This window comes from Bos grunniens, chromosome X (assembly GCF_055505025.1).
Source record: "Bos grunniens cultivar Pamir isolate PY7600 chromosome X, Bosgru_T2T1.0, whole genome shotgun sequence".
In the NCBI taxonomy this organism is placed as follows: Eukaryota; Metazoa; Chordata; class Mammalia; order Artiodactyla; family Bovidae; genus Bos; species Bos grunniens.
Window position 1 is genome coordinate 22,895,904 of NC_141194.1, and position 72,089 is coordinate 22,967,992.

Consider the following 72,089-nt stretch of genomic DNA (forward strand, 5'->3'; position numbering starts at 1 on the left):
TCATACCAGAAAGGGAAGGATTTCCAGGCCCTTCCAGCAGTCAATATGAAGATCCTGAGTGAGATGTGAGGGGTTCCACACAACAGAAGGCAGTCTCCCATCCTTTCCTCTCAGCTCATCTTACCTGCAGCAGCCATTTCCTGGAAGCCTCAGGCAGAAGGGTCCAGAGGAGATGTACGTGCACTTCTCAGCAGGAGTCTCAGGACTTGATGACGAGGGACTGGATGTCTTCGATGGGAGGCCTTGGCCTCAGGTCAGCAGATGGGACACAGTCCACCACCTACAGGGGTCAAGGGAAGACACGGAGTTTGGACGGAGCATCACTCAGCCCAGAAGACGGGGCCCAAAAGTGCCCTCCCTGTCATTCTCAGGAGCTCCAGGAAGCCTGTAGGGCCAGGCCAGAAACAATTCCTGCCAGGGTGCTGACGGAAGCTAGAGCCTGGGAGGGAGGCCCATAGACTCTGCTTGGTACAGGGAAGGTCCCAGGATCCGCGACGATTCAAGGAAAAGTGCACATGCCAATCCTCCGGGAAGCTCCCCCAGAACCCCGCCCACCCTGGCCCCGCCTCTGCTGTCGGCCTGGAACACAGAACCACATGACAGGAAGTGACGACCACGCACACACGCTGGGGCTGCGACGCCATCTTTGAGAGCTGCTGCCATTTTGAGAACTGCCGTGCAGGGTGCCCAGACGGACGACTCCCAGGTCTCATCAGGTGTCCAAGTGTGAGGTGACGTGAGTTACAAGTGTGGGACACACGTCCGGCACGACCAAGCCTTTCCCTCTGAAAAGAGGGGGCCGGACAACCCCTGGCCACCCTGCCCCTGCTCTCTGCTGGAAGATTCGGGCCTGCATCTTAAGCCCCAAGTCCATCCACTTCACCCAGTTAGTCTCCGAGAGGAAGGCTTCAGTCCAGTGCTGGTGGACTCCAGTTCTGCTCAGTAGACGTAAAGCCCCGAGCCCTGTAGCTATGGGAGGGACTCTCGGGGGGGACTGAGGGTCTCCACACCCCAGAACGGCGACCACGTGAAACCCCCACTCCCCGCTACTTGGCCTCGGAGCATCTGGGTGGTATCCGGGCAGCTCTAAGGTCTGCGGGTCACCCTCCCTGAGATCTTGGATGTGGGAAACTGAGGTCGGAAGGGATCTGGGTCCAAGGGGTTGGTAGCTGGTCAGTACAGGGAGGATGTCAGGGCTTGGGAGGAGCCAGTGTAGGGACCATCCTTCCAGACACTCGGGCGAATCAGGACCCTCCCCTGTGGTCAGTGCTTCCTCCCAGCCAAACACGGGGAAGGGAGGCTGCTCTCTGAGTGGGGAGGTTAGAGCTTGCTTACAGAAGGGCAGGTCTCGGGATCCTTAGGTGGGAGGCTGAGCACTCCCTCCTTTCCTTCTCCAGAATCACAGGGAAGGTGGCAGCATCAGCTTCAGAGCAGAAGAGGGATCGGGGCGGGTGCTAGGGGTCATTCCCCATTTTTCATCCTAACTCTGAATGTGAACTGAAAAGACACGCCTCCCCTGCCAGCCCCCACAGGCCACCCTCTAACGCCTAGGCAGGGCTGTCTGGCTGCACCCCAGGGCTCACTCTCACTTCCTCCTCAGGGGTCTCAGGGGACAGGCTGACTAGGCAAACAGGAGACTTGTGGGTCCTAGAGCAGTGGACTCAAGGCCTCCTATGAAGCAGACTTGGTTTAAACCGGGGACAACTCTCCCTGGTGAAGGTGCTCACATTTCTTCGTCCTTTTCCAGGTGCTCTCGTTGTCTAACTTCCTAACTACAGTCCTGCCTGCGGTCCCTGACCTGTGTCATCATGCCTCGGAAGCACAAAAACAAGAATCATGACCACGGGAAACGCTACCAGGTCCAAGGGGACACTCAGGAGGCCCAGGCCAGTGCTGCTGCAGCCCCAGGAGAGGAGTGCCTGTCTTCCCCCTCTTTTGTCCCTCAGGTTTCTTCCCAGAGCTCCGTTGCTGCTGGAAATCACCAGGAGCTTCAGGGAGCCATGGCCCCTAGCTCTACTGTTGCAGAGGCTTCCTGTGCAGGCTCTGAAGAAGGTGCCCAGGGCCCCAAGGAGGAAAGCGCAGATGCTGCCCAGGCAGCCCTGGTCACTCGGAGCATTCGCAAAGATACTCTGATCAAGAAAGCCAGCGTGGTGATGGATTTCCTGCTGGAGAGGTACATCATGAAGGAGCCCATCACACAGGACGCCATGCTGGAGGTCATTGGCAGTAAGTTCAAGCAGCACTTCCCTGAGATCTTGAGCAGAGCTTCTGAGCGCGTGGAGCTGTTGTTTGGCCTGGAGCTGAAGGAAGTCGACTGCAGCAGGAACATCTACACCCTCGTCAACAAGTTCAGTCTCGGGGTTGAGGAAGGTTCAAGTGATGAGGAGGAGCTGCCCAAGTCTGGTCTCCTCATGGCGCTCCTGGGCATCATCTTTATGAAGGGTAACCGTGCCACTGAGGAGGAGATCTGGGAATTTCTCAATGTGTTGGGGATCCATGCTGGGAAGAAGCACTCCATCTTTGGGGAGCCCAGAAAGCTCATCACCAAAGATCTGGTGCAGAAGGGGTACCTCAACTACCGCCAGGTGCCCAATAGTGATCCTCCGGGCTATGAGTTCCTGTGGGGTCCGAGAGCTTATGCTGAGACCACTAAGATGAAGGTGTTGGAAGTTCTGGCCAAGATCCAGGAAACGGTCCCGAGTTCCTTCCCAGACCTCTATGATGAGGCTCTGAGAGATCAGGTGGAGAGAGCAGCGCTGGGAGGCACGGCCAGGGCTCCAGCAATGGCTGAAGCCAGTGCCTCTACCAGGGCCAAGTCCTACAGCTCCTCCCACATCTAGGGAGGGGTCAGGGCACTTTGTTCCCTTTGTGTTGGAAGAGAACAGTCTATCTCTTAAATAGTACAGGGGTAGTAGGGGTGGGGGGAACAAAACCCATATGCTTTTCTCAGTTTTAAGTAGTAAGGGAGTTTAGGTGCACTTTTAACAAAATAACGCATGTTTTCCTTTTATCCATATGAATAATATCTAGTCAAAAACAGATGATTTCGGTAGGTAGGTAGAGGCGTTTGGTATTTTTAAATATTACCACTCTTCACAAGGTTTATCTTGCTTCAGAATCTAGGTTTATTAATGTCATGGAGTCATGTTTACTGTTGTTAGATTTTTGACTAAGAGTTCATTATTTGTGAACAAGTTGAAAAGACTTCAATATTTTCCTTATGGTACAGAATGAGGTAACAGAGCATTGGAATAGAATTTTACTTGGAAATATGTAAGAATCCTAGAGATAAATATTTGGGATCACAAAGCTTTCAGAGTAAACGCTGGTTTATTCTTCGTTTGTCTTCTTATCTGTCCTCTTTCCTTGTAAAAGCTAATAACATGGACTTAGATTTGCTTAGCTTATTCAAACTGTATGACACTTAAATCATAATAAAATAGAGACTTTGCTCGTTATTTCCGTTTTCTCCCAAATTAATTGACCATCTTCTGTTTAGAAGGCTTTCTTATAGTACAGGGTTGATAAGAAAATGAAGCCCAAGCCACTGCCCATGGAATTTTGAGTCTAGCAGCAGGGACGATATAAGGAAGGTGGTGAGCTAACTCTAAGGAATAAACAAATAAATTTAAATGGGGGAGGTGTGGAAGAGGAGGTTCCAGATGAGAGCAAGCAAGTCGAAGTTACATGATTAAGGTGGCACTGGGTCTTGGGGAAAGTCTAGTTCCTCGGTGGGAGGTCATTTTCAGTCCAGATGCATGATGGGCTAGATGAAGCTGTGGGAGTGATGCCAGACACTCATATGATGGTTCTCAGAGGTGAGGCTGTAAACCTGGAATATATCTAAACCATATATTCACCGTTATTTGGGGATATCCGAAAACCATAGGGAATGGAAGGGGCCCTGTGCACTTGAGCCAGGGCAAGTGAACACTCACACTACGTGTTTTCATCAAAAGCTGTCTAAAGAATTTCTGAGAAATAAGGGTGATTCCCATTGAAGTGAGATGCCAAGACATCACTGGACTGTCTCTCTTTTTCTGGGATGGGAGCACCAGAATTTGCTCTGTTAAACGGGCAGTTTAATTAGGTTATGTTTACTGTAATTTGGCAAACTTTAAGGGAGGGCTCAATTTTTACTGTCAGTGGGATTAAATTAAGGGTGGTTTGGACAGGCAAAATCACCTGAGAGGGAAGTTGCTGGTCCTTGAGACAAATGAACTTGTCCTTGCATCCATGTGGAGAAGATAACCCCAAACGCCTATTAAAACAGGTGCTCAAATAGGGAAATACTGCTTAGTTTTACTTGCTTGGGAGCAGTAGTGCTGATGTCGATTTGCCTATTGTTTGGAATTGCATATTCTCTAGCCTGGAAATAAAATTATGTGATGGAAGTTTGTTATCATTCGGGGTCAAAATACCTTTGTAATAACTGCCATTCATTCAAAGTACCAAAGCTTGTCTCATACTGTGCCAGGTGATTTACATACATCACACATGTCTCTGGTCCTACACTATAGACTCTCAAACACCATTTGCAGATAAAGAAGCTGGAATAAAGAAGCTCAAATTCAAAGCTCATAAATGATAGAAGCTGGACTGGACCCCGGCACTGAATTCCTCCAGAGCCCATACTGTGCCACTCCTCCAGGATGAGGCCAACCTTGGGTCACTTCCTCTTTCTGAACATTAGTCCAAATGTTATTTCACACGTTCAATAGCAGAATTTCATACCCCAAACACGGCTTTGGAATAAAAAGCCCCAGAAATAAGTAACAAAAAATGAAAATAAAAGTGAAGTATGTATAAGGAATGAGACAGCAACAGTGACAATTTATCTACAAAGGAAATGTCAGTAAACGGCAGTAGATCAGGGATGCAGAAAATCATTTAATTCAGCCCCTTCCTTTCAGAGAGTAAATCTGTTAAGAGTGAAGGTTCTACAAGAGGCTGTGTCTGGTCAGTGAAGAGAAGGAAGAGATCAGCGTGTTTTCTCTGATAGCACACCACCTATGCTGGGGCCCCTCCCGGACTGTAGCTTCCCTATCACTCCTGGGACTCAGCCCATTCTCTGTGAGATTTGTTGCAGGCAGACTAAGACTTTTCAAAGATGTGGCATTTCCCAAGAAGGCTTTCATAGAAGAGAAAGGAGTCAAGATAAAGACAGATGAATGAGGAACTGAAGTCACAGAGAGACTGGCCTGTGTCTGCTCTCAGAAGGCCAAGACAGGGCTGACAGGCTGCGCATTCCCTCACTTCTTTTCAGGGCTTGCAAGGACATGGTCTTTGGTCTACATGGGTCACCTTAGGTTGAAAGAAAGAGGAAATCCAGAGTCCCCCAGGAGTCAAGGTGAGGTACCTGAGTGAGGGCATACCCCTACACTGAACACAGAGGGCCCCAAGAAGCCTGAATCCTAATGTGGTCCCTGAAGGCACAGGTAGGAGTAGCCTCATGTGGCATTCCCAGACGTTGCCTCTCTGGCACCACAGGGAGTGAGGACCTTAGTCTGAGAGAGCTCCCTTATGTAAACAGAGAAAGGAGCCCCACACTCTGCCAGGAGTCAAGCTTTGGACTTAGGAAACCCCCTGACCTCAGAACTCTGAGGAAACTGCACAGAACCCTGGCCTTCCTGGCATCCCTGGGATACCTGCTCATTGTTGACATGACATGCCCATTTCCTTCTATGAAGTCACAAGTGGGGTTGGGACATGGTCCAAGGGGTAAAGCCTAGGGCCAGCAGTGGGATTATTTCCAGGTTTTCCAGAAAGCAACGGAATACCCTAAAGACAAAGGGAAGCACACACCCCATAACCATATGATTCATCTCATCCTCTGTGCCTCAGAAGACCAAGGACGGGTATGGACAGGTGAGGAAAACCTTACTTTTTCCTTGGGGTCTCACGGAGATGCTTGCCCTACTATAAGGAAGTATAGTAGTAGATGGGGTGGACCTAAGTGGAAGGAAGGGTAGAATTTCAGGCCACAACAGAGGTCAAAGCAATGACTGAGGGATCATATACCAATAAAAAGAACTGATAATGACTCCAGCCATGTTCCTTGTAGCCCTTGAAGAACCAGGGCAGAGCTATCAAGCTGAAGTTCCACCAACATTTATTTATATCAGGTGTGTAGGAAGTGAAACCCTTAGTATGAAGGTGCAGATACTATTCCAAGAAGGGGGTGGGGACACCAGGCCTTAGGGGAATGAAAAAAAGCACTCTTAATTCATGTTGAGGACTCCAGAGGCCAGGACAGAAAACTTCCCAATGAGAACTCAGTACTGGGTGATAACTACTGACTGGGGTGATAAGCTGAGGACCTCTTCACTTCTCAGAAATCCCAGGAAGCTTTGTGATGCCAACTAGAGGACAGCAGAGGGAATGGGTCCTATGACTGGCCACTAGTTGGGTGGTGGTCTTGAATGTGGAATAACAGATGCTTCTGTGTAGGAGACTACCAGCCCCTTCTGTCACCCCAGCGTGCCTGAGGCAGGGGTAGCAGGATGAAGCCTAAAGATCACTCTAATTTCCTTCAATATGTTTCCCAAAGGACAGCTGATTAGGAGAATAGGAAGCCTGGGGGTTTTCAGAACAGTGCCCTCAAGAAAACCACAAATGAAGCCTTCCTGATAACCAAAGTGGTATTTCACTGCTGCGGCTGCACACTCAAGCTTCGTCTTCCTGTGGGCCCTTATCACCTGCCCTTCTACTCACACTTCTCATCATTGTCCCCCAGCACAGGCATCATACCTTGGGGTCAGAACCATAAGCTCTGCATCCGTGAGAAACGCCACCAGGCCCAATATGAGCCCCAGAGTCACAGGGGAGTTCAGCCCGCTGCAGTAATGGAAGAGCTTCCCTCTACCTCTTCTCTTTTAGAAGATAATTCACAGAGCTCCTCAGCTACTGGGTCAAATAGCACTTCCCAGGGGTCTTCGGAAGCCCCATCTACTACCAGCACTTTTTCAACTACTTCTGACACAACATCTGAGGAAGAAGATATCAGTCAAGATGAGGAAGATTCACGTTCCTCCAATGTCTCATCTTCTACTGAGAACACCTACAGTGATACTCTGAATAGCATGACAAGTTTGTTGGAAGAGTTCCTTCTGCATAAATATAAAATGAAGCAGCCCATCATGAAGGAAAACATGCTGAAGATTATCCACCCAAGATACCATAACCGATTTGCCGAGATTCTGAAGAGAGCTGCTGAACACAGCAAGGCTGTCTATGCAGTTGACTTGAAGGAAGTTGATTCAACCATCCACTCCTATGACCTTGTCAGCAAACTGTACTTGCCCAACAATGGGAGAGTGTGGGATGGTAGGGGCTTACTTAAGACCAGTCTCTTGATGACAGTTCTGGGTGTGATCTTCGTGAAGGGCAACTGTGCCGCTGAGGAAGACATCTGGAAATTCTTGAATATGATGCGAGTATATGCTGGGAGAAAACACTTCATCTACGGAGAGCCCAGGAAGCTTATCACCAAAGACTTTCTGACGAGGAAGTACCTGGAGTACCGCCAGGTTGCCAACGGTGATCCTCCACGTTATGAGTTCCTGTGGGCCCACAAGCCCATGCTGAAACCAGCAAAATGAAAGTCTTGGAATTTTTGGCAAGTCAATGAAACGGTCCCCAGTGCCTTCTCATCACAATATGAAGAAGTTTTGTGAGATGAGTAGAGAGAGCTCGAGCCACAGTTCCAGCCAGGCCTGGCACCACTGTCACTTCCAGGCATGTCCCACGGCCACATCCAGCAGCTCCTCCCACCCCTACTGAAGACCAAGACTTTTAAAAAATCATCCAGATAAGAAAATTTGACATCAAAATAGGGACTTTTGCCGAAATGGGATGCAATCCCACGGTAATACTGCTGGGACAATGGAATGAAAAAATAAAATGAAAAAAATTTCAAAACATGATCAACCTTGATTGTTCTCCATCTTTTCTGTCTTCTGTTTTGTAAAATTAAATAATTTATACCTTGATATGCTTCTTGAAAAATGCAGGAGGTATCAAACCTTAACAAGTTAGACCTCTTACTGTCTTCATTTATTTTTTGAGCATCTGCTCTTTGAAAGGCTCTATGCTAGTTCTGGTGAGGCTAAGATCAAGACCTCCCCTATGCCCATACAACTTTAGAAACAAGGAGCTGCAATCACATAATTAAGATCTTGAGATAGCCTTTAGGAATGACAGGAAAGTAAAAAGACTATCCAGGAAGAAATCTCTACCTTGGCTAACGTACTGATTTGTTAGTCTTTCCACAACAAAACCCCACAGAATGCGTGGCTGAAACAGCGGAATTTTATTTTCTCAGAGTTCTAGAGGCTGCAAGTCCAAGAGGAGGTCTGGTTTACCCTGAGGCCTCTCCCCTTGGCTGCCAGGTGGCCACCCTCTTCACTTGGCATTCCTTTTGAATGAATATATCCCTGGTGCCTCCTTTTGTGTCTCAATTTCTTCTTATAGTCACACTGGGTTATGGCCCATCCTAATGACTTCATTTTAACATAACCATCGCTTTAAAGACCTTATTTCTAACTACAGTTGCATTCTTAAGTACTCTGAGTTATGCTTTCAATATGCATTTGTGGAGGGGACACAATTTGGCCCCTAACAGACAGAAATCTACAGTGCCTCTGCTCTTATCTCAATGCAGGAGATTCCAGTGCACAGACTGGTATTCTATGCCCATCGTCTCCAGGGAGTTTCTGAGATGTAAGGGTGAACTCCCTTGAGGTGTTTAGGGAAGAAGGACATTCCTGCCTTTATCCCTTTTGAATTCTTCTGGTTAGACTACTAGTAAACTTGACACAAGACAGGGTAACAGGAGAAAAAGAGTCAAATTTTAATTCATGTGCACAAGAAGTGTCATAGAAATGGGACCTAAAAAGTGGGCAAAGCAGGCAGCTTTTTTATTTTGTAGACAAGAAAACAATTTGTGAGGAATCGACAGGACAAATCAACTTAGGTTTTAGGTACTCAACTAGTAAGGAATCTAAACAGAATCTGTACCCAGGGTACTAAATGAAAGACTTAACAAGGTTTGTGTATACACACTTCTCTGCTTGAACTGCCTACTTCTGGTTAGAAGGGTTTCCCTCTGCCTCCAGATGCAGGCAGTACATCCTTCATATGAGATGCATTTCCTGCTCTCAGGGAGGCAGATATTGGGGGGTGGTGGAATGTCCCTCCTCTGTTGGCTGTTTGTTAAGTAACTTGAATTCAAAATAATCAGTACGCCACTGTGGTATATTTGGGGGCAGAGTGCCCTAAGCCTTGACAGGTCCCTCCTCTGAAACTTGCCTGCAAGTCTCACATGGTAAAAGCTGACCTGGTCACTGTGGAGAGAGAGAATGGATTAGTGGAGTCCTCCATTTCATGGCAGCAATTGCGTCATTCTGAGAACAGGTCAGTTCATTTGAAGAGTGGTATCTCATTTCAATAGGTGGTGATGCAGGTGGGCTCACAAAGCTAGGTCTAGGGTGCAATCGGTGTCAGGTAGTTATTAATAAGAAGCATTTCAATGGAAACAAAAAAAACGTGGATGTTAATGATTGGAGCTGGTTATAAACCAGTTTCTGAGCCCAGGGCGTAGTCAGTCAAGAAGTTTTCTAAGTGTCAGGATCAAAGCAACTACTGCAGTTTGAAATGTCTCTATCACAGTTAGCAATATCTCTGGGTGATCAGGTTAACATTCTGAGTGGCTCGTACAGCAACAGGCATGAAGTCTATTTGAACATAAGGTGTTGTGACAATTTCTCTGATCTTTGCTTCAAGTCTTGTAGCTTCACGTTGCAGGACTTCAGGAAAAAATGGCAATGTTAGTTCTCAGTGATTCAAGTCAAAAGAATCGGAGAGTGAGTGGATCAAGATGGCAGAGGTGTATCGCTTGGAGCTCACCATCTTCCCACAGACACATCAAAAGGATGGGAGAATTGGGAATTTTAGTAATAAAGTTGCAGCTAAATATGGGTGGACACTAGAAAAATTCAGGATCCAACCCAGTTTGCAGGTAAATAATAAAACTTCAAGGAAACGTAATAGCACTAGAACTAGAACCTAATACCCACACAAGTGTAGTACACTTTCTATTGAACCATTTTTTTTCCTATCATCTCCCTCATTTCTACTGAAGACAGGAAAGCTAAGACCTAATTTTTTGCAAAGGAAGTCTAAATTCAATAAACTTGGCCTGATTATTTATCTAAGTACAGTAAGAATAACAATTTGCAAATAGGCGCTTTTAATTCAGCTTTGCTGGAACGAAATTTTCATAGCCTCTTGAGGCTAAGAAGCCACAGCAAAGACTTGTTGTCAAACCTAGAGATCTGGATGAATTCCTCTCTTCCTGAAGTCCCCAAAACATCCTAAAGTTCCTGTGCCTGCCAGAAGTGATCTTCCTTACTCACCTGGTAAGGCTGATGGGAATTCTGTCAGCAAGGTCCCAGGCTGTTTTTCCAACGGGTTTTTATGGATCCCTATGATTAACCTTAGTTTCCTCAAGTTATCTGGTCATATCCAAGTCTACCTGTGTCTGTCAAACATGACATTCCAGTCAAAGTCTCGGTAGTGTAATCACTGTTTCCACTTGTGTCCCGCTATAAGAATAGATTCTCACTGAACTTTTGAAAAATAACTATTTTCCTAAGAAAATAAGAACACTGAGAGTTTCTGATTTCTGGAGTGATACAGTAGGGAGAGAAAAATTAATGTTTCAATTCCAATGACAAATCTACCATTTATCAAATTGCTGTGTTAAAAAATTTCCTAATATCTAGAAAATGGAAGATTTTTAAAAGACAGTACTCTTTCAAAAAAATCAGAAAAATTATGATCATATTTGTAATTCATTAAGCCCCATGTTCCTAATTCTTATATTGCCAAGGTCCAGTTTTTGTATTGTTTCTGTCAATCCTCCCTGGTTTGTGGCTCATAGGGACAATGATAATTTCAAGAAGCCTGCAAGGTTTTGGTTAAAGCTCGTATAATTTGCCCAGGGAAATGTATGCCTGGATCACACTTGATAAACCAAACAGAGAACACATTTTCTCACACTTTCTTTGCCACCGTAAGGGAATCAGCCTTGCAGCAAGGAAAGGCTTCAACTCATCCAGAAATATAGAAATGACAAGAATATTTTGATGACTCAACTGTTCTGTTCAGTCTCTCGGTCATGTCTGACTCTTTGCAACCCCATGGACTTCAGCATGCCAGGCTTCCCTGTGCATCACCTATTCCCAGAGTTTGCTCAAACTCCTGTCCTTTGAGTAGGTGATGCCAACCATTTCATCCTCTGTTGTCCCCTGCTCTTCCTGCCTTCCATCTTTCCCAGCATCAGTGTCTTTTCCAATGAGTCAGTTCTTCACATCAGATTGCCAAAATACTGGAGCTTCAGCCTCAGCATTAGTCCTTCCAATGAATATTCAGGTGTGATATGCTTTAGAATTGACTGGTTAGATCTCCTTGCAGTCCAACAGACTCTCACGAATCTTGCCCAGGAGGAAAAAGATGGCAAGAGGAGTTGGTGGATATGGAATACATGTCTCTCCACAGACACATCAGGAATACACTTTCAGACACAGAAGTGCATGCAGAATATCAGCTGAGAGTGGACAGGAGTACATGACCAGCAGAAAGGAATGTATAGACCCACGCATAAGTCAAGGTCAAGCCCTGAGCCTTTACAGTGGGTCCACTGGCTCCAAGATTCTAGATTACCAGAGAACTAACCCTAGGATATCAAATACTGAGAACTGACAAAAAGGAAACCACAGGAAAACAAGACCCGGCATCACCAAACTACTGATAGCACCCTGTGCAGGACGCCTCATCTAAACCACAAAGAACACAAAAATACAAACCCGATTATCAGCAGACAGAATGACCACCTTACTCAGCCTTGCCCATCAGAGGAAAAAGCAAACAAACAAACAAACAAAAACTCAGGACAAATCTCACCCTATAAGAAGCTTACACAAACCACTGGACCAACTTTAGAGGGCAGAAACAAAAAAGAAGAAAGAACCTTGAAGCCTGGGAAAAAGAGACCTCAAACACAATAACTATAATAATAATAATAATAATAATGATGGAAAAGGCAGAGAAATACTACAGAAATGAAGGAACAAACCAGAAACACAGAAGTCCAAATCAATGAAGAGGAAACAGGCAAACTACTGGAAATGAATTCATTGCTAAAGGGAAGGCAGTGATACTGATACTTTGGAAACTGTCTGGCAAATTCTTTTAAGCTAAATATAGTCTTATCATATGATCTAACAAATGAACGTTAAGGTATTTACCCAAAAGAGCCAAAACCTTAAGCCCATCCAAAAACCTTCAACCAAATTTTAGTAGCAGAATAAGACATAGCTGCCAAAAACCGAAATCACCAAAGATGACCTTCAGTACACGAGTGGGTGAACAAACTATGGTAAGCTACATGGAATGGTATTCAGTCCTGGAAGAAAACATTTCAAACCATAACAAGTTATAGAGAAAATTCAATGTATATTGATTAGCAGAAGGAGCCAGTACAAAAAGCCTACATACTGTATGATTCCATCAGTGTTACAGTCTGGAAAATGCAAATCTTTAGAAAGAGTAAAACGTTGAGTAGTTGTAAGAGGTTCCAAGTGAGGTTTTGAAGGATGAAAAGATGGAGCATGGGAGATCCATAGGGCATTCACACTCCTCTGCACGACACCGTGTTGGCTGAGTTGATCCTATCATGCATCTGTCAAACACTAAAGAACTGCAAAACACAAAAAGTAAAATGTATTGTAAACAATGGACAATAGTTAATAATAACATATTGACATTAGTTGATCAACTGTAAAAAACGAACTTGTATCCATTGAACCAATACAAGATGTTAATAATAGAAGATACCAAGTGGAGGAAGAGAGTGGCTGTATGGGACCTCTCTATTCTATCTGCTGAATTTTCTCCAATCCTAAATCTGTTCTTTTAAAAAAGAAATGCAGAGGGGCAACAAACTCATAAACACATGTAAAGAGGAGCTACATCACTCATCATGAGAGAAATGCACATCAAAATTACAATGAGGTGGCACTTCATACAGGTCAGAATGGCCATCATCAAAAACTGTACAAGCAGTAAATGCTGGGGAGAGTTTAGAGAAAAGGTGGGAATGGAAATTGATATAGCCACTATGGAGAACACTGGAGAGATTCCTTTAAAACTAGAATTAAAACTACCATATGACCCAGCAATAGAAATACTGGGCATATACACTGAGAAAAGAATAATTGAAAAGACACCTGTATCCAGTGTTCATTGCACCACTGCTTACAACAGACAGGACGTGGAAGCAAAGCAGACTTCAACTGACCGATGACTGGATAACGAAGTTGTGGTAGCCACATAGAATGGAATATTAGCCATAAAAAGGAATTCATTTAAGTCACTTGTAGTGAGGTTGATGCACCTAGAGCCTGTTTACAGAGCGAAGTAAGTTAGAAACAGAAAAGTAATGTACATTAACGCATATACATGGAAAGTAGGAATGGTACTCACGAACCTATTTGAAGGGCAGGAATAGTGACACAGATGTGGAGAATGAACCTGTGGACACAGCAATGGAAGGCGTGTGTAGGACGAATTGAGAGCGTGCCACTTACAAATATCGAGTCCTATGTGTACAAAAGATAGCTGGTGGGAAATTGCTATATAGTACATGGAGCTCAGCCTAGTGCTGTGTGACAGCCTAGAGGGGTGAGATGAGGGGGTGGGAGGAAGTCTCATCAGGCAGGAGGAATATGTATACGTACCGCTGATTCATCCTGTTGTATAGCAGAAACAACACAACATTATAAAGCAAGGATCTGTCGATAAAAACAACTTTTTATAAGTCTACTAATTTAAAAACTAGAAAAAATTATGGATAAGAACACATAGCCAGTACAGAGTTACATGCACCAATGCAAAATGAATAAAAGTCAGCAATAATGAAAAACAAAATATCACAGGAAGAATTTGATCCTCGAATTAAAATTTTTAGGAAACAGGCTAAGAAAACATTGCCACATATAACTAACTTCAGAAATCTGGCATAAAATGATCAACACAGCAAAATCAAGAGACTGGTCTGGAAGAATCGACAATACTCAAACCATGTAATAGAAAACACACCATAAACAAAAGCAAGAATATGAAAAATGCAGTTACAAAGAAACCTTAGAAAAATGTATGCAGGCTACATGAAGGCAACAAGAAGAATTTCCTGAGCGCCTTAGGAAAAAGAAGTCTCAAACAGAGTAGTATGTTATGTGTATTCCTGAGGACATATTGTAAGACTGTAAATTTTCCTTAAATTCTTTACAGATTGAGTACCACATCCAGAGTAGCTGAGACCACAGTCATGCATGGGCGGCTGTTTCCTGTACCCAGAACTAACCATGGAAAACTTATACAAGGAATAAAGACAACTACTAACAAAAGCAGGAACACAAAACTAAATAATCCCTGAGGAACAAAAAGTCTTCATTGAACTAGACCCTGTGAGTGCCCAGGTCAGGGAGTACTCTGAGGCTGACACAGGTGTGCAGGCCCCAAAGGAAACAGACAACAGGATCAGCTGGAAAAGGCTTTAAACTGGAGCGGTTGATTCTTCCACTGGGCCTTGGGACCATGAACCTCTACTGGTTCACTGAAGGAACCTGAGGCAGCATCTCAGAGCCCCATGCCAGGATCATGGGGCACCAAAGTTTGGGATGGACATGGCAGTATGGTCCAGAGGTCATGCAATAACCAGCAGAAACTTTGTTAGTGGATGACAACTGGCCATTGTAAATGATCAGCTTAAGAGACTGTCACACATGAACTAAAAGAGAAAAGACTGTATCACAGTAATTGTACAAAAGGACAGACATTCATCTCAGGACTTTCGAGCAATGCCCCTGCAGTCGACTAGGAGTGCACAGTGAGAACCGTCAGGCTAAGGAGCCCCTTCACTTTGTGTGCTGGGATTGTGTGGGGCATGGTTGGGGACAGGGGTGGTTTTATACCAGAAAGGGAAGGGTTTCCAGGCTCTGCCTGCAGTCAATATGAAGATCCTGAGTGAGATGTGAGGGGTTCCACACCACAGAAGGCATTAACCCATTCTTCCCTCTCGCTTATCTTACCTGCAGAAGCCATTTCCAGGAAGCCTTAGGCAGAAGTGTCCAGATGAGATGCCGGTGCACTTCTCACCAGGCATCTGTGGATTTGACATCTTCCAGGGGAGAAGGCAATGGAACCCCACTCCAGGACTCTTGCCTGGAAAATCCCATGGATGGAGGAGCCTGGTAGGCTGCAATCCATGGGGTCGCTACGAGTCGGATAGGACTGAGCGACTTCACTTTCACTTTCATGCACTGGAGAAGGAAATGGTAACCCACTCCAGTGTTCTTGCCTGGAGAATCCCAGGGACAGGGGAGCCTGGTGGCCCGCCGTCTATGGGGTCACACAGAGTCGGACACGACTGAAGTGAGTTAGCAGCAGCAGGAGGTGAGGTCTTGCCCTCAGGTCAGCAGATGGGACGTAATGCAGCATTATGGTCGGAGGAAGACAGGGTTAGAGGACAGAGAGGATCACTCAGCACACAAGAAGGAGCCCCAGAGTGTCCTCACTGTCTATCTCAGCAGCTCCAGGAAGGCTGTCAGGCTCGGGCTCCCATATTCTTCCTGCTTGGTTTACTGAGAGAAGTGAAAGGTAAGGAGTGAGGCCATTTGACTGAGATCAGCAGGGTCATCCCAGGACCCACTATGAATCAAAAAAGGGACCACATCCCCCCTCTTGCCTGAAACTCCCCCAGAACCCCGCCCACCCAGGCCCCACCCCTGCTATCCTCCTGGAGCCCAGATGTGCATGATAGGAAGTGACAGCCCCCTATCCATGCTGGGGTGCCATGCCTTCTTTTAGAGGGCTGCTATCTTTGAGAGCTGCTCATCCAGAGGGATGAGTCCTTTGTCTCATCAGGGGTCCAATTTGGAGGTGATATGAGTAACAAGTGCACTGGATAGTTACAAAGATATGTCCTGGCACTCCCAATACCTTTTCCATCTGAAAAGAGAGGACTTCACAGCCCCCCGGCAACCCAGCATTTGCTCTATGCCCGGAGGCTTGGACCAGGCTCTTAGGTCCAATGTCCATCGGCTACGCACGTGCGTTCTCGGGACATAACCTGGGTCCAGTGGTGGTGGATCTGGGTGCGGGGTTGCTGGACCCTGGCTCTGTTCAGTAGAGCGAAGACCGGGATTCTGTGGAGTGAAGGAGGGACCCACGGAGGGACTGAGTGTTTCCATACCCCAGATTGGCAGCCACGCCTAACCCCGTACCCAGCATGACTTGGCCACAAAGCAACCGGTCAGCATCTGGGCAGTTCTAAAGGCTGAGGGGCTCCCTGACTGCGATCACTGACACGGGACACTCGGGGAAGAGGGGACCTCGTTCCAAAGGGCTGGCAGCAGGTCAACAGAGGGAGGATGTCAGGGCTCGGGAGGAGTCAGGGTAATGACCATCCTCTGCATCACATGGCCAACTCAGGACCCTCCCCTGTGGCCAGCACTTCCTCCAAGCCTAGCACGGGGAAGGGGGGCTGCAGTCTGAGAGGGGCAGTTAGAGCTTAGTTTTGAAGGGGCAGCCTGCAGGCAGCAGAACAGCAGGTCGCGTGACCCCTGGGTCGGGGGCTGAGCACTCCCTCCTCTCCTCCTCCCGGGTGACAGGGAAAGTGTCAGTGTCAACTTCAGAGCACGAGAGGGAACAGGGTGGGGGGAGGGTTTGAAAATGGGGATCTTGCCCCAGTTTTCATCCTGACTCTGAATGTGAACTGAGAGAAACTGCCTCCCCTACCAGCTCCGACTGGCCCCCCTGCAACACCCAGGCAGGGGTGTCTGGCTGGGTCCCAGGGCTCACTCTCACTTCTGGTTCAGCAGTCTCAGGGGACAGGCTCACCAGGAAAACAGGAGCCCTGTAGGTTCCAGAGCCCTGGTCTCCAGGACCCTGCAGAAGGCCCCTTGGTTCAAGCCGGGGAGGACTCTCCCCACTGAAGGTGCTCACAATATCTCCTTATCCCTCCTCCAGGTGCCATCCTTACCTGCTTTCCTGCCAGCATTCTCACCTGCTGTTCCTGATCTGTGTCATTATGCCTCGGAGGCACAACAGTAAGTACCTTGCCCACGGGAATTGCCACCAGGTCCAGGGGGACACTCAGGAGGCCCACATCAGTGCTGCTGCAGCCCCAGGAAAAGAGTGCCCTTCCTTCCCCTCGTCTGTCCCTCAGGGTTCTCCCCCAAGCTCCCCTGCTGCTGGCGATCGCCAGGAGCTTCAGGGAGCCACGGCTGCTAGCTCTGCTGGTGCAGGATCTTCCTGTGCAGGATCTGATGAAGGAGCCCAGGACCCAGAGGAGGAAAATGCAGGTGGCTCCCAGGCAGCCCCTGCCACTCAGAGCACTCACAAAGATCCACTGGCCAGGAAGGCTAGCATGCTGGTGGAGTTCCTGCTGGACAAGTACACCAAGAAGGAGACCATCACTCAGAATGCCCTGCTGAAGGTCATGAGCAGGAAGTACAGGCAGCCCTTGCCCGAGATGCTCAGGAGAGCCTCTGAGCACGTGGAGCTGGCGTTTGGCCTGGAGCTGAAGGAAGATCATCTCACATGCTAGCAAAGTGATCCTCAACAATCTCCAAGCCAGGCTTCAACAATACAAGAACCATGAACTTTCAGACGTTCAAGCTGGATTTAGAAAAGGCAGAGGAACCAGACATCAAATTCCCAACATCTATTGGATCATCAAAAAAACATCTACTTCTGCTTTATTGACTACACCAAAGCCTTTGACTGTGTGGATCACAACAAACTGTGGGAAATTCTTAAAGAGGTGGGAATACCAGACGACCTTACATGCCTCCTGAGAAATCAGTATGCAGGTGAAGAAGTAACAGTTAGAACTGGACATGGAACAACAAACTTGTTCCAAATCGGGAAAGCAGTATGTCAAGGCTGTATATTGCCACCCTGCTTATTTAACTTATATGCAAACTACATCATGTGAAATGCCAGCCTTGATGAAGCACAAGCTGGAATCAAGACTGCCGGGAGAAATATCAATAACCTCAAATACGCAGATGATACTACCCTTATGGCAGAATATGAAGAAGAACTGAAGAGCCCCTTTATGACAGTGAAAGAGGAGAATGAAAAAGTTTTCTTGAAACTCAACATTCAGAAAACTAAGATCATGGCATCTGGTCCCATCACTTCATGGCAAATAGATGGGGAACCTATGGAAACAGTAAGAGACTTTATATTTTTGGGCTCCAAAATCACTAGACATGGTGACTGCAGCCATGAAATTAAAAGACACTTGCTCCTTGGAAGAAAAGCTATGACCAAGCTAGACAGCATATTAAAATGCAGAGACATTACTTTCCCTTCAGTGGTCCGTCTAGTCAAAGCTATGGTTTTCCCAGTAGTCATGTATGGATGTGTGAGTTGGACTATAAAGAAAGCTGAGCACCAAAGAATTGATGCTTTTGAACTGTGGTGCTGGAGAAGACTCTTGAGAGTCCCTTGAACTGCAAGTACATAAAACCAGTCCATCCTTTAGGAAATCAGTCCTGAATATTCATTGGAAGGACTGATGCTGAAGCTAAAACTCCAATACTTTGGCCACCTGATGTGAAGAATTGACTCATTGGAAAAGACCCTGATGCTGGGAAAGATTGAAGGCAGGAGGAGAAGGGGATGACAGAGGATGAGATGGTTGGATGGCATCACTGACTTGATGGACATGAGTTTGAGCAAGATCCAGGAGTTGGTAAAGGACACGGAAGCCTGGCATGCTGCAGTCCAAGGGGTCACAAAGAGTTGGACACAATTGAGTGACTGAACTGAAAGCCTTTGACTGTGGGGATCACAACAAACTGTGGAAAATTCTAAAAGAGACAGGAATACTAGAGCACCATACCTGCTGCCAAATTAACATGTATGAAGTTTAAGAAGTAACAAAACAGCACATGGAACAGTGGTCTGGTTAAAAAGTGGGAAAGGTGGATATCAAGGCTGTATATTGTCGCCCTGCTTATTCAACTTCTATGCAGATTATATCATGCAAAATGTTGGCCTAATAAATCACAAGCTGGAATCAACATTGTTGTAAGAAATATGAACAACCTCAGATATGTAGATGATACCTCTCTAAAGGAAGAAATCAAAGAGGAGCTAAAGAGCATTTTGATGAGTTTGAAAGAAGAGAGTGAAAATGCCTGCTTCACAGTCAACATCCAAAAAACTAAGATCATGGCATCTGTTCTTATCATCTCATGTAAAGTAGATGTGGAAAAGTGGAAACAGTGGCAGACTTTATTTTCTTGGGCCCCAGTATCTTTGTGGATACTGACTTCAGGCATGAAACTAAAAGATGCTGGCTCCTTCAAAGGAAAGCTATGTGAAACTTAGACAGCATATTTAAAACAGAAATATCAATTTCTCAAAAAAAGTACCTATAGTCTAACCTATGACTTTTCCAAGTAGTCATGTACAAATGTAAGAGCTGGGCCATAAGGAAGACTGAGTGCCCAAGAATTAATGCTTTCAAACTCTAATACAGGAGAAGACTTTTGTAAGTCCCTTGGACAGCAAGGAGATCAAACCAGTCAATGTTAAAGGAAATCACCCTGAATATTCAATGGAAGGACTCATGCTGAAGCTGAGCCCCAATAATCTGTCCACCTGATGCTCTGAAAGATTGAGCGCTGGAGAACAGGGCGACAGAGAATGGGATGGTTGGATGGCTTCACCAACTGAATGGATGTGAGTCTGAGCAAACTTTAAGAGAGAGTGAAGGACAGGGAAATCTGGCATGCTGTAGTCCATGGGATCGCTAAGAGTCAGACACGAGTTAGTGACTGAAGAAAAGCAACAGAGAAATTGAAATGTCAGGCACCTACAGTAACGGCAAACAGTGAACACAGTGTGAACACACACACCCATACAAACACACAAACACAGCATACCTGTTATTGAGATAAACATAAACTCTCATGCTAAAAGCCCAGTTAAATCAGTTCATATTATCCAATAACTTATGTTCAGCCTTCAACCAAAAATTGTAAACTATGTTAAAAAGCAGGAATGTCTAGTCTGATGAAACAATGAAAGAAATTAATCACACTCAGATATAGGATACCATTTTCAATATAAGATTAGGATTTTAGAATAGCCATAATTCACATAGCTTATACCATCCCTCGTTGCTCAGCAGTAAAAAATCCACCTGCCAATGCAGGAGACGCAGGTTTGATCCCTGGGTGGGGAAGATACCCTGGAAAAGGTAATGGCAACTCACTCCTGTATTCTTGGCTGGGAAATCCCATGGAGAGAAGAACCTGGTGGGCTATAGTGCTTGCAGTCACAGAAGTGTCAACCAAATAATAATTTTAAAGAACAGTAATCAAGGATTGTGGAAGAATTACAAGGAACAAGGAATGTATACAACTAGAGAAGCCTGGTGGGCCACAGTGCATGGCATCACAAAAGCCTCAGAAAAGACTTAGCAACTAAAAAACAATGCAGAATGGGAATAATATAAGAAGCAATAGAGAAAGAAGCAGAATATATAAATTAATAATGACTGAGAATTTTCCCAAATTAGTGAGAGCCAGTAAACCACAGATTTAGAAAACTCAGAGAACATGAAGCAGGACAAACAGAAAAAATAAAGTAAAATCTACACCTAAGCATATCATACCCAAACTGCAGAAAACCATGAAAAAGAGAATTCTTGAGAAATAGTAGAGAAAAAAAAAAAAAAAAGAACTAGAGAGGAAAAAGAGTAACAATTACCTAAGGTTTTTCTTCAGAAAGGGCTTCCCTGGTAGCATAGTTGCTACAGAAACTGCCTGCCATGCAGGAGACCTGGGTTTAATCCCTAGGTAAGGAAGATCCCTTGGAGAAGGAAATGGCAAACCACTCCAGTATTCTTGCTTGGAATATCCCATGGACAGAGGAGCCTGGCAGGCTACAGTCCATGGGTCACAAGAGTCAGACATGACTTAGCTACTAAACCACCACGACCATTTCTTCAGAAACCATGCTATCATGAAAAGACTAGAGTTAACTTTTTATTTATTTATTTTTTAAGTGTTTTTTTTTAAATTTTATTTTATTTTTAAACTCTACAATATTGTATTAGTTTTGCCAAATATCGAAATGAATCCGCCACAGGTATACCTGTGATCCCCATCCTGAACCCTCCTCCCTCCCCATACCCTCCCTCTGGGTCGTCCCAGTGCACCAGCCCCAAGCATCCAGTATCGTGCATCGAACCTGGAATGGTGACTCGTTTCATACATGATATTATACATGTTTCAACGCCATTCTCCCAAATCTCCCCACCCCCTCACTCTCCCACAGAGTCCATAAGACTGATCTATACATCAGTGTCTCTTTTGCTGTCTCGTACAGGGTTATTGTTACCATCTTTCTAAATTTCATAAATGTGTGTTAGCAAGCCAGAAAGAAAAACACCAATACAGTCTAGAGTTAACTTTTTAAATCATTGAAAGAGAGAGAAAAAAAAGAAACACTAAAATCAACCTAGAATTCTGTAACCAGGGGAAAAAATCCTTCAATGGTAATGAGAAACAGATCCTTAAATGGACAAACAAAAACTGATGGAAAGTTGTCACCAGTAGATCTACTCTGCAAGAATTGCTGAAACAAATTCTTCTGGGAAAAGGAAAATGATACAGGTCACAAACTTTGCCTACACAAGGAATGTAGCAGAGTTAGAGAAAAAATAAATGAAGATCTCATAAAGCTTTTTATTATGTTCAGTTGAGCAAAAACATAGCTGTTTTTCCAAAATAATAATATAACTACAATATATCCAGTGATTATATATTCTGAATAAAAGGAATAAATGGCAGAAATGATACAAAGGACAGAAGAGGAAGAACTAGGAATATCTGCTACGAGATACACGGACCAACCTTCAAGCAGGATCGTGTTACTCTAAGAGGATTTGAATAAGTTGCAATTGTATGATGCAAACTCTACAGAAACCATTAAAAATGTTAAGAAGTATAACTGATATGCCAAAGAGAACAGAAAACAAAATACAGTTAAATCTCGATTCAAAACTAGAGAATGCAGAAAAAGAATATTAAAAAAGGAACAAAATATAAGTTCAATAAATAGAAAACAGTTACAAATACTGTTAATCCAATACTATGCATAATCACTTTTCATGCTAATAGTCTAAATAGACCAATTAAAAGGAAGATATTGATGAAAAGAATTAAAACAACAAAAATATACCTAACCTTATGCTGTGTATAAGAAATCCACTGTACATTTGAAGATAAAATAGATTAAAAATAATGTGATGGAGAAAACTATACCATGCTAATATGAGTGGGAAAAAAAGGTGGACTACCTAAATTTACTTCAAACAAAGCAGTATTTAGAACAAGAAAGCCAGGAGTAAAGATAGGCATTATGTAATGATTAAGTGGTCAATTCTCACAGAAATCGTAACAACCCTTAATGTGTTTGGACCAAAAAAACTGTTAAAATACACACGGCAAATATAGATGATGCAGAAATACTCTTACACCTAGAGATGTCAACACATGTCTTTTAGGATTTGTCAGACCCAGTAGGCAGAAAATCAGTAAGGTGTAGTTGAACTAGATCTAAATGACATTTATAGAATACTTAACAACAGCAGAAAACACACTGTTTTCAAATTCACATGGAACATACAGCAAGACAGATCACATTCTATGCCATAAAACTCACATTGCTGCTGCTACTGCTAAGTCGCTTCAGTCGTGTCCGACTCTGTGCGACCCCATAGACGGCAGCCCACCAGGCTTCCCTGTCCCTGGGATTCTCCTGGCAAGAACACTGGAGTGGGTTGCCATTTCCTTCTCCAATATATGAAAGTGAAACGTGAAAGTGAAGTCGCTCAGTCCTGTCAAACTCCTAGCGACCGCATGGACTGCAGCCTACCAGGCTCCTCTGTCCATGGGATTTTCCAGACAAGAGTACTGGAGTGGGGTGCCATTGCCTTCTCTGAAACTCACATTATCAAACTTAAAAGAATAGAAATAATATAAAGACTGCTCTCACACTGGGATCAAAATAAACTAGAAATTGACAACAAAATGATAGCAGTAACACTGAGAGTATTTGGAGATTAAAAAAATATACTTCTAAATAACATGTGGGCCAAAGAGAAAATCTAATAATAAGTCTTGAAATATTTTCAACTAACTGAAAACAAAATTACAATTTATCAGAAGTTGTGGGATATAGCAAAATCTGTAAAGAGCTATATACAGCATTGAATGCCTATATTAGAAAAACCTAAAATTAATAATTTACCATTCCATCTTAGTAAACTTGTGAAAGGAAAAAGAGGAAAAAGAAATGAAGCAGAAATTAATGACACTGGAAAAAAGAAGACAATAGAGAAAAACAACAAAACCAGAAGCTGTAACTCTAAAGAAAAAAAAAATGATAAAAGTCTCAGCACCATAATCAAGAAAAAAAAGAGAAAACACAAATTATATTATGAATAGTAGAAATGAAAGAAGAGTCATGATGACTGATATGATGGACATTAAAAGGATAATAAATGAATATCATAAACAACTTTGTACCTTCAAATATAAAAGTTAAATTAAGAAATTGCTTGAGGATATAACTAACCAAAATTTTGAAAGGAAAAATACATAGTTTGAATAGGTCTGCCTCTATTAAAGAAATTTAATCTATAAGTAATAAGCTTCCAATAAAGACAGCAACAAGCCCAGATGATTCCACTGATGAAATATAACAAAAATTTAAAGAAGAGATGATAACAGTTCTCTACAATCTATTTCAGAGAATAGAAGCAAAGGGAACACCTCTTCATTCCTTCCATGAGGCCAGCTTTACATTTTAATTTCAAAACCAGAAAAATAAATTAATAGAAAAAAATTTCACACAAAGATTGTATTCAGAGAATGAAAAGCTAAGTCACAAACTGGGAAGAAAGAATTGTAGGACACATATCTGAAAATAAATATGTAGCAAAAACATACAAAGAACACTTACAACTCAACAATAAGAAAACAAGGAAGTCAATGTAAAAATGCTTAAAAGTGCTGAATAGACCTCTCACTGAAGAATATAAAAAGATGGTAAAGAGTATATGAAAAGATGATCTACATCGTATGTCTTCAGGGAATTTCAGATCAAAACAACAATATAAAAACAGCCAATAATAGGGCTAACGCAAAAAAAAAAAAAAAAAAAAAAAACACCTCACGATATCAAATACTGGCAAAAATGTGGACAAATAGGAACTCTAACTCATTGCTAAAGGGAATGCAGTGATATAAATACTTTGGAAACTGGCAATTTATTTTAAGCTAAACATAGTCTTATCACATGATCTAGCAAATGAACGCTAGGGTATCTACTCAAAAGTGTCAAAACCTTATGCCCATCCAAACACCTTCAAACAAATTTTAATAGCAGACTAATTCATGGTTGCCAAAAACTAAAAATCACCAAGGATGACCTTCAGCAGATGAGTGGTTAAAGAAACTATGGTACTCTACATGATGGAAAGCTATTCAGCCCTGAAAAAAAAAAGTTTCAAACCATAAACAGATATAGAGAAATTTCAACATATATTGATTAGCAGAAATAGCCAGTATAAAAAGCCGACATACTGTATGATGCCATCAATATTATATTCTGGAAAATGCAAACCTTTTAAAGAGTAAAAAGTTCAGTAGTTGTCAGTGGTTCCAAGTGAGGTTTTGAGGGATGGACAGGTGGAGCATGGGAGATCCACAGGGGATTCAAGCTCCTCTGCAGGACACCGTGTTGGCTGAGTACATAATATGCATTTGTCAAACACTAAAGAACTGTAAAACACATAAAGTAAAATACATTGTAAACAGTGGACAATAGTTAATAATAAGGTATTGATATTAGTAGATCCATTGTGACAAATGAACTCGTATCCATTGAACCAATACAAGATGTTAATAACAGACGATATCAAGTGGAGGAAGAGTGGCTGGATGGGAACTGTCTATACTATCTGCTGACCTTTTTCTAATCCTCAATCTGTTCTTTTAAAAGAAGAAATACAAAGGGTCAACAACCACATGGAAAGATGCACAACACTCATCATGAGAGAAATGCAAATCAAAATTACACTAAGGTATCATCTCATAATGGTTAGAATGGCCATCATCAAAAATTGTGCAAGCAGTAAATGCTACTGAGAGCTTAGAGAAAAGGGAACTCTCTTCCACTGTTGGTGGGAATGGAAACTGATATAGCCATTATGAAGAACAGTAGGGAGATTCCTTTAAAACCTAGGATTAAAGCTATCATATAACCCAGCAATAGAAATACTGTGCATATACACTGAGAAAGGAATAACTGTAAAGACACCTGTATCCAAAGTTCATTGCAGCACTATTTACAGTAGCCAGGACATGGAAACAACCTAGATTTAAACTGAGAGATGAACGGATAAAGAAGTTGTGGTAGATGTATACAACTGAATATTAGCCATAAAAAGGAATGAATTTAAGTTACTTGTAGTGAGGTGGATGCACCTACAGCCTGTTACACAGAGTGAAGTAAGTCAGAAAAAGAAAAAGAGAGTATATTCATGCATAAACATGGAATATAGAAAATGGTACTTGTGAACCTATTTGCAGGGCAGGAATAGAGACACAGATGTAGAGAATGGTTATGTGGATGCAGCAAGGGAAGGAGAGGTGGAATGAATTGAGAGTGGCACTGACAAATATAGAGTACCATGTGTACCACAGACAGCAAGTGCAAAATTGTATATAATACAGGGAGCTCAGCCTGGTGCTGTGTGACAGCGTAGAGGGGTGAGATGAGTGGGTGGGAGAAAGGCTAATGAGGCAGAAGATCTATGTATACTTATAGCTGATTCATTCTGTTGTGTAACAGAAACTAACACAACATTATAAAGCAATTATCCTCCAATTAAAACAATTTTTTAAAGCTCTACTAATTTGAAAAATAGAAAAAAAAACTATGGATAAGAACACATAGCCAGTACCAAGTTATATACAAAAATGCCAAATAAATAAGATTCAGGAAAATGAAAAGCAGAAGATGATGGTAAAAACTTGATCCTCAGATTAAAATGCTTAGGGAACAGGCACAGAAAATATTGACAAATATAAGGAACTTCAGACATCTGGTATAAAAAGATCAACACAGCAAAGTCAAGAGACTGCTCTGGAAGAATCAACAATTGCTCAGATCATGTAATAGAAAGTACAACATAAACAAAAGCAACCATATAAAAAATATACCTACAAAGAAACCTTAAACAATGTATACAGCCCAGATGGAAGCAACAAAAATTCCCTGAGAGCCTTAGGAAAAACAGGTGTCAAACAAAATACTATGTTATGTGTATTCAGGAGGAGCAGATATTGTAAGGCTCACTTTTCCTTAACTCCTTTACAGATTTAATACCACATGCAGAGCAGCTAAGACCCCAATCAACCATGGGCTGCTATTTCCTGGATCCAGAAAAAAAAAAAAACACATGGAAAACTTACACAAGGAATAAAGAAAACTATTAACAAAAGCAAAAACACAAAATTACATAATCCCTGATGGACAATAGGTCTCCATTGAACTAGGCCGTATGAGTGCCCATGTTGGGGAGTACTCTGAGGCTGACATAGGTGTGCAGCCTACAAGGGAAGCAGACAACAAGATAAGCTGGAAGAGGCTTGAAAGTTGAGCCCCTGATTCTTCAAGTATGCCCTTGGACCATGAATCTCTACTGCTTCACTGAGGGTATCTGAGGCAGCATCTCAGAGCCCCATGCCAGGACCATGGGGCACCAAAGTTTGGGTTGGATGTAGCAGTATGGCCCAGAGGTCATTAAAAAACCAGCACAAACTTTGTTGTGTGTTTGCTGAGTTGCTCAGCTGTGTCCAACACTTTGCAACCCCATGGACTATAGCCTGAAAGGCTCCTGTGGCCATTTTGATTCTCCAGGCAAGAATACCGGATTGGGTTTCCATGCCTTCCTCCTGGGGATCTTTCCAACTCTGGTATTGAACCCAGGTCCCCCACATTGCAGGCGGATTCTTCACCACCTGAGTCACCAGGGAATGTTAGTGGATTACAACTGTGCCTTTTCAACGGTCACCCTAATAGACTATTGTGCAGGGACCAAAAGAGAAAGACTAGTATTACAGTAATTATACAAAAGGACAGAAATTCATCTCAGAACTTAAGAGCAATGCCCCTGTGGTCAACTAAGAGCCCACAGTGAGAACTGTCAGGCGAAGGATCCCCTTCCTTCACTTACTCTTCTGGGATTGTGTGGGGCATGGTTGGGGACAGGGGTGGATTCATGCCAGAAAGGGAAGGATTTCCAGGCCTTGCTAGCAGTCAATATGAAGATCCTGAGTGACATGTGAGGGGTTCCACACCACAGAAGACAGTCTCCCATCCTTCACTCTCAGCTCGTCTTACCTGCTTCAGCCATTTCCAGGAAGCCTCAGGCAGAAGTGTCCAGATAAGCATCAGGCAGAAGTGTCCAGATGAGACGTACGTGCACGTCACACCAGGACTCTGGGGATTTGATGTCTTCCATGTGAGGCTTCGTTCTCAGGTCAGCAGATGGGCCCTAGCCCAGCACCTACAGCAGTCAAGGGAAGACACAAAGAACAGAGAGCATCACTCAGCACAGAAGAAGGGGCCCCAGAGAGCCCTTGCTCTCAGTCTCCAGAGCTCCACGAAGGCTTTTAGGCTCAGACTCCTAAACACTCTCTGCCAGGGTTGCTGACAGAAGTGAGAGGCATGGAGTGAGGCCAGTTGACTGAGCTCATCACAGTAACGTCCCAGGACCTCCTAAGAGTCAAGGAAAACTCCCATGCCAATGCTGCAGGAAACTCCCCTGGAACCCCACCCACCCAGGCCCCGCCCCTGGTGTCCTCCTGGAGCTCAGATGTGCATGACAGGAAGTGACATCTTCCGAAACACGCTGGACTGAGACACCATCTTTGCGAGTTGCGTTATCTTTGAGAGCTGCTGTGGACGGTGACCAGGCAGAGGAATCCCAAGTCTCATCAGTTGTCAAAGGTGGAGGTGACATGAGTTACTAGTACGGGGACACATCTCCACACCCCCAAACCCTTTTCCGGCCAAATAGAGGGGACCGCACAACTTCAGGCCACCCTGCCCCTGCTCTCAGACCAGAGGATCCAGCCTAGTTCTTAGGCCACAAGACCATCTGCTAACCCTAGTGGGTGTCAGGGAAGAATGCCTCAGTCAGGCTCTGCTGGACTCTGGCTCTGCTCGATAGAGTAAGAGCCACGAGCCCTGTGGAGTGAAGGTGGGACATTCGGGGGACTGAGGGTCTCCACGCCCCAGAACGGTGGCTACACATAACACCCCAACCACTGAGACTCAGACGCGGACCATCCGGGCAGCACCCGGGTGGCTCTAAAGAATGAGGGGCTCCCTTACTGTGATCGAGGACACGGGACACAGCGAGGAGGGGACCACGGTCCGAGGAGCTGGCAGCCAGTCAGCAGAGGGGGGATGTCAGGGCTTGGGAGGAGTCAGGGTGACGACCATCCTTCCCATCACATGGACCACTCAGGACCCTCCCCTGTGCTCAGCATTTCCTTCCGGCCAAACAGAGGGAAGGGGGGCTGCAGTTAGGGGAAGTTAGGGTGTGATCATAAAGGGGCAGCTGCCGGACAGCAGAGGGGCAGATCCCAGGACCCTTTGGTGGAGGGCTGAGTACTCCCTCCTCTCTTCCTCTGGGGTGACAACAAAGGAGGCAGTGTCAACTTCAGAGCAGGAGAGGGAACAGGGTATGTGCGGAGTGGTGGGGGTGGGGTTCGGATATGGGGGAGTCTTGTCCCAATTTTCATCCTGATTCTAAATGTGAACTGAGAGAACCTACCTCCCCTGCCAGCCCTGACAGGCTCCCCTCTAACACCCAGGCAGGGCTGTCTGGCTGTGCCCCAGTGCTCACTCTCATATCCTCCTCAGGGGTCTTAGGGGATAGGCTCACCAGGAGAACAGGAGCCCTGTGGTTCTAGAGCACTGGCCTGAAAGACCCCTCAGAGGCAGCGTTGGTTCAAGCCGGGGAGGACTCTTCCGGGTGAAGGTGCTCACGGAATCTTCTTGTCCTTACTCTAGGTGCCCTTGGTGCCGGCCTTCCTGCCTGCATGCCCACCTGCAGTCTGAGACCTGTGTCCTCATGCCTCGGAGGCACAACAATAAGTACGATGCCCGTGTGAAACGCCACCAGATCCAGAGGGACACTCAGTGTCCCCAGGAGGCCAAGAACAGTGCTGCTGCAGCCGCAGAAGAGGAGGGCCCCTCTTCTCCCTCTTCTGGCCCTCAGGGTTCTCCCCCGAGCTCTCCTGCTGCTGGCAAAAGCCAGAAGCTTCAGGGAGCCTTGGCACTAGCTCTCCTGATGCAGGGGCTTCCTGTGCAGGATCTGATGAAGGAGCCCAGGGCCCAGAGGAAGAAAGTGCAGGTGCCTCCCAGGCAGCCCTGGCCACTCAGAGCATTCTCAATGATCCTCTGACCAGGAAGGCCAGCATGCTGGTGGAGTTCCTGCTGGAGAAGTACGGCACGAAGGAGCCCATGACAGAACGCCCTGCTGACGGTCATCAACAGGAAGTACAGGCAGCACTTCCCTGAGATCCTCAGGAGAGCCTTTGAGTGCATGGAGCTGGTGTTTGGCCTGGAGCTGAAGGAAGTGGACCACAGCAGGAACATTTATGTCCTCATCAGCAAGCTCAGCCTCGGGGGTGACGAAGGTCCAAGTGATGAGAAGGGGCTGCCCAAATCCAGACTCCTCATGGCGCTCCTGGGGTTCATTTTCATGAAGGGGAACCAGGCCACCAAGGAGGTCTGGGAATTCCTCAGTGTGTTGGGGGTCTATGCTGGGAGGAAGCACCTGATCTTTGGGGAGCCCAGAAGGCTCATCACCAAAGAGCTGGTGCAGAAGAAGTACCTGAAGTACCTCCAGGTGCCCAATAGTGATCGTCCACACTATGAGTTCCTGTGGGACCCTAGAGCTTGTGCTGAGACCAGTAAGATGAAAGTGCTGGAGGTTCTGTCCAAGACCCATGATACGGTCCCTAGTTACTTCCGAGATCTCTATGATGAGGCTCTGAGAGATTAGGCAGAGAGAGCAGGGCTGAGAGTTGCAATGCAGGATCCAGCTATGGCTGAGGCCAGTGCCCCTTCCAGGGCCAAGTCCTGCAGCTCCTCCCACATCTAAGGAGGGAGGCCAGGGCACTTTGTTCCCTTTGTGTTGGAACAGAGCAATCTAGCTCCTAAATAGTGCAGAGTAGTAGGGGTGGAGGGAACAATACCTATGTGTTCCTACAGTTTTAAGTAGAAAGGGAGTTTACCTGCAGTTCATTTTAACAAAATATGTATCTTTCCCCCTTTATCCATAGGAGAAATATCTAGTGAAAGATGATTTAAAGTAGATAGGTAAAGAGATGAGGGAGGTGGTAAGTATTTTGTAGTGTTACTACTTTTGATAAGGTTTATTGTGCTTCAGAATACAAATGTATGGATCATATAAATTATAGGTCTTTGCTGTTTTAAAGTTTTGAAAGCCACAGGCTGGGTATTTGTAAAACACATTGGAAGTACTGAATAGATTGTTCACAATCCAAACAAGGTAACATGACTTTGGAACAGAATTTTCTTGAAGAGTAGTCAAGCTTCTAAAGAGTGAAAGGTAGTAGGGGTGAAGCAAACCAAGTTTAGATCTCATTACTGTTTTACATGACTAACTTCTACACATTATTTATTTCCTTTTCTCCAAATGTTTTAACTTCTAAGTTTGTTTTTGTTCAGAATATTAATTGGGTAATGATATTGCTGTTACATTTATTGCTGTTTTAAGAGTTTTAAAGTTACAGTTTTGGTAGATGTAAAAGAGATTCACAAACCATCTTTATTGTCTCCATGATCTGGAAGTAGGTAACAGGGCACGGAAGGAGAGATTTTCATGGTAACGCAAAAGACGACCACAGAAAATACTGACAAACAAAAAGAAGTGGAGGAAAATGTCTTTAAGTTGTTGTTTACCTTATTTCTTTTAAACTTTCTATTAGTAAAAATAAAAAAAAAACTTTGACTTATTTAGCTAATTTAAGAATATTTGTTTCTTTTGTCCTAATTCACTGAATATTCTCTGCTATCTTCACAGACTAAAAATAAACTCAGATGGGTAGGTGGTATTTCAGGGATTTACAAAAATCATAACTTGCAGTTATTACAGACCTATACTTATTAAAGACTATGCCACTGCTTTATATGTAGTACATGCATTCCAGCATTCATGCAGGATAGGATTTACCCTAACCCTATGCTACTGGAAGTTAAGGTAAGAAACCTGAGCTATGACTGAGGACCACTGACTCCAGAAGAGTGGAGCCCTATAATGTTCTGCTCCTCAGAAGACCCCAATAGCTTTGCACACATCTGGCTCATCCTGTCTTCCAATCCAGAACTTCCAAGAAATTAGTGCCTTGGTTCTGAGGAACACAGCCTCGGATGAGTGGAGGGTGCAGTCTGAGTCCAGTCAGGAGTTAGGATGACGTCCCTGAACGAAGGGCTAGAGGACTACTTAGCCCAGAACAGAGGAGACTTTGAAGACCCAGCCCTGATGTCAGCCATACATGGTCCAGGACAAAGCTTTCTGGCTGAAGTGCCCCTTTCCACTGGGAGTGGTGTCAGGGAGGTGAGAGACTTGGTCTACTGGGAGAAGCCTCACTCAGTACAGAATAGAAAACTAGTGACTCCAAATGAGGATATAGGGACTGCACCTAGAACACAGCCCTACCACTCGACACCTCCCATTGGCAAATTTGGGAATGCTAGCATGATGCACCCCACACATTTAGACCATCTCAGGAGGTGAGGAACTTGGGCTCAGGGGCCAACCTCTGGAGGAATTCCAGTTCAGGCCAAGAGTCAAGCAGAGGACCATGAGGACTAAGGGACCCACTCACATTATAAAAGTGGGGACACCACAGAATCCCTCCCCTAGGGTCAGCCATGAGTGACCCACAGGCAGGCATGCCCACGAGGGAGCCTTCACATCCTCTGAGGTGGTCTCAGGGAATTCAAGGCTGTAGCATGGGAAGACAGGCCTCCCTAGGCCATTGGAAATCAGTGTGAGGACCTGGAGAGAGGACCGAGGGGAACCCCAACCCAAAGGAGAAACGGACACACAGCCCCAGCACCGTTTCAAGTCTAGGAGCCCCAGGCAGAGGTAGCCAGATGTGTCACCCACTTGCTTCCAGCTTGGGAGGACTCCGGTCAATATGGGGAAGAGGCACAGACCCTGAGAGAGACAGTACTCTCGAGGTCACTGTCCCCAGGGCAAGGGAGGCCAGAGCATCCTGCCCTCTGCTGTTAGTTCTCAGAAGCCCCTCAAAACACCTGTGGGTAAACATGGCCTACTCGGACTTCTACACCTGGGGACTGAGGGTGCTATGGGCTTACGTATAGGGTTGGCTGACATGGCATAGGGGAAATTTCCGGGTGGTCTAGTCATTAGGGAGAGGACCAGAGGATGCAGGGGAACATGAAAACCATAACAATGGGGCAACCACAGTCTGTCCCTGCTGTCAGTACTGGCAGACACTTGGATAGATGTCAGGCTGAGCGGAGGCAACTGTCAATCCCCCTCAGGGTGACAGAAAAGTGAGGACAGTAATAGTGAAGACAGGGAGGATATATAGGTCTTCCCAGGAGTCAAACAAGGAGCCTGAGCGAGAACTGGTGGAGCCAGCCAGCAGTTCAGTTCAATTGCTCAGTTGTGCCTCTCTCTTTGCGACCCCATGGACTGCAGCATGCCAGGCTTCCCTGTCCATCACCTACTCACTCCTGGACCTTCTCAAACTCACATCCATTTAATCAGTAATGCCATCCAAACATCTCATTCTCTGTTGGCCCCATCTCGTCCTGCCTTCTATATTTCCCACCATCAGGGTCTTTTCCACTGAGTCAGTTCTTCGCATCAGGTGGCCAAAGTATTGGAGTTTCAGCTTCAGCTATTTAGGACTGATTTCCTTTAGGATTGACTGGTTTGATCTCCTTGCAGTTCAAGGACTCACAAGAGACTTGTTCAACACCACAGTTCAAAAGCATCAATTCTTCAGCTTTCATCTTACTTTATAGTCCAACTTATGACTACTGGAAAAACCATAGCTTTGAGTAGCCAGACCTTTGTTGGCAAGGAAATGTCTCTGCTTTCTAACATGCTGTCTAGGTTAGTCATGGCATTTCTTCCAGGGAACAAGTGTCTTTTGAAATTTGATGGCTGTAGTCACCATCTACAGTGATTTTGGAGCCCCCCCCAAAAAAGTCTGTCACTGTTTCCATTATTTACCCATCTATTTTCCATGAAGTGATCTGACCTGGTGCCATCCATGATATTACTTTTTTAAATGTTGAGTTTTAAGCCAACCTTTTCACTCTCCTCTTTCACTTTTATCAAGAGGCTCTTTAGTTCTTCTTCATTTTCTTCCATAAGGGTGGTGTCATTTGTGTATCTAATGTTATTGATATTTCACCCAGCAATCTTGATTCCAACTAGTGCTTCATCCAGCCTACAATTTTGCATGATGTATGATGCATAGAAGCTAAATAAGCAGGGGGAAAAATAAGTACGGCTTTGACGTACTCATTTCCCTATTTGGAACAAGTCTGTTGTTCCATGTCCAGTTCTAACTGTTGCTTCTTAACCTGCATATGGTTTCTCAGGAGGCAGGTAACATGGTCTGGTATTCCCATCTCTTTAAGAATTTTCCACAGTTCATTGTGATCCACACTGTCAAAGGCTTTGTCATAGTCAATAAAGCAGAAGCAGATGTTTTTCACAAACTCTCGTGCTTTTCTATGATCCACTAAAATTTGGCAATTTGATCTCTGATTCCTCTGCATTTTCTCAATTCACCTGGAACATGTGGAAGTTCATGGTTCCCATACTGTTGAAGCCTGGCTTGGAAAATTTTGAGCATTAATTTCCTAGCGTGTGAGATGAGTGCAATTGTGTGGTAGTTCGAGCATTCTTTGACACTGCTTCTCTTTGGGACTGGAATAAAACCTTGCCTTTTCCAGTCCTGTGGCCACGGCTGAGTTTTCCAAATTTGCTGACATCATATTGAGTGTGCACTTTCACAGCATCATCTTTTAGGATTTGAAATAGTTCAACTGGAATTCCATCACCTCCACTAGCTTTATCCATAGTGATGCTTCCTAAGGCCCACTTGACTTCACATTCCAGGATGTTTGGCTCTAGGTGAGTGATCACATCATCATGATTATCTGGGTAATGAAGATCTTTTTTGTATAGTTCTTTTAAAGTTTTCTTGCCACCACTGCTTAACATCTTCTGCTTCTCTTAGGTCCATTCCATTTCCTCCTTTATTGTGCCATCTTTGCATGAAATATTCTCCTGGTATCTCTAATTTTCTTGAAGAGATCTCTAGTCTTTCCCATTCTGTTGTGTTCCTCTATTTCTTTGCACTGATCACTGAGGAAGCCTTTCCTATCTCTGCTTGCTATTCTTTGGAAGTCTGCATTCAAATGGGTATATCTTTCCTTTTCTCCTTTGCCTTTCACTTCTCTTCTTTTCTCAGATATTTTAGAGGCATCCTCAGACAGCCGTTTTGCCTTTTTGCATTTCTTTTTCTTGGCGATGATCTTGATCAATGCCTCCTGTACAATGTCATGAACCTCTGTCCATAGTAGTTCAGGCACTCTGTCTATCAGATATAATCCCTTGAAACTATTTGTCACTTTCACTGTACAATCATAATAGATTTGATTTAGGTCATAGCTGAATGGTCTAGTGGTTTTCCCTGCTTCCTTCAATTTAGGTCTGAATTTTGCAATAAGGAGTTCATGATCTGAGCCACAGTCAGCTCCTGGTCTTATTTTTGCTGACTGTATACAGCTTCTCCATCTTTGACTACAAAGAATATAATCAATCTGATTTCCGTATTGACCATCTGGTAATGTCCATGTGTACAGCCTTCTCTTGTGTTCTTGGAAGGTGTTTGCTCTGAGAATACTAGTGTCTTCTCTTGGCAAAAGTCTGTTAGCCTGTGCCCTACTTCAGTTTGGTAATCCAATGCCAAATTTGCCTGTTACACCAGGTATCTCTTGACTTTCTACTTTTGCATTCCAGTCCCCCGTGATGAAAAAGACATCTTTTTTGGGTGTTAGTTCTAGAAGGTCTTGTAGGTCTTCAGAGAACTGTTCAACATCAGCTTCTTAAGCATTAATGGTTGGGGCATGGACTTGGATTTCTATGAATTGAATGGTTTTCCTTGAAAACGAATGGAGATCATTCTGTAATTTTTGAGATTGGACCCAAGTACTGCATTTCGGACTCTTGTTGACTATGATGGCTACTCCATTTCATCTATAAGATTCTTGCCCACAGTAGTAGGCATAATGGTCATCTGAATTAAATCCACCCATTCCAGACCATTTTAGTTCACTGATTCCAAAAATGTCAGTGTTCACTCTTGCCATCTCCTGTTTCAGTTCAGTTCAGTCGCTCAGTCGTTTCTGACTCTTTGCAACCCCATGAATTGCAGCATGCCAGGCTTCCCTGTCCATCACCAACTCCCGGAGTTCACGCAGACTCACGTCCATCTAGTCAGTGATTCCATCCAGCCATCTCATCCTCTGTTGTCCCCTTCTCCTCCTGCCCCCAATCCCTCCCAGCAACAGAGTCTTTTCCAATGAGTCAACTCTTTGCGTGAGGTGGCCAAAGTACTGGATTTTCAGCTTTAGCATCATTCCTTCCAAAGAAATTCCACAGCTGATCTCCTTCAGAATGGACTGGTTGGATCTCCTTGCAGTCCAAGGGACTCTCAAGAGTCTTCTCCAACACCACAGTTCAAAAAAGCATCAATTCTTCGGCACTCAGCCTTCTTCACAGTCCAACTCTCATATCCATACATGACCAAAGGAAAAACCATAGCCTTGACCAGACGGACCTTTGTTGGCAAAGTAATGTCTCTGCTTTTGAATATGCTATCTAGGTTGGTCATAACTTTTCTTCCAAGGAGTAAGCGTCTTTTAATTTCATGGCTGCAATCACCATCTGCAGTGATTTTGGAGCCCCCCAAAATCTCCTGTTTGACCACTTCCAATTTACTCTGAAACCAATTTACCCTACTTAAAAGAAAGTAGGGGAAAGCACTAGACCATTCAGGTATGACCTAAATCAAATCCCTTACAATTATACAGTGGAAGTGAGAAATAGACTTAAGGGATTAGATCTAATAGACAGGGTGCCTCAAGAACTATGGACAGAGGTTCATGACATTGTACAAGAGAGAGGGAGCAAGACCATCCCCAAGAAAAAGAAATGCAAAAAAGCAAAATGGCTGTCTGAGAAGACCTTACACTTAGCTGTGAAAAGAAGAGAAGTGAAAAGCAAAGGAGAAAAGGAAACATAAACCCATTTGAATGCAGAGTTCCAAAGAATAACAAGGAGAGATAAGAAACCTTTCCTCAGTGATGGATGCAAAGAAATAGAAAACAACAGAATGAGAAAGACTAGAGATCTCTTCAAGAAAATTAGAGATACCAAGGAAACATTTCATGCAAAGAAGGGCACAATGAAGGACAGAAATGGTATGGACCTAACAGAAGCAGAAGATACCAAGAATAGGTGGCAAAAAGACACAGAAGAACTATACCAAAAAAATCTAAATGACCCAGATAATCATGATGTTATCACTCACCTAGAGCCAAACATACTGGAATGCAAAGCGGGCCTTAGGAAGAATCACTATGACCAAAGCTGCTGCTGCTGCTGCTAAGTCACTTCAGTCGTGTCCTACTCTGCGACCTCATAGACGGCAGCCCACCAGGCTCCCCACTCCCTGGGATTCTCCAGGCAAGAACAGTGGAGCGGATTGCCATTTCCTTCTCCAATGCATGAAAGTGAAAAGTCAAAGTGAAGTCGCTCAGTCGTGTCCGACTCTTCTCGACCCCATGAACTGCAGCCTACCAGGATCCTCCGTCCATGGGATTTTCCAGGCAAGAGTACTGGAGTGGGGTGCCATTGCCTTCTCCGATACTGTGCTAATATAAGTGAAAAAAAAGTTGGACTACCTAAATTTACTTCAGAGAAAGCAGTACTCAGAACAAGAAAGTCAGGAGCAAAGATTGGAATTACTTAATGATTAAGCGGTCAATTCTCAAAGAAATTACAGCAACCCATAATGTGTATGGACCAAAAAAAAAAAAAACACTACCCTATAATACACAAGGCAAAGATTGATGATGCAGAAATACTATTATACCAGGAGATGCAAACATATGTCTTTTAGGAATTGACAGACTTAGTAGGCAGGAAATCAGTAAGGTGTAGCTGAACTGAAAAGCACCAATAATTAATAATAATTAGATCTAAATAATAATAATAATAATTGGATCTAAATGACGCTTATAGAATATTTAACAACAGCAGAAAACACACTGTTTTCAAATTCACATGGAACATACATCAAAGTAGATCACATGCTATGCTGTAAAACTCACATCATCAAACTTGAAAGAACAGAAATCATACAAAGAATGTTATCACACTGTGATGGAAAGAAACTAGATACTGACAATAAAAAGCAGTAAAATTGACAGTACTTGGAGATTAAACAATATATTTCTAAATAACACTCGGGTCAAAGAGAAAATCTAATGAGAAATTTTAAAATATTTTCAACTAAATGAAAACAAAATTACAATTTATCAGAAGCTGTGGCATATAGCAAAATCTGTAGATATATATATACAGCATTGAACACCTGTATAAGAAACCTTAAAATTCATAATCAATATTCTTAGTAAACTTGTGAAAAAAAGAAAGAAGCAAATGAAAAAGAAATAAAGGAGCAATCTACAGCACTGGAAAAAGGAAGACAATAGACAAAAACAACAAAACCAGAAGCTGTTTCTCTGGAACAAGAAAGGATGAAATTCTCAGCAGAGAATAATCAAATTTCATCTTGCTTAGATGAAATTTCTAATCAAGAAAACCGAGAACACACAAATTAAATTGCAAATTGTGGAAATGAAAGAAGGGCCATGACTACTGATATCACGGACATTAAAAGGATAATAAATGAATATTATAAACAACTCTATGCCTACAAATATAAAGATTAAATTGAGAAATTGCTGGAGGATGTAATTTATCAAGATTTTGCAAGTAAAACTGAGAAATTGATAAGGTCTGCATCTATTATATAAATTTAATCTGTAAGTAATAAGCTTCTAATTAAGACAGCGACAGGCCCAGATGATTCCACTGATGAAATCTAACAAAAATTTAAGGAAGAAGTGATAACAATTCTTTAAAATGTCTTCCAGAAACAAGAAACAAAGGGCACCCTTCCTCATTCCTTCCATGAGACCAGAATTACATTTTAATTTCAAAACCAGAAAAAGAAATTAAGAGAAAAATAATTTCACACCAAGATATTATTATGAGAATGAAAAGCTAAGTTGCAAACTGTGAAGAAAGAATTGTAAGACATGTATCTGATAATAAACATGTAGCAAAAATACACAATGAACGCTTAAAACTCAACAATAAGAAAATAATAAAGTTAATTTAAAAATGCTTAAAAGTGTTGAATAGACATCTCACCGAAGAATATAAACAGATGGTAAATAGCATATGAAAAGATGATCTATTTCCCATGTCTTCAGGGAATTTCAGATCAAACAACAACGAGATACCTATTAATAGGGCTAACACAAAAACAAACACCTCTCGATACTAAATGCTGGCAAGGATGTGGACAAATAGGAACTCTAACTCATTGCTGCACTGGGATGAGCCAGAGGGATGGTAAGGGAAGGGAGGTGGGAGGGGGGGTTCAGGATAAGGAACATGTGTACACCCATGGCGGATTCATGATGATGTATGGCAAAACCAATACAATATTGTAAAGTAATTAGCCTCCAATTAAAATAAACACATGTAAATTAAAAAAATAGACAATGCAGTGATGCAAATAATTTGGAAACTGGCAATTTCTTTTAAACTAAACATAGTCCTATCATATGATCTAGCAAATGAACGCTAAGGTATTTACTCAAAAGAGCCAAAAACCTACACACATGCAAAAACCTTCAAACAAATGTTAATAGCAGACAAATTCATAGCTGCCAAAAACTGAAATGACCAAAGATGACCTTCAGTAGATGAGTGCATAAACAAACTATGGTAAGCTACATGGAATCCTATTCAGTCCTGGCAGAAAACATTTCAAACCATAAAAAGATAAACAGACAATTCAATGTATATTGATTAGCTGAAGGAGCCAATATAAAAATCCTACACACTATATGCTGCCATCAATACTATATTCTGGAAAATGCAAACCTTTAGAAAGAGTAAAAAGTTCAGTAGTTGTCAGGGCTTCCAAGTGAGGTTTTGAGGGATGGACAGGTGGAGCATGGGAGATCCAGGGGGGATTCAAACTCCTCTGCATGACACCGTGTTGGCTGAGTACAAAATACACATTTGTCGAACACTAAAGAACTGTAAAACACGTAAAGTAAAATACATTGTAAACAATGGACAATAGTTAATAATAACGTATTGATATTAGTAGATCCATTGTGACAAATGAACTCGTATCCATTGAACCAATACAAGATGTTAATAACAGAGGATACCAAGTGGAGGAAGAGTGGCTGGATGGGAACTGTCTATACTATCTGCTGACCTTTTTCTAATCCTCAATCTGTTCTTTTAAAAAAGAAATACAGAGGGTCAGCAAACACATGAAAAGATGCACAACACTGCCCATCATGAGAGAAATGCAAATCAAAATTACACTAAGGTGTCATCTCATAATGGTCAGAATGGCCATCATCAAAAATTGTGCAAGCAGTAAATGCTACAGAGCACTTAGAGAAAAGGGAACTCTCTTCCACTGTTGGTGGAAATGGAAATTGACATAGCCAAGATGCAGAACAGTAGGGAGATTCCTTTAAAACCTAGGATTAAAGCTATCATATAACCCAGCAATAGAAATACTGTGCATATACACTGAGAAAGGAATAACTGTAAAGACACCTGTATCCAAAGTTCATTGCAGCACTATTTACAACAGCCAGGACATGGAAACAAACTAGATTTCAACTGAGAGATGAATGGATAAAGAAGTTATGATAGACATATACAATGGAATGGTGCTGATGCTGCTAAGTCGCTTCAGTCATGTCCAACTCTGTGTGACCCCATAGACGGCAGCCCACCAGGCTCCCCCATCTTTGGGATCCTTCAGGAAAGAACACTGGAGTGGGCTTCCATTTTCTTCTCCCATGCATGAAAGTGAAAAGGGAAAGTGAAGTCGCTCAGTCGTGTCCGACTCTTAATGACCTCATCGACCAGAGCCTACCAGGCTCCTCCGTCCATGGGATTTTCCAGGCAAGCGTACTGGAGTGGGTTACCATTGCCTCTCCATACAGTGAAATATTAGCAATAAAAAGGAATGAATTTAAGTCACTTGTAGTGAGGTGCATGCACTTAGAGCCTGTAAACAGAGTGAAGTAACTCAAAAACAGAAAAAGAGTGCATATTAATGCATACACATGGAAAATAGAAAATGGTACTTATAAACCTATTTGAAGGGCAGGAATAGTGACACAGATGTAGAGAATGGTCATGTGGACACAGCAAGGGAAGGACAGGGTGGAATGAATTGTGAGTGGCACTGACAAAAATACTGTACCAAGTGTACAATAGAGAGCTAGTGGGAAACTGCTATATAATACAGGGAGCTCAGCCTGGTGCTATGTGACAAAATAGAGGGGTGAGGTGTGGGGCTGGGAGGGAGTCACATGAGGCAGGAGGAATATGTACACTTATAGCTGATTCATTCTTTTGTATAGCAGAAACTAACAAAATATTATATAGCAACTATCTGTCAATTAAAACAAGTTTTTAAAGTCTACTCATTTAAAAACTAGAAAAAAATATGGATAAGAACACAGAGCCAGTACAGAGTTATATGCACCAAAGCAAAATTAATAAAATCAGCAATAGTAAGAAGCAAAATATCACACTAAGTATTTGATCCTTGAACTAAAATTCTTAGAAACAGGCACAGAATATATTGACACATATAACGAACTTCAGAAATCTGGCATAAAAAAGATCAACACAGCAAAATCAAGAGACTGGTCTGGAAGAATCAACAGTTACTTGGATCATGTAATAGAAAATACACCATAAACAAAAGCAACCATATAAAAAACGTACCTACAAAGAAACCTTAGAAAAATGTATCCAGTCTACATGGAGGAAACAAGAATTTCCTGAGACCCTTCGGAAAAGAAGTCTCAAACAGTATCTTAGGTGTATACACGAGGAGGACATACTGTAACACTGTCAATTTTCCTGAAATCCTTTACAGATTTAGTACCAAACTGGGAGTAGTTGAGACCACAATCACACATGGGCTGCTGTTTCCTGTACTCAGAACAAACCATGGAAAACTAATACAAGGAATAAAGACAACTACTAACAAAAGCAAGAACACAAAACTAAATAATCCCTGAGGAACAATAAGTCTCCACTGAACTTGATCCTGTGAGTGCCCAGGTCAGGGAGTACTCTGAGGCTGACACAGGTGTGCAGGCCACAAAGGAAACAGACAACAGGATTAGCTGGAAAAGGCTTTAAACTGGAGCAGTTGATTCTTCCACTGGGCCGTGGGACCATGAACCTCTACTGCTTCACAGAAGGAACCTGAGGCAGCATCTCAGAGCCCCATGCCAGGATCATGGGGCACCAAAGTTTGGGATGCACATGGCAGTATGGCCCAAGGGTCATGAAAACATCAGCACAAACTTTGTTAGTGGATGAAACCGGCCCTTGTAAATAATCAGCTTAAGAGACTGTCACACATGGACTAAAAGAGAAAAGCTTGTATCACAGTAATTGTACAAAAGGACAGAAATTCATCTCAGAACTTTCAAGCAATGCCCCTGCAGTCGACTAAGAGCCCACAGTGAGAACTGGCAGGCTAAGGAGCCCCTTCACTTTCTCTGCTGGGATTGTGTGGGGCATGGTTGGGGACAGGGGTGGTTTTATACCAGAAAGGGAAGGGTTTCCAGGCTCTGCCTGCAGTCAATACAAAGATCCTGAGTGAGATGTGAGGGGTTCCACACCACAGAAGTTATTCTCCCATCCTTCCCTCTCACTTATCTTACCTGCAGCAGCCATTTCCAGGAAGCCTTAGGCAAAAGCCTCCAGATGAGATGCCGGTGCACTTCTCACCAGGAGTCTGGGGATGTGACATATTCCAGGTGAGGTCTTGCCCTTAGGACAGCAGACGGGACATAATGCACCATTAAGGTCAGAGGAAGACAGGGACAGAGAACAGAGAGCATCACTCAGCACACAAGAAGGAGCCCCAGAGTGCCCTCACTGTCTGTCTCAGCAGCTCCAGAAAGGCTGTCAGGCTCGGGCTCCCAAATTCTTCCTGCTTGGTTTACTGGGAGAGGTGAGAGGCAAGGAGTGAGGCCAGTTGACTGAGATCAGTAGGGACGTCCCAGGAGCCACTGAGTCGAAGGGACCACATCCCCCCTCTTGCCTGAAACACCCTCAGAACCGCGCCCACCCAGGCCCCGCCCCTGCTGACTTCCTGGAGCCCAGATGGGCATGATAAGAAGTGACGGCCCCCTATCCACACTGGGGTGCGATGCCATCTTTGAGAGGGCTGCTATCTTTGAGAGCTGCTGTAGTTGTGACCAGAGGGAGGAGTCCGAGGTCTCACCAGGGGTCCAAGTTGGAGGTGACATGAGTTACAAGTGCACTGGTTAGTTACAAAGATATGCCCTGGCACTCCCAACACCTTTTCCATCTGAATAGAGGGGACTTCCCAGCCCCCAAGCAACCCTGCACCTGCTCTATGCCTGGACGCTCAGACCAGGATCTTAGGTCCAATGTCCATCTGTTATGCACGTCGGTTCTCGGGACATAACCTGGGTCGAGGGGTGGTGGATCTGGGTATGGGGTTGCTGGACCCTGGCTCTGTTCAGTAGAGGGAAGTCCGGGATCCTGTGAAGTGAAGGAAGGACCTGTGGGGGGACTGAGTGTCTCCACACCTTAGATTGGCGGCCACCCCTAACCCCTTACCCAGCGTGACTTGGCCAGAATGCAACCAGTCAGCATCTGGGCAGTTCTAAAGGCTGAAGGCTCCCTGACTGTGATCACCGACACGGGATGCTCAGGGAAGAGGGGACCTCGTTCAGAAGGGCTGGCAACTGGTCAGCAGAGGGAGGATGTCAGGGCTCGGGGGGATTCAGGGTAATGACCATCCTCCGCACCACACGGCCGACTCAGGACCCTCCCCTGTGGCCAGCACTTCCTCCCAGCCAAACACGGGGACAGGGGTGGTGGTCTGTCAGGGGAGGCTGCAGCTTGGTTGTGAAGGGGCAGCTTTGAGACAGCAGAAGGGCGGGTCCCCGCCTCCTTCACTGGGGGCCTGAACATTCCCTCCTCTCATCATCTGGGGTGACAGGGAAGGTGGCAGCGTCAACTTCAAAGCAAGAGAGGGAACAGGGTGGGTGAGTTTGGGGGCGGCGGAGATATGAGGGAGTCTTGCCCCAGTTGTCATCATGACTCTGAAATGTGAACTGAAAGGACCTGCCTCCCCTGCCAGCTCCCACAGGCCTCCCTCTTAACACCAAGGCAGGGCTGTCTGGCTGCACCCCAGTGATCACTCTCATTTCCTACTCAGTGGTCTCAAGAGAGGGGCTCACCAGGAGAACACAAGACTTGTGGGTCCTAGAGCACTGGCCTCAAGGACCGCTCAGAGGCAGATTTGGTTCAAGCCAGGGAGGAATCTCCTCACTGCAGTTGCTCACAACATCTGCTTGTTCTTCCTCTAGGTGCCCTCCTTGCCTGCCCCCCTGCCCGAATGCGCCTGTGATCCATAACCTGTGTCACCATGCCTCGAATGCACAACAACAAGTACCATGCCAGTGTGAAATGTCACCAGGTTCAGGGGGACACTCAGTGTCCCCAAGAGGCCCAGTCCAGTGCTGCTGCAGCCCCCAAAGAGGAGTGCCCCTCCTCCCCCTCGTCTGTCCCTCAGGGTTCTACCCCAGCTCCCCTGCTACTGGAAATCACCAGGAGCTTCAGGGAGCTATGGCCTGTAGCTCTCCTGATGCAGGGCCTTCCTGTGCAGGATCTGATGAAGGTGCCCAGGGCCCAGAGGAGGAAAGTGCAGGTGCCTCCCAGGCAGCCCCTGCCACTCAGAGCCCTCGAAAAGATCCTCTGACCAGGAAGGCCAGCATGCTGGTGGAGTTCCTCCTGGAGAAGTACACCAAGAAGGAGCCCATCTCGCAGCATGCCCTGCTGAAGGTCGTTGGCAGCAAGTATAGGCAGCACATCCCTGAGATCCTCAGGAGAGCCTCTAAGCACATGGAGCTGGTATTTGGCCTGGAGCTGACGGAAGTCAACCATAGCAGAAACATCTACGCCCTCATCAACAAGCTGAACCTCGGGGGCGATGAAGGTCTGAGTGATGAGGGGAGTCTGCCCAAATCGGGTTTTCTCATGGTGCTCCTGGGCATTATCTTCATGAAGGGTAACTGGGCCACCAGGGAGGAGGTCTGGGAATTCCTCAGTGTGTTGGGGGTCTATACTGGGAGGAGGCACTGGATCTTTGGGGAGCCCAGAAGGCTCATCACCAAACATCTGGTGCAGAAAAAGTACCTGAGGTACTGACAGGTACCCAATGTCAATCTTCCACACTACGAGTTCCTGTGGGGCCTGAGAGCTTGTTTGAAACTAATAAGATGAAGGTGTTGGACGTGCTGGCGAAGATCCAAGATATCGTCCAGACTTCCTTCCCAGACCTCTATGATGAGGGTCTGAGAGATCAGCCGGAGAGAGCAGGGCTGAGAGTTGTGGCCAGGGCTCCAACAACGGCTGAAGCCAGTGCCCCTTCCAGGGCCAAGTCCTACAGCTCCTCCCACATCTAGGGAGGGAGGCCCAGACACTTTCTTCCCTTTTGTTTTGGAACAGAGCTGTCAAGATCCTAAACAGTAGAGAGTACTAGTGTGGAGGGAACAAAACTGGTATGTTCTTTACTGTTTTATGTAGTAAGGGAGTTTAAGTGCAACTCATTTTTAAAAATATATATCATTTTTCCTTTATCCATAGGAGAAATATCTAGTGAAAGTTGATTAAATTAGATTAAGGAGATGAGGGAGGAGTTCAGTATTTTCAAATGTTAATTACTTTTCATAAGTTTTCTTGTGCTTCAGAATACAAATGGATTAATTATATAAATCACATTGTTTGCTGTTTTAAAGTTTTGAAAGCCACAGGTTGGGTATATGTAAAACACACTGAACATATTGAATATGTTGTTCACCATCTAAACAAGGTAAGATGACACTGGAACAGAATTTTCTCAAAGGGTAGTCAAGCTCCTAGATAGTGCAGGTTAGTAGGGGTCGAGAAAACCAAGTTTAGATCTCTATTTTCTTCCTGATTTAAACTAGTAACTTCTGCATATTATCTATTTCATTTTTATCGAATATTTTTACTTCTACAAGATTCCATTTCTTTAGAATACTGATTTGGTAATGATATTCCAGTTTTATTTATTGCTGTTTTAGGATTTTCAAGTTACAGTTTTGGTAGATGTAAAAGAAACCTGACATGCCTCTTGAGAAATTTGTATGCAGGTCAGGAAGCAAGCGTTAGAACTGGACATGGAACAACAGACTGGTTCCAAATAGGAAAAGGAGTACGTCAAGGCTGTATATTGTCACCCTGCTTATTTACCTATTAACTTATATGCAGAGTACATCATGAGAAACGCTGGGCTGGAAGAAGCACAAGCTGGAATCAAGATTGCCGGGAGAAATATCAATAACCTCAGATATGCAGATGACACCACCCTGATGGCAGAAAGTGAAGAGGAACTAAAAAGCCTCTTGCTGAAGGTGAAAGAGGAGAGTGAATAAGTTGACTTAAAACTGAACATTCAGAAAACGAAGATCATGGCATCTGGTCCCATCACTTCATGGGAAATAGATGGGGAAACAGTGGAAACAGTGTCAGACTTTATTTTTCTGGGCTCCAAAATCACTGCAGATGGTGACTAGCAGCCATGAAATTAAAAGACACTTACTCTTTGGAAGAAAAGTTATGACCAACCTAGACAGCATATTGAAAAGCAGAGACATTACTTTGCCAACAAAGGTCCATCTAGTCAAGCGTTTGGTTTTTCCACTGGTCATGTATGGATGTGAGAGTTGGACTGTGAAGAAAGCTGAGCGCTGAAGAACTGATGCTTTTGAACTGTGGTGTTGGAGAAGACTCTTGAGAGTCACTAGGACTGCATGGAGATCCAACCAGTCCATTCTGAAGGAGATCAGACCTGGGATTTCTTTGGAAGGACTGATGCTAAAGCTGAAACTCCAGTACTTTGGCCACCTCATGTGAAGAGTTGACGCATTGGAAAAGACTCTGATGCTGGGAGGGATTGGGGGCAGGAGGAGAAAGGGACGACAGAGGATGAGATGGCTGGATCGCATCACTGAATCGATCGATGTGAGTCTCAGTGAACTCCGGGAGTTGGTGATGGACAGGGAGGCCTGGTGTGCTTCCATTCATGGAGTCTCAAAGAGTGGTACACAACTGAGCGACTGAACTGAACTGAAAAGAAATTGATGAACCATCTGTATTGTCTTTATGATCTGGAAGTAGGTAATATGTCGCTGAAAGAGAGATTTTCTTGGTAATGTGAAATGTGACCACAGAAAGTATTGAGAAACCAAAGCAATTAAGCAAATATAAAGGAAAAAGCTGTTAATTTGTAGCCTGCCTTATTTCCTCTAACCATTTTTTTTTGTTTAAAAAATATATATATTTTGCCTTAATTTGGCTAATTTAAGAGTATTTATATCTTTTGTCCCAGTGCACTGCATAGTCTGTGCTATCCACTGGATAAAAATAACCTCAGATAGGAAGGGGGTATTTTGGATGTTCATAATAATCATAACTTTTGTTAAATTAAAGACAAGTGTTTCTTAATAAGTATGACTCTGCTTTATATGTAGTACATGCATTCCAGCATTCATGCAGGATAGGATTTAGCAGACTCCATTTATAGATGGATAACTTGCAATTGTCTCAAGTTCACAAGACTGATAAAGTGACCTTCATCAGACAAGTCCCCTGATGTGCACTAGTCCAGAGTCCTTCCCTTTCTTTGCAAGAGCAAGCACTGAGGAAATCTCTTTTCACCGTGACATATTTGGTACCATAATTAGGATTGTTGCCACAGTGAACTGCAGTTGTCTTGCCCAAAATGCTGGCTGGAGACCCCTGACTTTTGCTCTATCTCTCCCATGAAAATTTGCTTGCTGTCACTCTCTGCTTTGTTCTTTTTCCATGACCCACAGGGCAAGATCTGGGTCAGCCCACTGTGTCATGGCTCCCCTCAATTAAGAGCTGCAAGGAGTACCCCCAGGCTGTGCATACCCAAAGAACACTTGGGTGGCAGCTGACACTGTCTTAGGCCTGGAAGACACAGAATTTCCAATGGTGAAGGTGTCCACTGAGGCCAAGATTTTCTCCTCTCAGCCTTTGTCATTTCCTCTATGGCTCTACCCATTTTGAGGTGAGAAGTTTAACCGAGAAGACTGCATGATGTTCAAATTAAGACTGGACAAATAATCATGGACTTGACTGGGTGAGTTTCTTCTCTGTAAGTCCTCGAGCCCAATTCCCTCCCACACATTCTTAATCCCAGTGTGGTTCCGGGACCAGAACTGCATCAGGGGCCAAAACTGGGGGAGTCAGCATCCTTCTCTAGATTTTTGGCATAACTCACCACACCCCAACCTTACACTGTGGGCGATCACCTCCCTTCTGGGGATCTCAAGCAGACTTTACCTATAAAAAGGGCAATGTGTCCTGGAACTGCAAGCTGAGCTTAGGAACAGAGAACTGCAAAAACTATTGGCATGAACAACTCTGTCCAAACATTTACATTAAGAACCTTGACTGACCTCTAGCATGGTTTCTAGCAGCAACCTAAGGCCACGTTCTAGGACAATTCAGCTACCCCTGAGTTCCTGTTTAGAAAATTTCAAGGCTGCCAAAGGAATCAGTTCCAGCCAACATCTGGCATAAGCCCCTCATCTTGCTTTATTGATACTGTCTATTTAAAACAAAGATCAAAAAAAAAAAGAAAAAGAAAAAACCCTCATGATTACAAGAAAAGTGTGACGGAAATAAACTAGAAATTGATAACAAAAAGTCAGCAGGAAAATTAAAGATAATTTGCAGACTAAACAATAAACATCTAAATAACACACGGGCCAAAGATAAAACCTAATGAGAAATTTTAAAATATTTTTACAAAATGAAAACAAAATTACAACTTATCAGAAGGTGTGTGATAACAGCAAAATCAGTAAAGAGGTATACACAGTATTGATTGTCTATAACAAAAAAACCTACAATTAATAACTTAAGCTTCTATACTAGTAAACCTGTGAAAGAAAAGAAAAAGCAGAGGAAGAATAAATCAAAGTGGAAACCAATGACACTGAAAAAAGGAAGGCAATGCAGAAAAAAACAAAACCCAAAGAAGTTTCTTTAAAGATACAAAATAAAAAGAACATAAAATTCTCCCCAGGCTAAAGAAGAACAAAGAGAGAAAACACAAATTACATTACTAATAGTAGAAATGAAGGAGGGGCCATTACTACTGATTCCATAGTCATTAAAAGGATAATGAGTGAATATTATAAACAACTCTGTGCCTACAAAAAGGAAGGTTCCAATGAGAAATTGCTTGAAGGTATAACTTAGCACCACTTTCACAAAGAAAAATAGATACTCTGAATTGGTCTGTATCTATTAAAGAGAATTAATCTATAACTAATAAGCTTCCAATAAAGACACTAACAGACCTAGATGTTTCCACTGATGAATTCTAACAAAAATTTAAGGAAGAAATGATAACAATTCTCTACAATCTCTCCCAGAAAATAGAAGCAAAAGGAACACCTCCTAATTCCTTTTCTGTGAGGTGAGTATTACACTCGAATATCAAAATCAGATGAAATTAAGAGAAAAAAATTGAACACAAATGCCTCTCATGAACATAGAAGCCAAATCCCCAACAAAATATAAGAAAAGAAACCTAACAATTCATAGAAGGAATTACATACTATAGCTAAGTAGGATGCATTTTAGATGTGCAACATTTGAAAATCAGTAATCACAAATCATAATAACAATAGTCTAAGGAAGATAATCACAAGATGAGATCAACAGATGAAGGAAAAAAAATCATCTGATAAAATCCAACACCCATTCATCATAAAAATTCTCAGCAAACTAGATACAGACAGGCATTTCCTCAGCTTCATATACAACATCTGAAAATACAGGTAAAACATCATACTTTATAGTGAGAAGACAGATGCTGTCACACTAAGGTGAGGAACAAGGTGAGGATATACCTTCTCACCATGCCTATTCAACACTGTAGTGAAAGTCCTAGCCAATGCAGTGAGATCAGAGAAGGAAGCAAAAGATACAGATATTTGGAAGGGAAAAATGGAATTATAATCATCAACAATAAGAAAACTCCTGGTATTAGTAAGCCAGGACTATATGTTAATAAGGTTAATATATTATCAATATATAACTACTATATAATTAATATATTAATAAGGTTAATACATAATAGTCAATTCTTTTCCAATAAAGAGATGGAAATTGCAAATAAAAACCTAACACCATTCACATTAGCACCAAAATATATTAGAAATAATTCTTCAAAAATATGTATAAGATTTACATGAGTAAAACTCATAAACTGCACTGAAAAAAATTAAAGAAGATCTATATAAATAGACACTCCATGTTCATAGATAGGGAGATGCTGTATTGTTGAGATGTCACTTATTTCCAACTTAACCTAGATACTTAATGCAATTCTGTTTAAAATTCCAGCAAGATAGCTTGTAGATAGCAGCCAACAACTTAAATTTTACGTCAAAAATGAAATGATCCATAATACCCACTGAAGTCAATATGAAAGGTCAAAGTTAGAGAATTGATATTACGGGATTTCAAAACTTGCTTTAAAGCTACAATACTCAAGACTGTATGCTATTAACAGAACAATAGACAGATCAATGGCACAGAACAGAAAATCTAGAAACAGACACCCCAAACACTCAACTGACTTTTAACAAAGGCGCAAAGGCAATTCAATGGAAAACGACAGTCTTTTAAACTTACAGTCCTGGGATAACCAGACATCCATATCTAAGAAAAATGAATCCACATACAAATTCTAAACCTTTCAAACTAATTAACTCAAAGGGAATCACAGACCTAAATGAAATACTCACAATTTAAAAGAAATTGCAGGGACATCCCTGGCAGTCCAGTGTTTAAGACTCAACACTTGCACTTCTGGGGGAAGAGGTTTGATCGCTGGTCAGGTACTAGGATTCTACATGCCATATGCAATAGGCAAGAAAATCTAGAAGATAACACGGGGGCAAAACATAAGTTTGGTAATGAGATTTTAGGCTCAACACCAAAAGCACAGTCCATGAAAGAAAATAATAAGCTGAACCTTGTTAATATTAAAAACTTCTATCTGCAAAATATACTAATAAGAGAATGAGAAAGAAAGATCACAAAAGGGTAGTTATAAATCTATTTGCAGGGCAAGAATGGAGACACAGACGTAGAGAACGGGCATGTGGACACATCAGGGGAAGCAGACAGTGAGACGAATTGAGAGAGTGGTGTGGACAAATATGCACTACCATGTGGACGACAGGCATGAGGGGGAAGTTGCTGGGTGACACAAGGAATCAGCTCAGTGATGACCTAGAGGGGTGAGGTCGGGGGTGGGAGGGAGGTTCATGAGGGAGGAGATATATGTATACTTATAGCTGTTTCATACAAGAAGCCTGACACACCATTTAATTATCTTCTAATTAAAAATAATTGTTAAAAAATCTATGAATTTAAAAACTAGAAAAAAAATCTGGAGAAGTACATATAGCCACTAGAGTTATATACAACAATGCCAAATGAATAAAAGTCAGAAGTGATAAAAAGCAAAAGGTCACAGTAACAATTTGATTCTCGAATTACAAATCTTAGAAAACAAGACAGAAAATATTCAAACATGTAAGAGACTTCAAAAATCTGGAATAAACAAAGATCACGGCAGCAAGATCATCCAGTTGGTCTGGAAGAATCAACAATTACTTACACCAAGTAACAGAAAATACACCATATACAGAAGCACCATAGAAAAAATTTACCTACAAAGAAACTTTAGAAAAATGTATACAGTCTTCATGTAGGCAACAAGAATTTCCTGAGAGTCTCAGGAAAAATAAGGCTCGAACAGAATAGTATGTTATGTATATTCATGAAGAACAGATCTTGTAAGACTGTCAATTTTCTGTAACTCTTTTACAGATTTACTACCACATTCAGGGTAGCTGAGACCACAGTGAAACACGGTGTGCTGCTTTTGTACTCAGAAGTAACCACAGAAATCTTATGGAAAGAATGAAGAAAACTATTAACAAAAGTGAAAATATAAAATTAAATAATCCGTGATGGACAGTAAGTCTCCACTGAACTTACCCTATGTGTGCCCAAGTTGGGGAGTACTTAAGAGACTGGCACAGATGTGCAGGCTGCAAGGGAAGCAGACAACAGGATCAGCTGCAAAAGGCTTTAAACTTGAGCCCTGGATTCTTCCACTCTGCCCTGGGATCATGAATCTCCACTGCTTCACTGAAGGAATCTGAGGCAGCATCTCCAAGGCCCCATGCCAGGACCATGGGGCACCAAAGTTTGGCTTGGATGTGGCAGCATGGCCCAGATCATAAAATAACCAACACAAAGTTTGCTGTGTGTGTGTTTAGTCACTCAGTTGTGTCCGACTCTTTGCGACCCTATGGACTGTAGCCCACCAGGCTCCTCTGTCCAAGGGGAAACTCCAGGCAAGACCACCAGCTTCGGTTGCCATGCCCTCCTTCAGGGGGTCTTCCCAACCCACGGATTGAACCCAGGTCTCCCAGGCCGCAGGCAGATTCTTTACTGTCTGAGCCACCAGGGAATGCTAGTGGATGAGAACTGGCCCTTTAAACGATCACCTTAATAGCCTATCACCCAGGGACTAAAAGAGAAAAGTTAGTATCACAGTAATTGTACAAAACGACAAACATCATCTCAGAACTTTTGATCAATGACCCTGCAGTCGACTGACAGCCCACAGTGAGAACTGTCAGGCTAAGGAGGCCCTTCACTTGCTTTTCTGGAATTGTATGAGCATGGTTGTGGACAGGGGTGGACTTATACCAGAAAGGGAAGGATTTCCAGGCCCTGTCAGCAGTCAATATGAATGAAGTTTCTGAGTGAGATGTGAGGGGTTCCACACCACAGAAGACAGTCTCTCATCCTTCCCTCTCAGCTCATCTTACCTGTAGCAGCCATTTCCAGGAAGCCTCCAGTATAAATGGCGAGATGAGATGTATGTACACTTCATACCAGGAGACTTGGGGGTTCACATCTTCGATATGAAGCCTTGGCCTCAGGTCAGCAGATGGGACGTAGCCCAGCATCTACAGGGGTTAAGGCAAGGCATGGAAAACGACAGAGCATCGCTTACTATAATAGCAAAGAGAGCCCAAGAGAGCCTTCGGTGTTCGTCTCATGGGCTCCAGGAAGGCTGTTAGGCTTGGGCTCCCCAATTCTTCCTGTTGGGAGTGCTGACACAAGTGAGAAGCATGGAGTGAGCCAGCTGACAGTTCAGGACAGGGACATCCCAGGACCCCTTAAGAGTCAAGGGAAAGTCCACGTGCCAATCCTGTGAGAAGCTCGCCCAGAACCCGGCCTGTCCAGGTCCCGCCCTTGCTGTCCTCCAGGAGCCCAGATGCGCATGACAGGAAGTGACGTCCTCCTAAGCACGCTGGGGGAGCGACGCCATCCTTGACAGTGCCGCTGTCTCTGAGAACTGCCGTTGACGGTTGCCAGAGGGAGCAGTCCGAAGTGTCATCGGGTGTGAAGATCGGAGGTGACGTGAGTTACGAGTGCAGGGACACGTCTCTGTACCCCCATTTTCTTTTCCCTCTGAAAAGAGGGGGCCGCACAGCCTCCGGCCACCCTACCCCTGCACTCAGACCAGAGGATCCAGGCTAGCTCTTAGGCCCCAAGACCATCCACTAACCCCTAGGGGGTCTCGGGAAAGAATGCCTCGGTCAGGCTCTGCTGGACCCCAGCTCTGCTCGGTAGAGGAAGAGCCACGAGCCCTGTCGACTGAAGGAGGGACCCTCGGGGGGACTGAGGGCCTCCATACACCAGAACGGCAGCCATGTGTAACCCCCACTCACCGCAATTTGGCTGCGGATTATCCGGCTGAGGGGCTCCCTCACTGCCACCTCGGACACGGGACACTCGGAGAAGAGGGGACTTTGGTCTGAGGGGCTGGCAGCTGGTCAGTAGAGTGAGGATGTGAGGGTTCAGGAAGAGTCAGGATGAGGGCCATCCTCCCCGACAAATGGGTGACTCAGGAACCTCCCCTCTGCTCAGCGCTTCTCCCCGGCCAAACATCGGGAAGGGGGATGGCGGTCTGAGAGGGGAGCTTGGAGCCTTGTTGTGAAGAGGCAGACAAGAGACAGCAGAAGGGAAGGTCCTGGGACCCTTCAGTGAGGGGCTGAGTATGCCCTCCTCTCCTCGTCTGGGGTGACAGGGAAGGTGGCAGCGTCAATTTCAGACCGGAGAGGGAACAGGCTGGGTCCGGGAGAGGGGGCGTCGGATATGGGGGTGTCTCGCACCAGTTTTCATCCTGATTCTGAATGTCAGCTGAGAGGACCTGCCTCTCCTGCCAGCCCCCACTGGTCCCCCTTTTAACACCCAGGCAGGACTGTCCGCAGTGCCCCAGGGCTCACTCTCCGTTGCTACTCAGTGGTCTCAGGGGACAGGCGGACCAGGAGAACAGGAGCCTTGTGGGTCCTACAGAACTGGCCTCGAGGACCCCTCAGAGGTGGCTACCACTCTCCTCGCTGAAGGTTCTCACAGCATGTCCTTGTCCCTCCTCCAGGTGCCTTCCTGCCTGCTTTCCTGCCCGCACTCCCACCTGCGGTCCCTGACCTGCTGTCACCATGCCTCGGAGGCACAAGAGCAAGTCCCATGCCCGTGGGAAACGCCACCAGGTCCGGGGGGACACTCAGGAGGCCCAGGCCAGTGCTGCTGAAGCCCCAAAGGAGGAGTGCCCCTCCTCCCACTCTACTGCCCCTCAGGGTTCTCTCCCGAGCTCCCCTGCTGCTGGCAATCACCAGCAGCTTCAGGGAGCCATGGTCCCTAGCTCTCCTGATGCAGGGCCTTCATGTGCAGGATCTGATGCAGGTGCCCAGGGCCCCGAGGAGGGAAGTGCAGGTGCCTCCCAGGCAGCCCCTCGCAAAGATCTTCTGGCCAGGAAGGCCAGGATACTCGTGGAGTTCCTGCTGGAGAAGTACACCAAGAAGGAGCCCATCACGCAGAACGCCCTGATGAAAATCGTCAGCAGGAAGTACAGGCAGCACTTCTCTGAGATCCTCAGTACAGTCCGTGAGCGCATGGAGCTGGTCTTTGGCCTGGAGATGAAGGAAGTCGACGGTAGAGGGAACATCTACACCCTGATCAGGAAGCTCAACCTCGGGGGAAACGATTGTCCGCGTGATGAGGGAGCGCTGCCCAAGTCCCGTCTCCTCATGGTGCTGCTGGGGGTCATCTTCATGAATGGTAACCGCGCCACTGAGGAGAAGATCTGGGAATTCCTCAGTATGTTGGGGGTCTATGCTGGGAGGAGGCACTGCATCTTTGGGGAGCCCAGAAAGCTCATCACCAAAGATCTGGTGCGGAAGGAGTACCTGAACTACCGCCGGGTACCCAATAGTGATCCTCCGCGCTACGAGTTCCTGTGGGGCCCGAGAGCTTGTGTTGAGACCAGTAAGATGAAGGTGCTGGAGGCTCTAGCCAAGTTCCACGGTAGGGTCCCTAGTTCCTTCCCAGACCTCTATGACGAGGCTCTGAGAGATCAGGCGGAGAGAGCAGGGCTGAGAGGTGCGGCCGGGGCTCGAAGCAAGGCTGAGGCCAGTGCCCCTTCCAGGGCCTCCTCCCACATCTAGGGAGGGGGGCAGGGCACTTTGCTCCCTTTGTGTTGGAAGAGAGCAGTGAAGCTCCTAAATAGTGCAGAGTAGTAGGGGTGGAGGGAACAAAACCCATATCTTCTTACAGTTTAAGTGGTAAGCGAGTTTAGGTCTAGTTTGTTTTAACAAAATATATATCTGTTTTCTTGTATTCACATGAGAAATACCTAACGAACGATGATTTAAATTAGAAATGTAAAGAGGTGAAGGAGGTGTTTAGTATTTTCAAATGTTCTTACTTTTGATAAGGTGTATTGTGCTTCAGAGTTCAAATGTATGAATCATATAAATCATAGTTTTCAGCTGTTTTAATGTTTTAAAAGTTTGTGTATTTGTAAAACACACTGAAAGTACTGAATATATTGTTCACAATGCAAAGAAGATAACATGACATTAGAAGAGAATTTTTCTTGAAGACTAGTCAAGCTTCTAAAGAGTGCATGGTGGTGGGGGTTACATCACATTTCTTTCCATCACATTTCTCTTTCTGTTTCACACGAGTAACTTCTAAATATTATTTGTTTCATTTTTTTTCAAATATTTTTACTTCTAAGAGGTTGTTTTTCCTCAGAGTATTAATTTGGTAATGATACTGCTGTTATGTTCATTGCTGTTTGAAAAGTTTTAATGGTACAGTTTTGGTAGATATAAAAGAAATTCAGGAGCCATCTATATTGTCTTTATGATCTGAAAGTAGGTAACATAGCACTGCAAGAGTGATTTTCATGCTAATTTGAAAGAAGACTACAGAAACTTTTGAGAATCATAAAGAAAATGGAGAAAAGAATAGAGTAAAAAGTCTTTAAGTTGTGGTTTACCTTCTTTCTTTTAAAATTTCTTTTAGGAAAAATAAAAAAATACTTTGACTTATTTAGCTCATTTAAGAATATTTGTTTCTTTTGTCCTAATTCACTGCATATTCTCTGTTCTCTCCTGGATTAAAAGTTAACTCAGATGGGAAGGTGGTATTTGAGGGGTTCATAGTAATCGTAACTTCCACTTATTACAAACCAATACTTAATCAGTATGCCACTGCTTTATATGTAGAACATGCATTCCAGCATTCATGCAGCATCAGATTTAGCACTCCATTTATGGATGGATAACTTGCAAATTTCTCAAGTTCACGAACTGATGAAGTGACCTTCCTAGGACTAGTCCCCCGATCTGGATTAGTGCAGAGCCCACAATGTGCCACTTCTCCCAGCCTAAGCCAGACATCATGTCTTTTCATTCATTTTTCCTCTAAACACTCCAAAAAATGTGTCTGGTTGGATACATGGGGCCCTATCCCAAAGAACTGTTTTGGAATAAAGTTTAAAAAATGCTGATAAATGAATGGTATGAAAGAAGACAAAACTACTCAGGGACAATGTGGTCATGAACACATGCAATGACAGATATCCTGAAAAGATCAATATGCCCTCATTTATCCTTCTTGATTCTCAGGGACATAAAAGCCTTAGCTTAAGCACTGTGTCCTCAGGTCAATGGATGGAAGAGTCCCAGCCTCTGATACTTATCAAGGGGAAGATTTTAGAACACTAGGGGTCCCACAAACTATACCCTGCCTCTTGCCTTGTGTGGTCATGGGGAGAGCAGTCTGTCTGAGGTGTGCCTTCCTTTCCTGCAGGGCAAGGGTGGAGGGGTTCGCAGGGAGTTGAGTGCCTTGGTCTTGTGACAGCAGCTCCAATTCTGCCCAAGTAGGAGATCCTAAGAGGCCTTCATAGGATTTACAGTGAGGACACTGGGGGCTGATGAGTGGACCCCCCCGGCCATAGCAAGGATGGCACGGAGGAATAGGCAAGGGTAGCCAGGGAGTAGCTCTCTCACCTCCCCTTCTGTTGTCTCAAGAAGGCAAAAGCCTTGGCCACAGGCCAGCTGATTCAGCCAATAGAGAGGGTGGATTCCCATATGCTACTGGAAGTCAAGGTAAGAAACCTGATCTAAGACTGGGGGACCACTGACTCCAGAAGAGAGTGGAGCCCTAGAATGTTCTCCTCCTCAGAAGGCCCCAGTAGCTTTGCACACATCTGGTTCATCCTGTCTTCCAATCCAAAACTTCCAAGAAAGTAATGCCTTTGTTCTGAGGAGCACAGCCTCAGGTGAGCGGAGGCTGCAGTCTGGGTCTGGTCAGGAGTGAGGATGAGGTCCCTGAACGGGGTGCAAGAGGACCACTCAGCCCAGAACAGGGGAGACTGTGGAGGCCCAGCCCTGATGCCAGCCCTATGAGACCCAGGAGAAAGCTTTCTGGCTGAAGAGCTTCTCTTTCCACGAGAGTGGTCTCAGGGAGGTGAGAGCCTTGGTCTACTGGGAGAAGCCTCACTTCAGTACAGAGTGGAAGCTAGTGACTCCAAATGAGAATAAAGGGACTGCACCTAGAACACAGCCCTGCCCCTCTACACCTCGCACTGGCAAATTTGGGAACACAGGCATGATGCACCCCACACATTTCTTTTTAAGAGAATCTCAGGAGGTGAGGTGCTGGGGCTCAGGGGTCAACCTCAGGAGGAATTCCAGTTCATGCCAAGAGTCACGTAGAGGACCATGAGGACTAAAGGAACCACTCACACTATACCACTTTTATAGAATCCCTCCCCTAGGGTCAGCCATGAGTGACCACAGGTTGGCAGCCCTCACATCCTCTGAGGAGGTCTCAGGGAATTTAAGGCTGTCGCATGAGAGGACAGGTCTCGTTAGGAGATGGGAAGTCAGTGTGAGGACCTGGAGAGAGGACATTAATAATGAAGAGAGGGAGGAAATACAGGTCTTCCTAGGAGCCTGACTGAGGACAGGTGCAGCCAGCCATCAGAAGGCCTCAATTTCCAGTCACAGCTTTCTGTCCTGAGAGACAACGGGTAGATGTGGTAAGTTAAGCAACCTCTGCTTTCTTCTATTGGGTCTCAGAGAGTTGTGGGCCTTACTCTGAGGACATGTCCTCAGGTAAATAGATAGGAGCTGCAAGACCTCCCAACAGTTCCCAGAGGACCCCTGGTCATTTTCCCAGAGGAGCTTCAGGTAACCCTTGATGTGGCAGGGAGGATAGTTCTTTCATACCTGGGTCAGCTACTCTGTGCAGACTGATTTCCCTGGGCCTTTGTCCTTCCAATCCTCCATGATAAAGGGAATTGAAGTTAGGCTTCAAACCAAGTGGCGTGCTCCTCCCCTAAAGTCCTTGCTAGGCAAGTTTACCTTTGATGTTTCTGCACATGTATGACTGCCCCTTTCACTTTTTGGGAAGAAAATTGCTCACTAAAAGCCAGACAATAGTCCAAGCTGGAGACCTTCATTAGAAGGCTCCCACCAAGAGAAACGACAGCTCTTGGCTCGGGGAGCCTGCCTCCATATGACAGGGATAGAATAGCATAGGATACAGGTAGCTGTCCCAGGTGATTCTGTGGAAAAGAATCCACGTGCAATGCAGGAGATGAAGGTTTGATCGCTGTTCTGAAATATCTCCTGGAGGAGGAAGTGGCTACCCATTCCAGTATTCCTGCCTGGAGAACCCCATGGACAGAGAGCCTGGAGTGCTGCAGTTCATGGGGTTGCAAAGAGTCAGACATGAATGAGGGCTTGAGCACAGACAGACAGACTGGTAGATCTAGAAGTCTAGGAGGGGAATAGAGGTAGAGAAACATAGGAACAATTGGTAGACCATTGTAAGTTAACATTGTTCAAGAAAGGCATCAGAATATAGTGGAAGAAGGCAGGTTTGTTTAAATATAAAGCCATAAATAATACATGAGATGTTCCCCAGGCCTTTAGGTAAAAGAGGAATGTCACGACCCTTCTATCCATTTGAAGAAGTTCTACAATAATCCAAGTTTGACCTCATAAGGTCAGACACTCTCCTGCTCCAAATGAATTGGGAGGCAGTGATGTAAGCCTGACCTGTACTCAAAGAAGGCAGTCTTTCCTAGTCCTCCACTTTCCATTGACTATAGAATGTATTCCACTTAATCCTCCAGGCAGAGCTCCAACACCTGACTGCTTGCATCTCTTACAAGCATCCTATATACATTAATCTATTTCTTGCCTAACACTTTGCCTCTTGCTGAATTCCTTCTGTGCTGAGACACAAACAACCTGAGCTGCCCTAAGTCCAGCTACCAGGTGAGTGATTCTAATTAAAAAACCACGGTTCAAGTTCCAATCTGGATTTTTGGGGGGTTGGAGTCCTGGCCATGTGGATTTGAGTCAAAACCTGGTGTGATAGGTTTCATCTAGAGGAAGTCTCCATGCCACCCCTTCGAAAATTTAAACTACGGCCTGTTAAACTAGCTCATAGGGCTAGTATGAAAGTCACTTTCTTCTGCATGTCTCTGCACGTAGACTCCCAATATCTTTGCCTTTGGGTGTCCAAATCCAGACACTGTATGCCATGAATGCCTCCACTTTGTGTTTATAAAATTCAAGCTGAGAGTGTCTAAAGGATAAGGTGAGAATGGACAAAAAAAGAAAAGAAAAGAAATTGAGCTAAACATTTTCTGGCTACCTTCTGAAATATGGCTGTCCTGGTGCCTCAGATGGTAAAGAATCTACTTGAAATGGCAGGAGATCGGGGTTCGATCCCTGGATTGGGAAGCTCCCCTGAAGTTGGGAATGGCAACCCACTCCAGTATTCCTGCCCAGAGAATCCCATGGACAGGGATCCGGAGGGCTACAATCCATGGGGCCACAATGAGTCAGACATGACTTAGAGAATGAACAACAACAGCAATCTTCTAAAACTTCTTCTACTTTACCACTTCTTGCTGCAACTAGTGAAGCCCATGCGTCCTAGAGCCTGTGCTCCACAGTAAGAGAAGCCACCACAATGAGAAGCCAGTGCACCCCAATGAAGGGTAGCCCCTGCTCCTCGAAACTAGAGAACACACACGCAGCAGAAAGAGCCAGCCCAACCAAAATGAAATACATAAATAATTTCTTAAAAAAAAATACTCAGGGAAGCCACAACGTCCCCTGGGGTGAGAACTGAACCATATTCTGCCCAGCAAGATTACAGGTGAGGGATGCCACAGCCATGAAAAGTCCATAAGGGAATTCAGTGACACCAAAAGCCCCTTATGAGCATTCGTCATTTCCTTTTCAGATGGGTAACTGACTGTCCATTGCTGAAGACTTGCCCTTAGGATTCCAGCGAGGTCCCTTATGTCCAAGTCTTCCTTGCCTTTAGGAAAAACTCTGAACTTTGAAAGACTTGCCAGGTAGACTCTGCTGGCTTGGCAATGCTTAATTTGCCTACAAAAGCCCTTCCCCTTTTCCAGATGTTACTAACAATCAGCCAGCCACTGAGCCCTGTTCACAGGAACTCTTTTTGGACAAAAGAAGGAGCCTCTTGGACCACAGACCTCTTCTTCATTTGTACTCAGCATTGAACACCACTATTCCCGGCCCTCATCTAACCTGGGGCTCCAGAACTCCTTAAACTCTATCCACCTCAGGAAGTCATAGGGCCCACCAGACTTCCATAAGAATCCAAGTTCCCCTCTCCATGCAGGATCTCAGTTGGATAAAACAAGATTAGGGAAAATTCTCAGATGACCCCAAAAAATATCTTGACAAGTTTAGACATTTATGACTTTTGAATTAACCCAGAAGGACATTTATATCATCCTTGCTCAGACACTCTCTCAGGCAGAAAGGACAACTATATACAGATTCTGCACTCAGCTGGGAGACAGCTATCACATGGCAAAGTCCCAACCATTTCCCATGGGAACAATGGCTGTTCCCTGCTCAGAATCTAATTGGGAGTATAATACTTGAGCCAGGTTAGCAGCCAGGGATGCTTTGTCTTCCTCTTCCCCACCTGAACACTGGTGGTCAGAGCACACCCAGAGAGGCTCCCTGTTCTGGCCAATGACCACCACTAGGTTTCCAGCCATGTCAGGACCAAGCAAGACAAAGTGCCAGCAAGGGGTGTCACAGGTGCACCAAGACCTAAACAGTGACTACTGTAACCCAAGGTTCATGATGCCGTATTTACAAAAAATAGCACTGTGTTTTCTGTCTTCCTTCCCACTCCATGGATTTTGCATGGGTACTTATGGGAAACTGCCTGCACACTAGGAGAAAAGTTATATAACCTAAAGCTGTCCATCAACTTGTCAGTCAAATGACACAGGACACACATGACCCTACCACATGGCAGGACCACTTCTGGTTTCCAGACAGCCTGCTCTCCTCCTTCTCAGGAGTGTAATTTTGCTCTGCTTCATAAAACTGCTACTTAAAACTGCTCTGTTTCTCCAATAAATTCTTTCTCTTTGGGAGGACAAAAACAGGAAATCAGTGTTCCGCTGGTGAAAATATGGATCACATATTTATTACTGTTCATCAGGTTCCAGTTAAAGTTTTTATATTTTATAACACAAATTTAGAAACTTTTGATTGCTGTGTGATCTAGAACAAGAAAACACAGCAATGGAAGAGGGATTTTCATGCAAATTTGAAGAGACTCTGAGGTAAAATAACTTAGGTCAAGTAAAAAAGAAAAGAAAAAGTCAATTTTGGTAAGTTTTTGGTGAAATTCTTTTAATACTCCTTTTTAGTAAAAGTATTTCCTGAGTTTATTCAAGATTGTGGGAGAAATTACATAGTAATAAAGTAGACAACTTTATCATTGTCACTCTTATTTCCAACCAGTAATTGAGTACTCCTTGGAATGCTCCATGGCAGAACTGGGGATGGTAATAAAAAGAAGCCTGAGCCACTGTCCATAGAAGTTAAGTGTCTATAAGTTGCGGCCATATCAAGCAGATGGGGAGATACCCTTTGAGACCTAAACATGTGACAAGTTGAAACCAGGGATGAAAACGAGAGGAGGTTGCAGATTAGAGCAAGTCAAAAGTAAATGCTCTGAGGCAAGGCATGTGGGTGCTTTGGAACACTGCAGTTCCCTTGAGGATGTAATTTGAAGTTACGTGGGTTGGTGGGCTAAATGAGGCTGAGTGAATTGAGGGCAGTGGGTGACCCTGAAATGGGGGGTTTAAGTTGAGAAGTTGAAGAACGGAATGGAAGATTACCCTTGATTCTTACTTTGAGACTGTGGGTAAAACAGAGAGACTCTCTACCTCGGACAGGAATAAAATGGGTTCTGTGCTCCTGCCCTAGTATGGAGAAACACAGTGCACAAACTGGGGATTTAACCCCACTGCCTCCAGGGTGTTTGCCGGAAAGAAGGATGGTATTTCCTTGAACTGAGATATCTAATACTCACTGTAACAGCAGTCTCCACACTGGAGTCAGAGGCCACTATGTTACAGAAATGTTCTACTACCTATTTTAAGCATAATTTGGGGAACTTCAAATGAAGGCTACAGTTTTGGTGCTGGTAAAATTAATGAAAATGGGGGTTGTTGGTATGGATGAAAAGGCAACTGGAAGGGAAGATCTTTGTCCTTGACACAAATTCTAGAAGTTCTGAGTAGCATCCAGGCAGGGGAGATTCCTCTACATTCAAATGGCATATTTACAAATGGGGAAATTTTATTTAGTTTTACTAAGCAGAACTGTGTTCATTCTGAAAGTGCCACATATTTCTGATATCTCATGCAAGTAAAAAAACAAAATTCACAAATTATGGTCTGTAGTCATTATCAGAGGAATAAATGTCATTCTTTGAAATCCACTTTTGCAAGAGCTTTAGATCCTCTACATAGAAAACCCTAAAGACTCCACCAGAAAATTACTATAACTAATCAAGGAATACAGTAAAGTTGCAGGATATAAAATCAACACACAGAAATCCCTTGAATTCCTATACACTAATAATGAGAAAATAGAAAGAGAAATTCAGGAAACAATTCCATTCACCATTGCAACGAAAAGAATAAAATACTTAGGAATATATCTACCTAAAGAAACTAAAGACCTATATATAGAAAACTATTAAACACTGGTAAAAGAAATAAAAGAGGACACTAATAGATGGAGAAATATACCATGTTCATGGATTGGAAGAATCAATATAGTGAAAATGAGTATACTACCCAAAGCAATTTATAGATTCAATGCAATCCCTATCAAGCTACCAACGTATTCTTCATAGAGTTAGAACAAATAATTTCACAATTTGTATGGAAATACAAAAAACCTCGAAGAGCCAAAGCTATCTTGAGAAAGAAGAATGGAACTGGAGGAATCAACCTGCCTGACTTCAGGCTCTACTACAAAGCCACAGTCATCAAGACAGTATGGTACTGGCACAAAGACATAAATATAGATCAATGGAACAAAATAGAAAGCCCAGAGATAAATCCACGCACATATGGACAACTTATCTTTGACGAAGGAGGCAAGAATATACAATGGATTAAAGACAATCTCTTTAACAAGTGGTGCTGGGAAAACTGGTCAACCACTTGTAAAAGAATGAAACTAGAGCACTTTCTAACACCATACACAAAAATAAACTCAAAATGGATCAAAGATCTAAACTTAAGATCAGAAACTATAAAACTCCTCGAGGAGAACATAGACAAAACACTCTCCGACATACATCACAGCAGGATCCTCTATGACCCACCTCACAGAATATTGGAAATAAAAGCAAAAATAAACAAATGGGACCTAATTAAACTTAAAAGCTTCTGCACAACAAGGAAACTATAAGCAAGGTGAAAAGACAGCCTTCAGAATGGGAGAAAATAATAGCAAATGAAGCAACAGACAAACAAGTAATCTCAAAAATATACAAGCAACTCCTACAGCTCAATTCCAGAAAAATAAATGACCCAATCAAAAAATGGGCCAAAGAACTAAATAGACATTTCTCCAAAGAAGACATACAGATGGCTAACAAACACATGAAAAGATGCTCAACATCACTCATTATCAGAGAAATGCAAATCAAAACCACTATGAGGTACCATTTCACGTCAGTCAGAATGGCTGTGATCCAAAAGTCTACAAGCAATAAATGCTGGAGAGGGTGTGGAGAAAAGGGAACCCTCTTTCACTGCTGGTGGGAATGCAAACTAGTACAGCCACTATGGAGAACAGTGTGGAGATTCCTTAAAAAACTGGAAATAGAACTGCCTTATGATCCAGCAATCCCACTGCTGGGCATACACACTGAGGAAACCAGAAGGGAAAGAGACACGTGTACCCCAATGTTCATCGCAGCACTGTTTATAATAGCCAGGACATGGAAGCAACCTAGATGTCCATCAGCAGATGAATGGATAAGAAAGCGGTGGTGCATGTACACAATGGAGTATTACTCAGCCATTGAAAAGAATACATTTGAATCAGTTCTAATGAGGTGGATGAAACTGGAGCCTATTATACAGAGTGAAGTAAGCCAGAAAGAAAAACACCAATACAGTATACTAATGCATATACATGGAATTTAGAAAGATGGTAACAATAACCCTGTATGTGAGACAGCAAAAGAGACACTGATGTATAGAACAGTCTTTTGGACTCTGTGGGAGAGGGAGAGGGAGACGGTAGGATGATTCGGGAGAATGGCATTGAAATATGCATATCATATATGAAACGAGTCGCCAGTCCAGGTTCGATGCACGATACTAGATGCTTGGGGCTGGTGCACTGGGATGACCCAGAGGGATGGTATGGGGAGGCAGGAGGGAGGAGGGTTCAGGATGGGGAACACATGTATACCTGTGGCAGATTCATTTTGATATATGGCAAAACCAATACAATATTGTAAAGTTAAATAAAATAAAATTTAAAAAAAAATTTAAAAAATCACATATATTACAATAGTTCTACAAAATAGGGTTTAGAAGACTCACTTTGCAGATTACGAATTTGGTAATATTCTCAAGTTCACAAGACTTGTGACAGAGCTGGAAATAGACATTTGGTCTGCATCTGTCGAGAGGCCACACTGTCCCACTCCTCCCAGCCTGAGGCAGACCTAGTGTCCTTCAGTTCTCCTGTCATCTTCCTACTCCAAACTGTATTTCAGAGGCTTCTGTTTCAAGACAGTGGTGTAGGAGGATGTCTGTTCATCTCCTCCTGCACCATAACTGCAACTAGCTGTTGAACAACTATCAACAGGAGGACGCTGGAACACACCAAAAATGATACCCCACGTTCAAAGAAAAAGTGGAAGTCGCAACAAGATAATAGGAGGGGTACAATCACAATGAATTCAAATCCCATACCCTCTGAGTAGGTAACTGGAGAACAAAAATACGAAAGAAGTTCTCCCACGATTGTGAAAGCTCTGCACCTCACATCAAGGAACGCAGCCTGCGGTTCTGACAAAGGGACTTGGAATTCCCTGGTCATCTGACCTTCAAGGGCAGTGGGATTTGATTATAGGACTCCTACAGAAGTAGGGGAAACAGACACACCACTCTTGGAGGGCACAAACAAATCTGGCATGCACCAAGACCCAGAGAAAAGGAGCATTTACTCCACAGGAGACTGAATCAGACCTACCTCCACGTGTCCGAAAGTCTCCTGTGGATTCATGGGTCAGCTGGGGCTCAACACAGGGATGGGGGCACTGGCAGAAGCAGTCCTAGAGGTCCTCCTTGGCGTAAGCCTTCTTACAGGTCAGCATTAACTCTGCCATTGAGACCACAGACCCATAATTCCAAGAGAGACAAGCACTCTAATGTTCACTGCAGGACTGTTTACAACAACCAGCACGTGGAAGAAACGTAGATGTACATCAACAGATGCAAGTATAAAGAAGCTGTGGAAGGCACATGCAATGGAATATTGTTTTTGTTATTTTGTCACTAAGTTGTATGTGATTCTTCTGAGACCCCAAGGACTGTAGCTCACCAGAATGCTCTGTCCTTGGGATTTCCCAGGTAAAAATACTGGGGTGTGTTGCCATTTCCTTCTTCAGGGAGTCTTCCTGACCCAGAGAGAGAAATCACGGTTCCTACATTGGCAGGCAGATTATTTACCTTTGACCCACGAGGGTAACCCAGTGGAATATTACTCAGTCATAAAAATGAACAAAATTGTGTCATTGTTAGAGAGATGGATGGACCTAGAGAGTGTTATACTGAGAAGGAAGTCAGAAAGAGAAAAACAAAGATTGAAAATTAATGTATATATATGGGATCGAGAAGAATGGCATAGGTGACCCTATTTGCAAAGCAGAAATAAAGACAGTGATATAGAGAACTAATGTATGGTACCAAGGGAGAAAGGGTTAGGGTGGGAGGAATTAGAATATTGGGATTGACTCATACACACTATTGATACTCTGTATAAACTAGACAACTGTTGGGAATATACTGTATAGCACAGGGAACTCTCCTTAATTCACTGGGATGCCCTCAATGCGAGGGAAATCCAAAGTGAGAGGATATATGTATATGTATGTCCGATTATTTTTAGCATGGAATAGAAGCTAACACAACATTGTAAAGCAACATACTGCAAGAAATATTTGCTGCCATTGACTCGAAACAGTGACTGTAAATGTACTTTTATTTAAACATTCCATGGTTTTCCAAAGAACAATGCAAAGTAAATCAGATTTTTCCTTCATAGGCTGTTATTTCACACAGTGTTTTTATATGTTAACATGTATCTTTCAAAATGTAAATGTCATACAAAGGAAACTAGGATTAATAACTTTTTAAATTTCTCTTCTTTACTGTAATTGTTTTTACTTTTCTAGTTAGTATGGGAGAGCAAAACATGCCATCTCAAACTGTCTCTTTTGATACACAGATTATTCTAACGGAAAACAATCAAGGCCAAAATACTCAGAAAGGAACCTGACCTTTGGCCTAACTGCTGAAAGAACTTAGGCAAAGGTCCTGTTCCCTGAAGAGAACTATGACCAGAGATAGCTGCAAAGATTATAGGCAAGGTGTGGTGGCGAAATCTTGGCAGGGCCTAGAGATGAGAGTCCACTCTGTGGCCCGGGGTCTCTGCCTGGCACAGAAAACATTCATTTACCAACATTGCCTTTCCCATCTCCATGTGAACTTCCTTCTTATTCTTTCAGGTCCTAAAGAACTACCATTAAAATTTTCTTTTCTCTTTGGCTCTGGGCTTTGGCCATGTTGATGAGCTATTCAGTTTTCCTGAGTCTCTCTCATGTCTATGTGTTATTATACATTTATTTTATCCTATTAATCTGTCTCACATCAGTTTAATTCTTTGACCACCTGCAAAAACCTGCAGAAGGGCAGAGGGAAGTATCATGCTCCTCCATATTAGCTACATCTCACATATTTCTCTCTGTGATCAAAATCCCTAATGAGGTATTCAGTAAAAAACTAATGGCTACGAATAACATTAAGGATTTTACTTATATTGATATAATTACATATTTATTTATGCTATTCTAATTTTTATTTATTTATTTACTGAGCAATACCCCGCCCAATAGAGCAAGAGCCAGGTTTCCTCATAGGCAGTACCTCCCATCAGCAAGCTTCCACAAGCCTCTTCAACTCAATCTTCAGAGGGCAGACAGAAGAACTACAATGCCCTATTCTCTAGAATGAAAACCACAGTCACACAAAGCTAACCTAAATGATCACATGGATCACACCTTTGTGTAACTCAAAAGCTACGGGCCAAGCTTTGCATGGCCACCCAAGGTGGATGGCTCCTGGTGGAGAATTCTAACAAAATGCAGTCCACTGGAGAGGAGAATAGCAAATCACTTCACTATCCTTGCCTCGAGAACCCCATGAACATCATGAAAAGGCAAAAAATATGATACCAAGAGATCATACCAGGGGGAGATACCTGCGCACCCCAGATCAGTAGATGTCTAATATGCTATTGGGGAAGAGCCCAGAAATAGCTCCAGAAAGAATGAAGAGACTGGGCCAAGTCAAAACGACACTTAGTTGTGGATGTGTCTGGTGGTAAAAGTAAAGTCTGATGCTGTAAAGAATAGTACTGCATAGGAACCTTGAATGTTAGGTCCATGAATCAATGGAAATTGGTCAAGCAGGAGATGGCAAGAGTGACCATCAACATTTAAGAAATCAGACAACTAACATGGACAGGAATGGGTGAATTTAATTGAGATTACCATTGTATCTGTGGGCAAAAATCCATTAGAAGAAATGGAGTATATCATAGTCAAAAAAAGAGTGCAAACTGCAGGTACTGGGTGCAGTGTCTATAAGGACAGAATGATCTTGGTTCATTTCTAAGGCAAAGCATTCAGCATCACAGTAATCCAAGCCTATGCTCCAACCACTGATGCCAAAGAAGCTAGAGTCCAGTGGTGCTATGAAGATGTACATCACAGCCTAGAACTAACAATCCCTAAAAAATGTCCTTTTCATAATAGGGGACTGGAATGGAAAAGTAGGAACTAAAGGAATAACTTGCAGCTGACGATGGAGAAGCTCTATATAGTCTACATAAACATGACCCGGAGCTCACTCTGGCTCAGATCATAAGTTCCTTACTGCAAAATACAGACTTACGTTGAAGAAAGTAGAGAAAAGCACTAGGCCATTGAAATACGACCTAAATCAAGTTCCTTATGATTATACAGTGGAGGTGAGGAATAGTTTCAAGGGATATGATCTGGTAGGAAGACTGCCTGAAAAACTAAATATGAAGGTTCAGAACAAGGTATAGGTGGTAACCAAAATCATCCACAAGAAAAAGAAATGAAAAACGCTAAATGGTTGTCTGAGGAGGCCTTACGAATACCTGACAACAAAGGGAAGCAAAAGGCAAAGGAAAGGTGTACCAATCTGAATGCAGATTTCCAAAGAGCAGCAAGGAGTAATAAGAAAGCATTTTCAAGTGAACAATGCAGAGAAATAGAGGGGAAAAATAGAATGGGAAAGACTAGAGTTCTCTTCAAGAAAATTAGAGATACCAAGAGAACATTTCATGCAAAGATGGGCACAATAAAGGACAGAAACTATAGGGACACAACAGAAGCAAAAGATTTTAAGAAGTGGTGGCAAGGATATACAGAACGACTGTTCAACAAAGGTCTTTATGACCCAGATAACAGTGATGTTGTGATCACTCACTTAGAGCCAGATATCCAGGAGTGTGAAGTCAAGTGGGCCTTAGCAAACATTCCTAAGAACAAAGCTAGTAGAGGTGACGGAATTTCAGCTGAGCTATTTCAAACCCTAAATGATGGTGTTGTTAAAGTACTGCACTCAATATGCCAGCAAATTTGGACCACTCAGCAGAGGACACAGGACTGGAAAAGGTAAGCTTTCATTTCAATCCCAAAGAAGTGCAATGCCAACGAATGTTCAAACTATCATATAATTGCGCTCATTTCACATGCTAGCAAGGGAATGCTCAAAATCCTTCGAGCTACGCTTCAACAGTATCTGAAAAGAGAACTTCAATATGTACAAGCTGGATTCAGAAAAGGCAGAAGAATGAGATATCAAATTGGTAATCTCCATTGGATCATAGGCAAAGCAAGTGAATTCCAGAAAAACTTCTACTTGTTTGACTATGCAAAAGCCTTTGCCTGTGTGTATCACAGGAAACTGCAAAATTATTAAAGAGTTGGGAATACCCGACCACCTTTCCTGCCTTCTGAGAAACCGGTGTACAGGTCAAGAAGCAACAGTTAGAAGTGGACAAGGAACAACAGACAGGTTCAAAATTGGGATATGGGTACATTAGGTTGCATATTGTCACCCTGATTATTTAAGTTATATGCACAGTACATCATGAAAATTCCCAGATGGATGAACACAAGCTGGAATCAAATTGCCGGGAGAAATATCAATACCTTCAGACATGCATATGATACCACCCTTATGGCATAAAGTGAAGTGGAACTAAAGAGACTCTTGATGAGAGTGAAAGAAGAGAATGAAAAAGCTAGCTTAAAACTCAACATTCAAGAAACTAAGATCATGGCATCTGGTCCCAACACTTCATGGCAAACAGATGAGGAAAAACTAGAAACAAAGGAAGATTTAATTTTCTTCTCCAAAATCACTGTGGATGGTGGATGCAGCCATGACGGTGGTGGTGGTGGTTTAGTGACTAAGTCGTGTCCGATTCTTGTGACCCCATGGGCTGTAGCCTCCCAACCTCTTCTGTTCATGAGATTCTGTAGGCATGAATACTGAAGTGGGTTGCCATTTCCTTCTCCAGGGGATCTATCTGACGCAGGAATTGACCCCAGATCTCCTGCACTGCAGGCAGATTCTTTACCAACTGAGCTATGAGGGAAGCCCCAAATTAAAAGATGCCATGAAATTAAAAGACGCTGTTTCCTTGAAAGAGAAGCTATGACAAACGTAGATCACATAATACAAAGCAGAGACATCACATTAGTAAAAGAGGTGTGACTAGTCAAAGCTATGATTTTCCCAGGGATCATGTGTGGATGTGAGCGCTGGACCGTAAAGAAGGCTGAGCGCTGACAAATTGATGCTGTTGAATTGTGGTGCTGGAGAAGACTCTTGAGAGTCCCCTGGACAGAAAGGGGACCAAACCAGTCATTTCTGAAGGGAATCAATGCTGAATATTCATGGGAATATCTGATGCTGAAGTTGAAGCTCCAAACTTTTGGCCACCTGATGGGAAGAGCTGATTCATTGGTAAAGACCCTGATGTTGGGAAAGATTGAAGGGAAAAAGAAAAGGAGGCAGAAGAGGATGAGATGGTTGGATGGCATCACTAATTGGATGGATAAGAGTCTGAGCCAACTCCAAGAGTTTGTGAAGAATAGGGAGCCGGGCGTGCTAAGGAGCATGGGGTCACAGTCAGAGATGACTGAGCAACTGAACAAAAGCAACAACACAGAACTGCAAAACAACAAAAGTAAAATATATTGTAAGCAATGGACAATAGGTAATAACACCATATTGATATTAGTTGCTCAGTTTTAATAAACGAACTTGTATCAGTTGAACCATTCCAAGATGTTAATAACAGAAGATGCTAAGTGGAGGAAGAGACTGGCTCTATAGGAACTCTGTACACTATCTGCTAAATTTTCTATAATCCTAAATCTGTTCTTTAGAAAAATAGAGAGGCTCACAAGACAAGATGTTGACCACTCATTATGAAAGAAATGCAAATCAAACCTACAATGATGCATCACCTCACACTTGCCAGAAAGGCTATCATAAAAAAATCTAGAAACAATCAGTGCTGAAGTGGCATGGAGAAAAGAGAACCCTCTTGCACTTTGAGGGGGAATGTAAATTGATATAGCCACTATGGAGAACAGTATGGACAGTCCTTTAAAAACTAGAAATAAAACTACCCGATGACTCAGCAATCCCACTACTGGGCATACACAATGAGAAAGCCATGCGTGAAAAGATTCACGGACCGCACTGTTTATTGCAGTACTATTTACAATAGCTAGGACACGGAAGCAACCACCTCAACTTCCACTAACAGATGAATAGATACAGAAGTTGTGGTAGATATATACAGTGGAATATTCTTCAACCATAAAAGTAACAAATTTAAGTCAGTGGCAGTGAGGTGGATGCACCTAGAGTCTGTTTCACGGAGTGAAGTAAGTCAGAAAGAGAATAAAAGGTATTGTGTATTAACACATTTATATGGAATCTAGAAAATAGCACTGATGAATCTATTTGCAGGGTAGGAATAGAGACACATGTAGAGAAAAGACATGGACACAGCAAGGAATGGAGAGAGAGGGACAAACTGAGAGTGGCTATGACATATATGCACTACCATGTGTACAAGAGAGAGCTAGTGGGGAGATGCTCTACAACAGAGGGAGCTCAGACTGCTGTTCCGTGACAACCTGGAGGACTGAGATGGGGGTGGCGTGAGGGATGCTCATGGAGGGG

The 72,089-nt window shown here is 43.7% G+C and overlaps 4 protein-coding genes and 2 pseudogenes across 4 annotated transcripts; all 6 read left to right on the forward strand.

Annotated features, from left to right (window-relative positions):
* The first annotated feature begins 207 nt into the window (after positions 1-207).
* Positions 208-3,458, forward strand: LOC147339950 (melanoma-associated antigen B4-like). The gene has a single exon (XM_086386859.1). It carries the CDS (start codon positions 1,809-1,811, stop codon positions 2,838-2,840), a length of 1,032 nt encoding a protein of 343 aa, XP_086242985.1. The 5' UTR covers positions 208-1,808; the 3' UTR covers positions 2,841-3,458.
* A 3,624-nt stretch (positions 3,459-7,082) lies between these two features.
* On the forward strand, positions 7,083-7,925 carry LOC147339951 (melanoma-associated antigen B5-like). The gene has a single exon (XM_086386868.1). The coding sequence runs from the start codon at positions 7,083-7,085 to the stop codon at positions 7,599-7,601; it is 519 nt and encodes a 172-aa protein (XP_086242994.1). The 3' UTR covers positions 7,602-7,925.
* Positions 7,926-17,152: 9,227 nt separating this feature from the next.
* LOC147339952 (melanoma-associated antigen B4-like) lies at positions 17,153-17,671 on the forward strand. Its single transcript, XM_086388859.1, has one exon. It carries the CDS (start codon positions 17,153-17,155, stop codon positions 17,669-17,671), a length of 519 nt encoding a protein of 172 aa, XP_086244985.1.
* A 10,869-nt stretch (positions 17,672-28,540) lies between these two features.
* Positions 28,541-30,337, forward strand: LOC147339953 (melanoma-associated antigen B4-like; annotated as a pseudogene).
* A 13,744-nt stretch (positions 30,338-44,081) lies between these two features.
* On the forward strand, positions 44,082-45,120 carry LOC147339954 (melanoma-associated antigen B4-like; annotated as a pseudogene).
* An 8,012-nt stretch (positions 45,121-53,132) lies between these two features.
* Positions 53,133-56,220, forward strand: LOC147339955 (melanoma-associated antigen B4-like). Its single transcript, XM_086386866.1, has one exon. The coding sequence runs from the start codon at positions 54,316-54,318 to the stop codon at positions 55,318-55,320; it is 1,005 nt and encodes a 334-aa protein (XP_086242992.1). The 5' UTR covers positions 53,133-54,315; the 3' UTR covers positions 55,321-56,220.
* Positions 56,221-72,089: the final 15,869 nt, after the last annotated feature.

What these genes read in the sequence shown, in the direction of transcription:
- LOC147339950 (XM_086386859.1), top strand. Translation starts at nt 1,809, where the DNA reads ATGCCTCGGAAGCACAAAAACAAGAATCATGACCACGGGAAACGCTAC.
- LOC147339955 (XM_086386866.1), top strand. Translation starts at nt 54,316, where the DNA reads ATGCCTCGGAGGCACAAGAGCAAGTCCCATGCCCGTGGGAAACGCCAC.
- LOC147339951 (XM_086386868.1), top strand. Translation starts at nt 7,083, where the DNA reads ATGACAAGTTTGTTGGAAGAGTTCCTTCTGCATAAATATAAAATGAAG.
- LOC147339952 (XM_086388859.1), top strand. Translation starts at nt 17,153, where the DNA reads ATGCCTCGGAGGCACAACAGTAAGTACCTTGCCCACGGGAATTGCCAC.